Raw genomic sequence first — 72,089 nt, forward strand, 5'->3', positions numbered from 1 at the left:
TCACCCTGGCTATGGAAGCTGCAACAACGGTTAAAGTTGTTACTATGGGGGCCGCAGAGCCCCTGAACGGGATTGCACCAGCTTGGCTTGTCACAAAACCCAACCTCCCGTTCACCATCACTTCTGCGTAAGCCATTTACAACATTATGCGGAGACTGCGGGAGCTGGGCCTGTTCAGTCCAGAGAAGAGTGAGGGGGGATCTCATTAATGCATATCATATAAACATGTCAAAGGTCTGTGCCAAGAGGATGGTGCCAGACGCTTTTCAGTGATGCCCAATGCCCAGGGAGCATTGGCATGAGCTAAAACACAAGACATTCCACCTCAACATGAGAAAGAGAGCACTAGAACAGGCTGCCCAGGGAGGACATGGGGTCTCCCTCTCTGGAGACATTCAAAACCCATCTGGATGCATTGTGTAACCTGCTCTAGGTTATGGCATGGGCGTTGGACTAGCTGACCTCCAGAGGTCCCTTCCAACCCTAATAATTCTGTGATCTGGGCTAATGGTTCAGTAAATAATGTTTCGAGGCTGCCTGTCAGCCAACAGGAGTTGGTGAGGCAGCAGAAGTTCCCAGAAGCAGACATTGTTTCTAAGCTCAAGGGTGAGCTTAACTCGCAGGAGCCATTAATCAAGGCTGAGGCCTAATGAAAATTCCTGAGTGGCCCAGACTGAGGAGAGGGGCAGGGGAATGCACCACCACAGACATCAAGTAGGGGTTTCTTTGAGGTGGGATGAGAGTCAATTCTTCTTTTTTTCAAAATGTCAGGGATAGAACATTTTGACTCTGTCATGTGGCAGAGGATGTTCTCTTCAGCCTTTGACCTTACACAGCAGTCCTTTTGGAACAGTGGATCTCCTGAGTGAGGGCAGGCACATTCATAAACTCTGTTCAGATCCAGGTAGATAAAATGCCAGGTCTTTTAGTACTTGGCTTGAGCTGTGTTAGTGAATCCTCATGACTGTAAAGTTTGGTTTATGTGTGAAGTTTGGTTTTGGTGTGACACTATAGTCAGACTATAGTTTCATTTACTTTAGCATAAAGCTAGACTGACAATATTATTTTATGTTGTTATTCTGGATTTCCATCGGCATAACCGAGATCTGAGTTCAGCCCTTGCCTTCGAAATTTATAAGAGTAATGATAAAATGTCAACTGATGGGAAAATACTTAAAGAATATTAAACAGGAGGCTTTCCATTGATCTCAAGACAAGTTCAGTTCCACTCCACCACAAAGCTACATCTAGAGCAATCAAATACAAGCCTGTTAGTGTTTAGGGTGCTACAATTGCTTTTCAAGGTTTCTTTTTCATGTGTGTTTTACAGACTGTGATAAAATTGTGAATCAAAGCAATTATTTGTAGTTCTCCAGTATCTTTTGAAGAAATTTTCAGACAGTAAACAGCTGTATTTAAGATCTTCACTTATGCAACAGCAGGAAATGAGGGATTCTTGTGTTGCTGTCTGCATAATGACATTGTCTGTATTTCCATTGATAAGTGTAGTTGGTTCTGGTTGTAAATTGCTAAAACTTCACCATTGAGAAATACAACATCTAGTTCACTTTTCAGCATAGCACGAGAAGACTTGAGCACCTTCTTTGTCTTCCAGATGCATTTGTCTGGTCATCAGATGATGTCAGTATTAAAGATCCATCTGGTGAAAATGTCACACAGTGAACCCAGCTCGTGTCCCCTGCAATATGCCACTTTTGACAGAGATTTAATATTTCATAATTCAACAGAACAGTGAGATAAAACAACTGCTACTAACTCATCATGAGGACAAAAGTCACAGTATTGGATTGTACTGTAATGACTGATGATGACTTGTGTTAACAAATCACATGTTTCAGTATCAAAAAGCAAAAGCTTATATTTGGCTACTACCAAAATCATGTCACCATTTCTGGATCAAGAGCTACATTTTATTAAAACCTCCACATCATCTGGTTGTTCATCTGCATTTTTTAAGAAATCTTTTATCCCAATACTTTTTATTTCATTTCCTAGTATGGCAAGTCTCAGAAGAACTGTTCCTTGCCCTGTTGTGGTCCCTGTACAGCTACTGCAGCAGTGAAGAAAGGAACAAAGAGTAAAAAAAATGGATCCAGAAATTAATTGCATGGGGAGTCTCCTATTTGGACAGAGCTAATTGAGTGATTTTTCTCTTACAATAAAACTGAAGTTTACCAGTAGAGAAATCTCAGTGAACCTTCCCTAGTATTCAAATGTTTTCCAGTCATTCTCTTCCTAGTCTGTGAATTTCCTCTTCTATAAACTGATATTCAGCAGGCATTGAAGTAATTGAAAACCACGTTTCAAATTTTCCCTCTGTTTTGTTTCCTGCAGCAAAAATGGTGGAAAGGTAATGTTGTTCCCTACTTAAGGAAGAACTTAGGCTTTTTTTTTTTTTTTCCTTGCAGTCAGGACAATACCTCCCACCTGTGGATAAATGCTACCCTCCTTGGTACTGCTAAAATCGTTGTAGCAGTGAGGTCCCTACAGAACACTCAATGGAGAGCAGGTGAGAGTACTTTCCTTATGTTTTTAATCCAGTAGCCTAAATCTGATTACTTTGATAGAGTGAAGCAGAGTTGCATAAATCTTCAGACAGGAATCTAATAGTTATACTTCATCCTTCATTTCGTTTACAGAAAAGACCCATCAGAAGTATGGAGAGCCACCAAGCCTGATTATTTTAAACATTTCATTTTCATTTGTTTTTTGCTTAGATAATTTGAGCTGAATGTTGATACCAAAGCATACACTTTATGGAACAAATGATTCATAGGAAACAGTCCATTGTTTCTGTTTGCTTTCATTTGCAGAATAATATCAAGACTGATGTGTTCATAAGCAGCTTACAAGGGAGACTGTAGGTAGATAGGATAGGCAGTTAAGATGTCAATTTCTTTTGGCTCTTCCTCAGTCTCTAGGAAACAATAAACTGCTTCAATGTGTGGTACTAAATGTATTGAACTGAACAATCTCTTCTATTGATTTTGGCACCAAAATTAAAGTTTACTAAAGATGCAAGGACCTAGATCATCAAAGGTGCTGTTGATCCTTACAGGCTGTTAGGAAAAGTATATACTTAGTTCTGAAAGGAGCAGAGTGTGGTGGCTGTAAGATTAACTTCTACCACTCAGTACATGGCTTCTTGTAGCACTTCAGAAGCTCTCAGCTTTCTTAAGTAATGGGACTCACACATTTCACAGAATCACAGAATATGCTGAGTTGGAAGGGACTCAAAAGGATCATTGAGTCCAACCCTTAGCCCTACATGGGACCATCCCCCAGAGTCACACCATGTGCCTGAGAATATTGTCCAAATGCTTCTTGAACTCTATCAGGCTTGGTGCTGTGACCACTTCTCTGAGGAGACTGTTCCAGCACCCAACACCCCTCTGTGTGAAGAACCCCTTTCTAATAACCAACCTAGACCTCCCCTGACACAACTTCAGGCCATTCCCTCAGGTTCTGTCACTGGTCACCACAGAGAAGAGATCAGTTCCTGCCCCTCCTCTTCCCCTCACAAGGAAGTTGCAGACTGCAATGAGATCTCCCCTCAGCCTTCTCCAGCCTGAACACACCAAGTGACCTCATCTGTTCCCTCAAAGCCCTTCTCCATCTTCATTGCCCTCCTTTGGACACTCTCTAAGAACTTAATATATTTCTTATATTGTGGTGCCCAAAACTGCCACAATGTTCAAGGTGAGGTAGCACCAGTGCAGAGCAGAGCAGGACAATCCCCTCCCTTGCCCAGATGGGGATGCTTGACCTGATTCTTCCCAGGACACAGTAGGCCCTCCTGGCTGCTAGGGCACTGCTGACTCATATTCAACTTGCTGTTGATCCCCAGGTCTCTTTTCAAGGAACTGCTTATCAGCATCTCATTCCCCAGTCTGTACAAACATCCAGGATTGCCCCATCCCAGGTGCAGAATGTGGCACTTTTCCTTGTTGAACTTCATATGGTTAGTGATTTTCCAGTTTTCTGATTTGTCAAGGTCTCTCTGAAGGACCTCCCTGCTTTTGAGAGTCAACAGCTCCTCCCAGTTTTGTGTCATCTGCAAATTTGCTTAGTATCCCTTCCAGTCCTGCATTCAAGTAATTTATGAAGATGTTGAAAAGCACAAGGCCTAAGATGGAGCCCTGTAGAACCCCACTAGTGACAGGTCATTGATGTTACCTCAGTCACTATTACCCTCTGTGCTTGACCTGTGAGCCAACTGCTCACCCACCATATGATGTGTTTGTCCAGGTAGACATTTAGTCAGAAGGATCCTGTGAGAGACAGTATTGAAAGCTTTACTGAAATCCAAAATGATTACATCAACTGGCTTCCCTTGATCAGCTGTGTGGGTTACCTTGTCATAAGACTAAATGAGGTTTGATAAGCCAGACTTTCCTCTTATGAAGCTGTGCTGGCAGTGACCAGTGACTGCATTGTCTTTCAGGAGTTTTCCAATACCTTCCAGAATAATCTTCTCCATAACTTTACCAGGCACTAAAGTGAGACTGACAGGCCTGTAGTTTCTGGGGTGCTCCTTCTTGCCCTTCTTGAAAATTGGCACAATGTTCACCAGCTTCCAGTCAGCTGGGACCTCTCCAGATTCCCAAGACCGCTCAAAAATCATTAAGAGAGGTTTTGCAATGACATCAGCAACTCTTTGAGGATTCTTGGATTAATCTCATTCTCTAAAGTTCAAAATAATGACTTCAGGCTATTTTATTAGGTTGAGTTCTTTCTCCTTATGCTGATTAGTATGAAGTCTAGAGAAAAGCAATAAGGCAATATTCAAAGTTATATTTTATTAGGAAGTTATAATAATTTCCAAAAAATTTCTTACACACAAATACATAAAACCAAAAAAATAAAAAAGATGTGTGAATTAAGTTTCCTATTAATATAAATGCACGGATCTGTGGTTGGGTAAAGTGTACGTGCATTCTCTGTGAGTGTACAAACTGATTGAATAAAAAAATCCAGACAAAAAGACTTGCATGCCAGAAAACATGTAGCTTCAAAGGGTTTCATTTCATATAGTTCCAGCTTATGATGGATTATACCGAATACTAAAACTGAGTTTGTTATTGGCAAGGATGACAAATATATTTGTTATAGTAAAATAATACAGTATCACAAAAAATTGCCAGCAGAGTATTAAGTTTCCCAGAGAGATTTGTCATCATGAATAATTGCACTGAACCTTAAGGCTGTTACTAGTAGCTAGCACTATTTTCTTTCTTATTTCAAAATATTTATAATTTTCATAACAAAAATCCATTCTATCCCCAACACAAAACATTCACTGAATGCAGATTTAAGATAACACAATATTCCACTTTAATTGTGCAACTTTACTTTCCTCTTTTTACTTATATACCAGAAAGGTTAAAAAAAAATTTAAATGAATGATCTGTGCAAAATGGGAAGCCTTTATGTGATAACTGATACCTCATGCAAAAGAGGAAAAAATATTTTAAAAAGTTATGGTCTAAGAAGCCCTGAGTCAAAAATTTCATTGCAAAGGCGAGGAACATGAGTGCTCCGAGTTCTTCCTATGTATTGGTGCATATTCAAACCAATCCAATATTTACTTAAAATATATTTTAAAATAGGCAGTTTGTGCAGTTTCTCACATACAAATCTTCTATGCACTTTCTTTCAGCAGACTGTATTTAATACTCAATTTCATTTAAGCTGTCAGGATAGCCTGATGAGAACTGAATTTCTTCCACTTCTAGAATACAAAATAGGAGGAAAGACCATAATTATTTGTATTTTAATCATACATAAGAACACATGAAGCAGAATGCAATTAATATGCTGGATTTAAATGGGACTGCAATATGGTTTTTAAAAAATGTTACAGCCACTTTACTAGTTGAGTCTGAGTATGATCTCACATTGCATTAGAAAGCAAAAATTCTGCACTGACCCAGCAGTTACTAAATACTAAATTCAAACCCATTCAATGGGGAGTCAAGGGAAGAAGTATCATCCATCTAATTAAAACAAGCACTGTGAATTGCCAGGTGTCTCTTACGAGGTATATTTAAACTTACCTAAACAGGGTCCTGCCTGGAACAGAATATCATCAATAGCAGTGTCACTTCTCATTGACACACCGCGGATCACCTCAAAAATAATCTGTAAAGGTAAGACACAGCTTTTCATGAATCCCACAGGTGGACAGACTCAGAAAAATGATAGGCATGCAACTTATTCAAGGATCTAGTGTGTCCTGAAAGCCTGCTTCTTGGAAAGAAAGTTCTGTCCTCCATAAGATTGGCTTAGTCAGAGCAATTCAGTGCGTGCTATGCTGAAAGAAGCAAGTATGGTCTCCCTCTCCTTTTTCCTTTCCTTTCCTTAGTAATTTTCAAGCTCTTAAGGGAGAGTGATTAAAAAGCTCCACAACATCTGTGGATGGTGATCAGTGCAATTTTGTGCCCACTGCTGTTTTAGTCATTAGCAATTTCAACTTCCTCTTTCACAGAGAGACTGAACTAGGTTTTGTCTAAGGCAATACTGAAGTCATGCTGAAACCAAAGAGCTCTGGATTTGCATCATCCCTTGTCTTTGGTGCCACCTTAGAAAGACCACCCTACAGGAAACTGCCATTTTATCATAGCTCAGTGGCTCTGTCAAATCTAGACAGAGCTACAGACAGCTGAAGGAAAAGAAATTGCACAAGTGATCTAAAACAACCCTACCACTGCTGACAAGAAATGATGGGAAACAACATTTAAATACTTTAAAAAATTGTTTTGAGTTAATAACTATTTTAATACTTGCAAACGATTCATGTCTTTAATAAGCTCATTTCAGTTTTCCAATTTGACTGCTTCTTGCTTGTTTTTCTTACCTGGTAGTTTCTATCACTTTCATATTCTATCAGTCCCCTTAGCCATGAGATGCTTTGTTCCCCCGTCCTTCTCCACAAAGGAATCTCTTCATCATCCCCTTCCTTTTTTAGATAAACACTTAATAATCCAGTTCCAGCTCCATACATGTGATAGAAAAATGTCAAGCACTGTTTTCCAGGTATTCCTCTTAGTAATCTTGAAAAAAGGTATGCTCTCTGTCCATAGACCATGTCAGATGCCTCTATATACATGTAGTACCCTTAAAAATATATACAAGCAAATATTAGCAAAGTAAAATACTCGGCATGTTCATTATGCTCAACATGCTCATTATATTAAAAAACTATGACTCAAACTATTTTGATAAAGACTTTTAAGATGTCGACTGCAGTGTTTGTGAACTGTAATATTTGTGATACTGTAATAACAGTGGACTGTAATAATGGTGGGTTTGAATTCATAAAACCAAGAGCTGATTCAGTCTTTCTAACAAGTTTATAATATGATTTAGGCCTTAAAACTAAAGACAAATTATTTTATTATACTTTAATATGAGCTGTAGGTTTTGTTGTTTAATTCAAGGAGCTTTAAAGCATAGTGAAGAGCAAGGTCTTTGCAATGGATTGCACTAGGCTTGGTACAAATGATCTTGGAAATTCTCCAACACACTGTATGAAATTATTTTTTCTTTATGGACCTACTCTGTAGATAATATTCCTTTTCATCCTTTCTCTTGACTGCTGCTTACTACCAAACTACAATCTGGCTTAGAGGGGATGCCTCCAGTAGGGAGTTGAGCAGAAAATAGGACTCTGAGTATCATGACAGACATCTCAAGTATCCACTGGCTGCTGCTGCTGCTCCCAGCTTTTCTTCTGTCTCACTCATCCTTGGGAATCCCCTCTCCCTCTGAAGGCAATCTCACCCCCAGACCTGTGGTGAGAGAAGGGCAGGTAACACCACAAAAAGAGAGCAGAGTTGAAGAGTTGCTGCAATGTCTGAGTTCACTGTCTGCTCTCAGAGTGTACATCTCAAAACATGGAACAGCTGCTTTATGCAGCATATGGGACACAGGGATGCTCCTCAGTCTTCTGATACACCTCAGTTTGCTCCAACAGGCAATAGCTGAATGATAGATTGGAGGGGTATAATAAATTTGCCTTCCAGCAATTAATGACTTGAACACTTAAAAACTTGGTTGTGTCTGATGAAACACACAGCAACAGAAAAGAATACAAAGCAAGAAAATACCATAGCTGCTCCTAAACCAGGAATGCACTCTGATAGCAATCAATTCCTTGGAATTCAGAGACAGCTCCATGTACATCTGAGGGTACAGTTTAGGCAATGGTTGGCGCTGATGCAGCTCTCTGTGCACTTGCTTTTACTAATGAGGACTCCACTTGGCCAAATACTTTAAATTACACTAGTGAGGTTGTGGAGCAGGTTTTCAAGACAAAGGGCCTGTGTGAGCTCTTTTAGTTGCCATGTTTTCTTCTAAGTTTGAACCCAAAGTATGTTCATGCAGAAGAGATCCCAATCACTTGCACAACTTGCTGCAAAGAGATGTGTGAGATAAGGAATCAACATTGTCACAAGTGAGGCTTAAAAGGCTGTCAAAGTGCTAAAGTCAAGCTATTCAGCTATCAGCTACTTAATGATCTATATAAACTGAAAATAGGTGTAAAGTCAGCTTCAGGAAATATTCACATAAGCTAGGAGTTTGGAAGGAGCTTTTTCTGTGAACTCTGGGGAGCCATCCTGTTCTTTTATCTCCCAAAGGAAAGGGCTACTTTAGGATGTGACAACAGAACTATCCACTTAGTCTGCAGATATTTCAGATTAAACATCACATTTTCAAAACCATGCATGGGTCCCTACGAAATGTGTTTACTTCCTTGGATTAATACCTCTTCTGAACAGAAGCGTAAAAACTTTCTCTATCATCAAGGTTATAATTTCAAAGTATTTTTGATTAACTATCAACTTCTGTCCTGAAAGTTCAATGTGGGGCTTAACTCACCTACCCCAGTAGTGTGGTCTCCTTTCGGACCAGTGTAAGAAGTGGGAGTTGGACCCCTCCTCCTGTGCCAGCTCCCACGACCTCTCTTCTTTTGGGTAAACACACACTCATCTTTTTCAAAAGTACACTCTCCAGGGCTGAGCAGAAATGAATCTGTAAGGAGAGAACATAGTTTAAAACTTCAAATATATTAGACCTATATTTGGAGAGATAACACAGAAAATGTATTGCATTTACTCACCTGCTGAAATAAACATCTACCTAGCAATGCTTACAATAATCACAAGCTTATAAAAGCCAGCTTCAAACTGAATGAAATGTAATTTCATTTTCTTCACTGTTTTGAGGTAATCTGTGCTCTAGTTTAGCTCAGTAACATGTACTAAGATTCTTGAAAACATTTCATACAGTTTATTACTCTTAATAATAATGGTTTGGACTAGATGATCTTTGAGGTCTTTTGGTTTTAATGATTGGACTCAATGATCTTAGAGGTCTTTCCTATCCTTAGCAATTCTATGATTCCATAACAGGCTCTACCAGTGTAATTTTCTTCACTATTGTGGCACCCCAAGCAGATTAATGAGCTCTAGAATGTATAATGTGGATATTTAATGAGTCTTGTCAAAGACTGGAGTTTCTGTGATCTAAAATCAAGTGCTACATTTAGCTCTCCTATATTCCCTTGGCAGCAGATTCTACTACAGCATACAACAGGCCACAGAGCTGTAATTACTATAGTATTTTCATCACTTCAATTCTATTAGATGATGCAAAAGGGAGAAAGTTGATAATTCAGGTGCTTGCCAGGAAGCTTCTGTCAACTTTTCTGCTGTAGCCTGGTTTTGTTGATCAGAAGTAGACACTGAGCTGCTTTCACTTTTTGAAAAGGAGGAAGCTTTGATATCTCTGGGGCATATTTCAGGCATTTGTTTTGCTCCGATCAGAGACAGCCTCAGTGTGACTATACACCCAGTTACCAGTTCTGCACCTTTGGTTCCTTTTCCAATTACTTAGGAACTACAGAAGGGCAAAACAGACAACTGTTGGAAATGCTTTAGAAAAATGGCATCTTGTTTTATACATGTGACTTCTCTCTGTTTTGTAATGGTTAGCTGCCTGAATGCATGAAAGCCAATCAAAAGAGGTCATGAAAGAGCTATTAGGACCATTGCAAAGATATGGCTTTATTCTGAAGAAGAATGGGATTATAGATTGTGCCTGCCTCATGAGAATGGTTTCTAAATTAGGATACAATCGTTGTACTGTCAACTTCAAAATGCCCCAGAAGAGGGAGTCTGGTGAGTTCAGAGAGGTTAGCCTGCACATGTCAGAGGGTAAAGTCTTGCTGAAAAACAGTCAGTTCCTCCCACTACAGGAGAGAGAGTTGGACTGATCTTATCTGTCTTCACTAGAGAACTGCAGCTCAAGTAAGGGACTGTGTCTTTGCCTTGCACAACTGTATTTCTGGACTAAAAAAGAATAATATTGTCTTTTGAAAATATTGCTTTTGGGTCCAATCCTGGTTTGTCAAAATCCATTTTGAAAACTACTTTTCCCTCAGTTGGACTTCTGATTTATTTTAAATTGTAATGCCCTAAAAGGACCACTCACCTATATACAGCTTCACTGGAGTCAGCGAAGTTTATTAGGAGTTAGTTGGTACCCCTGTGAACAAATACTGGCACGTATGCTACTTTGCAAAAATAGGATTTATGCAATGCTCACTGGAAAAAAAGAAAATACAAGAAACCACAGTGGGATGAAGGCAGCTGTAGGATAGGCTTGGAAAATGAAGGTATGTGATGAACTCTTACTAAAAAGGCTTCCAGCAGTTGGATGACAAATACAAATGGTCTTACCAGCAGCCTGGCAGCTTCCCAGGCTCAATGATACATCATCCAGTGCCACAAGTCCACAATCCCAAAAGCTTTTACACAAGCTGACAAAGACAACCTGCAATACATAAAGGAATTTCAGTTATCTAACAAAACCTGGCAATGTTAAGAGTCTGAAATATTAGGGTTTTTTCTAAATGTGAAAAAATGTTGAAATCTACAGAACAGAAATAATGATCCACTTTGTCTTGACACATACTAATACTGCCAATGACTGAAATTTTGGTTCCAGTGGGGATTAGATGTATGTTTTCAATCAACAGAAAGTATTTTCTCACTTTTACAGGCAAGTTATGTATCTCTGTATGTAATTTCCATTTTATTAGGAGACTATTTTTTTGCATATGAGAAAACATGACTTACTTAGATTGTTGTGTTTTTTTTCCTCCACAAAACCCAGCAAATATCGACAGATACCCTTAAAACCAGGAAGTTTATCCATGGAAAAAAAAATTAAAAAGTAATGCAGACTGATAGGTAAGAGAAATGGCCATGGTGAAAAGCAAAGAACAGTAGAGATGAAATGAAACTACTGCATAAAATGAGATTAATCATAAATGATCCAAGGCCATAGTATCATAGAGCATGAGACTGGAAATGCTATGCATAATACACAGTGTTCATCTGAGTTTGTGAAGATTAAATAAAAACATCCAAGATGTTTTATTTGACTACACATTAATTCTGCCATGAAAAATACAAGTCACTCATGAGATAACAAAATAAAACGTAAAGAAACTGTAAGACTCCAGTTGCCCTTCTCCAAAGGCCGACACATATCTATTTGAATTACAGAAGACACATTAAGATTTATTTTGTGAAAACACTGCTGGCGGTTTTCTTGGCCTATCTACTCCAAACCATCTGTCTGACCATTGGGGTTATGACCATAATTTGGGAGGAGCTTTTCAAAACAATTCCTTTGTGATGAGGTCTGTGCTAGTGACTGGAGATGGAATGAGTGTCACTTCTAACAGTTTAATATTCTGGAACAACTGTGAACATCTCTGTTACATATCTGAGGTTAAAAGCTGAGGGAGTCTCAGTGCTCTGAGCTAGAGGACTATGACTGTGAGAATGATCAGCTCCCAGTAGATCCTGAAATTGTGCAGGATCTGCTGCTCCAGCTGGATCCCTACAGATTTATGGGGCCTCATGGGATTCATCATCACTGCTGTCTTAGCCTTAAGATTTAACAGGACAAAAGGTGTTTCCTACTTTTAAGTTCATTCTCAGGAAACAGGTGCAATCTATTAAAAATGGTAGCACCTTCTGGAATAAAGCATAAAATAAGATACTGATGTTAGGTGGACATCAGTCACCAGAATTTTAATAAATGCATTCTGGTGAACACTTGTAATACACTAAAAACATATTATGGTCCTAAACCCACGAATCTTCTGACAACCACATATGTAAGGGTGAGGTCAGTCCTCATTTGTGAAACAACATTTCCACACCATGGAATTGTTTTAAGTGATGCTTTCCTATTGACATCACTAGGAGCAGGATCAAGTTCTTTATTCTTAGATTGCAGTAATTTGTTCCATACAAGGTATGTAATTACACACTGGATACTGCAGAAGGCACTCCATTTCAAAGGCATTGCAAGAAAAACTGTGGCCTCTCAAAAGCCACTGAACCAGTAGCCTTTGTACAACAAAAAGATTTATCTGATTCAGTAACACTTGTAAACTTGTTCAGCTTTGCCATCTATAGCTTAAGCTTCACTAATTCTCCACTTGACTTTTGTGGTGTTAAGTGACACACTGCCATGAGCAGACTTTGTAATTGCACAGGGATGGGGCGGAGGAACTTGTACTTGGGAATGGGGAGCTTCCAGTATTAGCAAATGTACTGAAATTGCTTATAGTCCCCTCAGCGTATTTTGTGGTATTCTTGATTTAGTTTTAGGCAATGGACTAGAAGATTTTCATTCACAGGTCACATTTATTCACTCTTCTTTTGTTCTAAATATCCTTTTCTGTCATAAAGGGAAATATTTGACTATTTAAACTTTACCTGCCAAAATTGTATCAATTTGGATTTATTCAACTGCTCATTTTCCCCCTGTGTCAGATCTCTGAACCCTTCCTACAGTCTCGATAGAAGCAATCTCACGATACTTTGCATTTGTTCTTGTTTTGAATAAAATATTTGCTAGGTCAATTCTTCTAAAATTCTTCTCTTCTTGCAGAAGAGAATAGGGGATTCTTTGTGCTCAGCTTGTACTTTCTTCATATAGCATGGCAGATGAACAATGTACTAATTCTTTCCAGCTAGGTAACAAATATTCTTGGACTTGCATGCTATCTTGGAGGCTAAACTAAAAACATTATCCAGTGCAGGCAGTTGTTGCCTGTGTTACTGAAAAATAAAACATATTTCTCATGTTTCTTTTTGTTCCAATAACAGGACACAGCTAGGGCATCAGTTTTCTTCCAAACTATTACTCTAGTTTGTGGAAGCTGGTTTGTTTATTTTGCAGTGCTTAATCAATGCTCCTGGTCTTCAACCTCAAAGTATCAATAATCAGTTCTTAGCATTTATCCTGGGTTATATCAGGTATGGACAATGCCAGATGGGAACAGCTGTTAGAGCAAGCTTCTGCCAAGACATCTCGTTGGGTTGTGCTGCAGATACTGGCTGAGGTGGAAGGGACTTCTCCTTGGCACTCTGCATCTCTACAAGCAGATGTGAGTTAAAACATATGAAGTTAACCTGCTTTTGGAGAAGAAATAGTAGGACATACAGTAGGGTACCTGCAGTGTAAGGAAGAACTAATGAGGAAGCTTGTAAAAGGAGGTTTGGAGGCAGCTGGACTCAGAACAGGAGAAAAGGAGAGATTCCTCTGGATCACTATATTTTCTGTGTATTTCCTTTTCTCCTTGTTTATCCCAGGAAGTGTAGCTCTTGCTCAATTAGAGAGCCAGACCAGCCAAAAAAAAGAAAAACTGTGAAAACAGCCCAATCTGGTGAATTAAAAGCAAGCTATGCCTCTGCAGCAAAGTAATTCACCTGATTCCATCCTAGTGAATATTCCTAGATTCAAACTACACATTGTACATCAGTGTAGACACAAAACTTGGCCTGTCACTTAGACACATTTAGGTTCGATTTTTTAAAGGAGAAAGGCAGTTATAGTGGAGTCTAAAGTAGGGTTTTGTGAGAAGCTACTGTTGTAAGTTCACACAGTGATACAAATCTCAGTATTATGAAATAAAAAATAATTCAAACACCAGAAACAAAGATGAGACATGACACAAAGAAGCAGTCAAGACATTTTCACAAGACAGGGAACCTGACTTTTCAGTCAGTTATGCGAGCAAACAGCTGTATAAGCATGCAAGCCAGGGACCACCACTGGCACAGAGAACCATTCTGACTGTCTACAGCTGGAGAAGCTCACACACACTGTGGAGCAAGAATCTGCATTTCAACTGTGTGTGTGTGTGTGTGTGTGTGTGTGTGTTTGCAAGTATACACCACCATGGGAGGTATTTCTTCACAACAAAGTCCAAATGCCTGTAGACCAAACTATTTCCAATTAGCTTAATTAAACTAGATTTTCTTTGGCTTAAATATTCAGAAACTCATTTATCGAGAACAAAAGTAAGCTATTAAGCCAACATTAGAATGTCTGCAAGCTTCTGTCATTTGAAATAAATTGATTTAAAATGGCACTTGCCAGGCAAGTTCAATTTTTTGCCATGTAAATACAACGAGCTTCTGCGGGGGAAAAAGAATGGATTATGAAAGCTTCTATATAAATAATTGGATAACATTGGTAATAAGCTTGTGAGAGTTGAACCAATATTTTTGAAAATCTTTCCTGTCCAAAGGCAGAAACAAACAATGAAAGAGAAAATAAAGTCTGACAGAATAACCTAGCACCACAGACTGCTTATGATATGTCTCTTCCCACTGGATTGCACTGCCTAGTAGAGCACACTGGCTGCACACAAATGTATACAGGACACTTATGTTCCCATTTGTCCTCCAGCACCTTCCTAGATTTCTACAAATCTACTCATAGGACTCTATCCTCATTTCAATGTAACAGTTTCCTTGGCTCTTTTTATAGAGATTCTTGCCTTTAGATCAAGAAGTCTTTTCAGAAGAGGTGGCACTATAGTATCATAATACTGAGGACCCAGAACAAAAACTGAGCAAAAAATTAAAGTGTCAGTTAAGTATCACAGACACCAAAAAGCAGTATGTAGTATTTCATGCAACATATTACCTTGCTTAGCTACTGTGAAGATGCAGGCTTCCTAACCTAAATAACTTTCTCAGTTTCCAGTATGTTGTTTCCACAACCATATGTCAAGCACCACAGTCAGTGAGGTTGCACACTTTGCAAGCGCTGTCCTACTATTTACAAACCCTACCACTCTTATTTTAAACATACATTTCTGGTGACTGTTCTTCAAGAAGTTTCTTACTTTAGAGGTAAGAGAAGGAAGGACAGAAGGGCTATACTATAAAACCACAGCTCATTCCAAACTCTTTAGGGTGCACACATTATTGTGGGAAGACTGATCAAGAGTTTTGTCAGAACAGTACCAAAAAGCTTTTTTATTTGACACAAGTGAGGGTTTTTCAGAGGAGGAGGAAGAGATGAGAATGTTTGCCCTCCTCCACTTGGTGCCCAGTTAGAGAAGTGTGTCGTTCATACCAGTGACTCAGTCACAGGGATCTAGAACTTCATCATATATCCAAAATTGCTTTAGTCATTTACCTATGACTTTGGTAGAGAAGCAGGAGACACAAATTTCTCATTAGCAAAGAGAAGTGCTAGAATAATTTAATATTGAGGATCATCACAGTTATGATGTGAGAACAGAGGTGCGAAGAACCTCAGATCAAGTCCTAGAAAGGTGGCAGGGTAATAATAGATGTTTAGGGAAAAAAGTACAAGATACAAATCAGCCCTAAAGCTGTTATATTATGTCCAATCCCCAGAAAGCTGAAGGATTGACTGAACTGGAGGTCACAGTTAAACCACTGTGTTTACAATCACTGTGAGGTCTATTTTCCATGAATTTGTCTAATTCCTTTTGTTTGTTTTAAACCGTGTAAATATTGAAGTGCAACACTCAGCCGCTTGATTTTGCTCTCACACAACTCCAAGTAAAATTAGTTATGGAGGATGAGTGAAAACAAACAGATGAACTCAAAAGAGATTGAGAATAGAACATCAAAGAGGGAAAACATATAACTGAGAGTTTGAAAACCAAGAAATGCTGCCACAGCTACTCTGATGAAAGTAGAATGGACTATTATGATGCCATTTACCTTTCTGAAGATTTGATTTTGAAATCTGTGAGAGGTATTCAAGCACTATATCGTTAGGTAACATTGCCAAAACTTGCATGAATGGATAAACAACACAAGATGTTCGCTTTTGAAAACCTGAGCTTCAGAATGGTGAACCAAATCTAGCAGAAATGAGCAGAACTGGTATAAGCAGACCCAGGTGAAATCAAACCTTCATTTTAATCTAGGCATTTGGACTGTTGTGAAGAAATACCTCCCATGGTGGTGTATACCCACAAACACACACACACACAGAGTTAAAATGCAGATTCTTACTCCACAGTGAGTGTGAGCTTTTCTAGGTCTCATTTAACATGTGAAATTTTCTTTCAATTATCTCTTATATTTTTCTGCCATGTGTTGGCCTGGAAGATCAGTTTCAATACAATCAAACCAAAAGAAATCTACATATTTCAGACTTAGGTTTTTGTTGCCCTTCAAGAGGCAACAAACCATAAACAGTTTAATTTATTTTAAAAAATAACAGAATTTTTTTCCCATTTCTTCCTTTTCATGTTTATTCCCTGGGCACAGTATAAAAAAAATTGTATGTGTAAGAGGGACTTAAACCAACTGAAAGAGACAATGCCTGAAGTACAAATTGAGAAATCAGGACTTCAAATTTCCTGCCTTCTCACTAGCATTATATAGCATATGTATTTGCAGTACATATGTACACATGTATACATCCATCCACACATACATATATATATAAACATTTATGACTTGCTTAGCTGGCTTATACCCACCTAATCTTTACAACATCGTATTTTCAAAGTGTCATATTAAAGCCAGTTGGCCAGCTTCACATTTCCTGCCCACAGAATTCAAGCCATCAACTTGTGCCAGACTGCAGTTAGCTAATTCAAAAAGAACTTGCAGAAAACATTACACAAACCAAGAGATGAAAATCTGAATCTTTTTATTGTCCCAATGCAAACAAACATGCTAACAAAATTAAAACATATCAGACAGATTTTATATTGTTTCCAAAATTTTGCGAGTAGTATTCGTAGGAGAAAGATAAAGGACATGGGTTATCAGGTATTTTAGTAGAACCACCTTCTGGCTGAAAAACAAGTATGACCTTCAGGACATATGACTGCCATTAAGGAACTGCCAGGAGACTGTTTACTGTTTCTACAGCTGCTGACCCAATCTACAAGTCACACCTGGTAACCAAGAAGCTGCTCAGCCAAACTACTGTGCATGCCTACAACTTATCATTCATGTCTAGACATGATGCATCTCAGAAAACAATACGATAGGCACACTGGCCACTACATCTGTAAGAGCAAAAGTGGCAGCCCTATCTTATTTTGAGACCACATCTCTCCACTAGAAGACTGTTTTTCACTTGCTTATAACATTGCCAAGACACAATTATTTCATCTCAGACTTTCCATGCTGGGTCCTTACTTCAGGCTTGCTTTGGAAGATTTAATCCAAAAAAGTTCCATCATTTCCAAGAACAAGGCTAAGAAAAAAAGGGTTTATTTTGCCCCTATTAAAAAAAAAATATATGTGAAAAGCTTGAGCACTCCTAGGCTTTGGAGCGGGAGCAGGAAAGTGTCATACTTTGGTCTTTGTGCCAGGACTGTGCTTTCTGTCAAGTCGTTAGTTTTTGAAAAACTAGAATTTGTAAGAACTGGGACAAGCAGGGCAAACAGAGTGGGACACGAACAAGATTAGAGGGGGGAAAATTGGACTGTCCAGAGCCAGAAGCCAGAAGTAAGATGAACACTGGCATGGGGAGTGGGGTCGGAGTGGTTTGTTGCCTATGGGGTAGGTTGATAACATAAAGATGCCTCAGTGAGGAGGAAAGAGACACAAGCAAGGTTGGAGGAGGCAGGACAAAAGAGGTCAGGCTTCTCTTCTGTTTCTCAATGCTGTCCCTTCCTCCAGAGCCTGAAGTGTAATCCCCAGCTTGCTGGTTCCCACCACTCCTTGCTGTCAGGCAAAACATGCTCTGATACACCTCCACTCTTACCCTTCACTGAAATAAGTGGGGTTTGCCAGATATTTCACTAGGTGCTAGGCAGGCACATCTTCACAGATAACTAATCTAAGTGTTTGTACAATGCCACACAGAGTTCTTTTACTTCCTTCTATTGGCGCGGAAAAGAAGAAACAAACAAAATAAAGCATGAAAAGGCCTTTTAAAGCATTAAGGTTGAAAAATTGGGCATGAGGTTGCAAGGAAAAGCCAGAATCAGGTCCACTGTGCAACTTCATTCAACCCTGCTTGTGAATATTACAAGCAGACGACCTGTAACTACATTAGGTTTTAACCCTTGCCTTATGGCAGGCAGACACACGCTCAAACTTTAGCAATATTTGTCTTTTATATGCTACCTTCTCATCTCTAAACATATCTTGGTGTACTTTTCCATATTAACATATTTCAGAACTTCACCCATTTTCTTCCATGTACTATTTATCTAAAGGAAAACTTCATAAACTGAATCCCCTGCAAAATAGATGGTTATTTGGCTAAGGGGTACCTGAATTGTGATAGGCTGAATACATGCTGACTTCTCTAAAGCCCAATACATGTCCCATTTCATGATATTTGAGGAATGCCTCCTCAACAGAAACATTTTGCAACTTGTTTCCATGGGAAAGAATGGTTTCTTTCGGAAGACCTGAAGCACCCAGTGAAGGTTTTTCAGAACTGCCAGAGGCCAACAAACCCTCCTGCTGCAGAACATGGCATTTCTCCCCTCCTGCAGACCTTCAGGCTCAGAAGCAGCAAGGACATTCCCTTGACTTCTTTATTCTCCTCTGTGCTTTTCTCCCCATCAGTTACTGAGCACAGAGAGAATGGTAACTACAGACATGAAAACTCGAATTCATGAAAAGATTTCCATTGCAGGTAAACTTCTTTACAACTGTTTTAGATATACTGACTTCTAGGAAAACATAAAAATTGTACTTCGCAAATTCATGTTGTAAAAGATTTTTCTATGTAAATGTCTGAAGCTAAAAAAAGACCAGCCACCTCCAATGGCTACAAACAATTTTTAACAGAATTGCTCATGTCATCATTACTCATACAGTTTATTATGCTACTGAACCTTTTCAGAAGCAATAAAGAGATACATAAACTGTAGATGGTAAAAGTAAATGTCTCGCTTTCTTAACCAATACTTTTCATAATTAAAAAGAAAAAAAAAAGAGAAAAATACTTTCATGCAAATATCCTGGAATGACACTATGAGAAACTTATCTATCATGCACTTGCTGTGCAGTAATGAATTTTTTTTGTTCTATAAAATAAAGAGAATTAGAAATTCTGTTATGTTTTATGCATAAATACATAAAATCCCATCAAATTTTTAAGGTATCAGGTATCTGAGAAAAAACACTAGCCAACAATTAGGACTGAAATTTTTAGCATATATTTGCTTATTGATACAGTCAGGCAACTGGTTTTTGGTGAACTTTTTGAGTGTATTTACTTCAAAGGATAAACACCTTTTTTTTCCTTCCCGAGAAAATTTAAACTCAGTAACTACTGCCATTTCAAAAACTAATTTGTAGTGGACAAAATGCTGAAGATGTTTGTCTTTGATTTAGAAGTGCCTGAGTTGCGAGACAAGCTTTCATTCATATGTTCATTGTACTATCACATGGAAAAAAAAGCTGGACTAATCTAAATGTCAGCAGGTAGTGATCCATCTGGTCCTCCTTAGGTGACTCACAGATAGTGAAAATGCATTACAGAATTCAGGATAACCACAGAAGATGTGCCTACAGAAATCTCTGTAAAAGTCAGTCTTTGTAAGAAGAGTGGAGATGAGGAATAACAAGGGCTTAAGGACTTACTCAGGAGGTGATGTCAAATACTGCCTTATTAACTTGCTGAGATAACACAGTGACCTCTCCAACACGACACTGCAAATTCTTGAAGTCCATTGCACTGAATTCTGGTTTCATATTCTAGTAAAGCAGTTGAGTTTAGGGAAGTAGGATGAGCTCCCTGTTTTGATCAGAACTTAGAAGTAGCGATTTTTTAGATTAATTAAAATCTGTAATTGAGTATGAAAATTATGTGACACACAGGAAACACACAAACAAAATGATGGAATGTGGAGCATGCTGAGAAACCGAAACACAAATGGCTCTTGTTAGAGCTCCTCTGGCAAAATCTCCAGCAATATTGTGACTACAGTTGAGGACACTGGGAAGCACTGTCCCATTCCTGGTATGAAGCCCCTGTATTGGGGCTCCCATGGGAGCCAGGCTGTGAAGAAGCATTCTAGTCCCCATGGTACTGCCTGAGGAATACTATTTCACTTTGCAGGTATAGCTCACTTAGGATTAATCCCCAGATAACAAAGAACCATAAGAAGAGAAGGCAAGGAAAATCCCCATCCAGGATTTAGCAGATCTGAAGAGTTGGCTCTTACCTTGCAAGGCATAGGCTTTTTGAAGGAGATTTCAGCTTTAGTCCAAACTCCCTTTGGAGAATCCAAGACAGACCAGATTTTGTCTTGAACAACATGATTCTCCTCGAAGATATAAACTGCAAGAGTGCCACTCATTTTGAAAAACCCATATAAGGCATAATAAAAACTCAGACAAAATTGCAAGTTTCCTGGCAGGGTAGGGCCATATAGACGTCCAATGTACCCAGGCTGTGATGTATACTTTGTGTTCGCCAACAAGTAATAACCTGCAAGACAGCACAATTATTATTTCTAATATGCTATCAGCACAGTTGATTTGCTATTAAAGCAGCTTCTGTTATTGCATCAGACTTTGGCTACAAGAAAAAATTTCATCTGGCAAGAAATAGATTATCACACTCTGACAGGAAATAACAATTTTTTTTAAAAGCATCCTGTCTACTTCCAGCTCAAATGGCATATTGCTAAGTTACCAGAAATAAGTCTTTTTCAAATTTACCCTGAAAAATTCCCTGTCCTGTTGGCCTCACTGGAAAACTAGCTGTTTCAAGCTAGCAAGATCAAAGAATGGAAGGTAAGGTACAAGGCCTATTATTCCCTGCACCAAGTATAAAGAGGTGAGACTTTACCACATGTGATTAATAACCATAAATATTCTACATAAATAGATGTCTGAGTTTCAGAACTTGTTAGTAGTCCTTTCACTATGTGGCTTCACTACACAGTATTTCAGTTTTCCCTTAGCAATGCCAACTGTCCTAAGCTCGGCAGAGCCCACCTTTCCACTACAGTAAAAACAATGCATTAAGCTATTATTACATTTACTTGCATATTTTTGTGGAATCATCCCTCCAGTGACTATGGAGCAGTATAGTGAAGATACTCTGATTTATGGGCCCGCATGACTATTCATGACCTTCCCACTTCACACATGGGGAATCACAGCTAGGGTTCCAGATAGGACCGAGTTGTGTACACTGATTTTTAATGGCAGAGTTGCAGTGAGGCAAATTAACCAGTGTGCCAGTGACATTACTTAACAGAGTGAACAATGATACAACAGATTAACCTTTATATAACCTTTTATATATCCTTTATACATGTTTGACTCTTCTAAGGAAAAACAATTTTGATTTACCAAACCCAGTAGTGTGATCTCCTGCTCTATAAACATTGCGCTTCACTTTCACTCTGCTCCATGCTGGGCCATCTTTCTGATCTTGGTAAAAATTACACAGATCTTCCTCAAAATTGCAGCCTGCATTGGCAGGATCAAAAAGAGTTCCTAAAAGATAGATGTATATATTCTGTTAGGAAGAGCACAGTGTAATAAGCATAAATATCTGAAGCAGAATGATGCCAAAGCATGCTCTGGTTCACCTTTCTTTGCTTTACAGAAGACACGCATGTGCAGAGATGTTACACATATATAGTACAAAGTCACAATGAAATCAAACTATCAATTTTCTATTGCAAATTGGTCTTATATTCTTATATTTTTGCTGGAGCCAAGAGGAAACTTCCTTCCTAGCCCCCTCAAAATATAAATGAGCTACAGATATTAAGAGAAGATTCTTCTTTCAGGACATAATGCACAAAGACATTCAGACTATTTGTTTTCATTCTGCTCCTTCATGCAAAAGATATTAGGACAAAATGAGTGTGAGTGTCTGCCTGTGTGTGCATGGATATCATATTTTCATTTTAGTTTCCAAAGGGATAACTTTTGGACATCAACATTCAATATTTTTTTAAAGAGAAGTTTTTAAAAATCCTTTTGTAATCATGTATAATGTGCGTGTAAATGCATGCTGTAAATATGTATGTAAAACACTTTTTAATTCATGTACCACCTCATGGCTACTGACCTCTGGACCTTGCCTCACATATTTCAGCACTTTAGCAGTGAGGAAAGCTGAACAATTAAAAGCAAAGCTAAATCCCCCAGCCCTGCAGATGCCTCCCTCTTGACCTGCAATACTGAATTCATGGATCAGGATTTGCTTTAGTCTGAACAAAAGTCCCCACAGTGAAGGGGTGCTTTTAAGTAAAACACTTTTACTTTAAAAGCTTCATCAGTCTCTTACACCAGATGCTGGGGAAAGGAGAGGCACAATCCAAAGCCATCATGCAAATTTGGCTACATCAGGAGTCCAGATCCAGGACACTGTGTACATAACTGCAGCAGCACACGTGACCCTTCTTCATGGGGACTAAGAGAGATTTCCAGCAGGGGCAGGGAAACAGGCAGTTAGCTTCAGGAGAAGCAAAATTTTGGCTTTGGAGGGATGTCTGTGGTCTTTTCAGCCTCAGATAGGCCAAATCTAAGCACTTTGTGTCTTACTCTGCCTGCGGCCAAGGCCTCCCATCTCTGCTTTCCTAGTTAAAGAAAATGCAGCTGTAGCACTACCAGGTCCATGCAGCATTAAACCCGTATTCTGATTCATTCTTTGCTGAGCAAGTTTAACACTCGGGTACCTTTTGAACAAAACTTCCAGAAGAAATAAGGAAAAAACGTAGTGCTGTTATATACACTGTTATGGCTGAATACAAGATCTCTTGTTTTTTACAATCTCTACTCAGAAAAATTGAAGATGAAAATATGAGATAGGTCTGAAGGATCAAACAGTATATGTCGTACTCCAGCAAGATATAAAACAGATTATTTGCATTCATTTCTCAAACAGAAAAAAACCCCAACAACCAAACCAACCTTCAAAATCAGAGTTAGTAGCTGAACCTATCATATTCAGAATAGATTATGAGCCATTCAGATTAAATCTGAACTTCAACCATTGGGGCAGAAAATGCTGTAAAATTTATCCTATACTTCAACACATATAAACTGTCTGAAAATTAAAACAGGAAACACAGATGAGCACACAGCTCCCATCTCTGGAATACCACAAACACAGCATGGGATTTTTGTTGCAAAACAAAGCAAAACTGAAAGAGATATTGAGGAGATAATGAACCAGATTTACTCAGCCAGGAGTTGTGTGGATTACTAACATATCTGGAATCTACCTCCTTCAGGAGTGATACTTCAGCAGTGGAGGCAGAGCTAGCAGATACTCCAAGCAAGTAAAAACAGGGCAAAACCCCATCTTGTTCCTTGATCACTTCAAAGCATTAGCCAAAAAATTCAAACTTATGAACAAAGGAGTAGGTAGGAAACCACTAATCTACTTTTGACTAGTGTTAAATGCCCCAATAAAACCCCAGCAACCAGTACATAGCTACTTAAGAGGCTGAATTCACAAATGACAAAATCCTTTGCCCCAACTGCCTCTACAGCAAAGGTCACATGGATTCAGCTGATGTCTGCTGTTGTGAAAACCTAATAAAAACCTGAGAGCCACACCACTGTCTGAGATGAGTAATACATCCTGGAAGAGTGAAGACAGGAAGGCAAGACTCATGTTTTGGATCTGAAGAACATCTCAGGGCATATGGAATGAAGAAGAATGCCTACACTGGCATTAATGAAAAGCCCAGGACATTTTCTTCCTTATACCATCACACCTGGTAAATCTGCCCTCTCTTTCTGTGCCAGGCCTGCAAGTGGTAATTTCTCAAAACCTGGAGTGATGCAAATACAGCATTCAGTCTGGCACTCCAGTTGCAAAATCCTGAGGCGAGGTCTTTGGAAAGGAAGCATTAAGGACTAGTTTCTAGGTCAAATGAATGGCACCAGTGTTATCTGCTGTTATGTCACCAGAAGGAAAAGGAGCCCAATGGGACTGGTCAGTTGAGAAGGTAGCACCAAATATTGCAAATACTGACAGTTTAGAGGGGCAAAGCAAAGGGGGAAAACAAGGGCGGTAAATAGCAATAAGAGCTCATCATACCTGTCTGATTGCTGCAGTAAACTGGAGAGAAAGAAATGTCATCAAGGGCAACGTAACCTCCCTTGGCACTGTTGAAAGCAACTTCAAATACTACCTAGAAATTATAATAAGTTGTTATTCATCTGCCATATACTCAGCAATAATTTTGGTACATATTTTTGAAATAAAGAATTCTGATTGGATGTTCCAGACAGACTCTAGCACTGTAAATGTTAGGATAAATTAAATTATATCACTTATGTCCTAGTTAGAACAGCTGGGACCGATTCATCATTGGATGGGTGTAGCCCAAAACTGTGTATTCTATAGCCCTCCATGCCATTTCCCAGAAACTTTTGTCAGTAGAGGCCTGCGAGGTGCCCCCCCCCTCCCCCCATGCTCCGGTCCTCATGCCCTTTTGTGGAATTCCCTGACTGAGCACCCTCACACCCTTTTATGGAATTCCCCACTCTGGGGTAAGGATTGAGCATCCTTTTATGGAATTCCTCGCTCTGGGGGAGGGGCTAAGCATTCCTGCCTGAGCTGGAGAATATATAAACCTGGAGTTTCAGAACCTTTTCCACCTCTCGTGGGATCCAGAGGAGGACTGCAGCTCACCGCTCTCAGCCAGACTGAGACCACCACCCTCAACTGAACTGCAATCACCACTTTGGCCAGACTGCAGCAGCTCTTCCACCAGCAGGTTTTTCCCCTCTCCCTTTGCTTTGGACTCAGGGGGGGGCCCAGGGAACACCACTTTGTTTGTGCCCTGGGGTGCCAGGTTGTACATTTGTGGGTTAGGGCCAGTTGCTTGTCTGTGTGGTCGTACTTATTGTATTATTTTATTAAATTGTTATTCTGGTTTGTAATCTCTCTTTTGAGTTGGGTTGGTTTCCCCTGCTGGTTAACATTTAAACCAGCACAACTTATTAGGGATATAAATCAGAGTCTGACCTCAACACCAGATCTTTGTCCGCTCAGGGCCAAGGAAAAAACAAAGGGGACATAGCTCTTCTGCTGCTTTATGAAGCAATAGTTTTAAAGATGCAGTAAGGCTTCTACCATATTATACAAAGACAGTATTCACAATCTTCAGTCTGTACTGACTAGAACTCCAAAGCTGTCTAATTATTACTGTATCTAAAATCTATCTGGATCAAGAGCTAAAAACCCTGTGTTCATTACTCTCCTATTAAAATATTAAGTTTTACTGTTTTCTGTAAACATCCTCAGACACTGAAACCCATGACTTGGCATCAGCTGGCAGGGAAGATTTCCTTTACAAAATTTATTTAAGAACCAGAAAAGCTATTGCTGTGCTTTGTTTACCACAAAGATCAAACAATATTTGTACTTAGTCATTCCCAAAGGACATGATTTCCTCAAGTAAGTGGAGGACAGTATATAACTCTTGAGGAAGTGTCTTAAAATTTCTCTTAAGTATCAAAGGTCTGAGTTACAGAAAAACTTTGAGAAGATGCCTGAATCCCAACGCAACCCCAGGGACAAAACAAGGATATGAGGATAAATGCTTTTAGAGCAAGATCGTGTTCGGTGAAAGCAATGCCTGTGATGTCTTGCCTATGGATGGGAGCCAAACTAGGAGAGCTGTGAAAGAACCCTGAGCAATGTCCTTTAGCCAGATGAAACAAAGAGGAAGACCCTCTTGAAGCAACTGAAGAAATTATATGCAAGGTTTAATCTTATTTCTATAAAATAATCTTTAAAATATTTACTGTGTTGGATTACATATAAGTTCATTGGGCAGATTAAAGGCCCATCTAGCCCCGTATCCCTTTTCCAACAGAGAGCATCTATAGAGAGAATTGAAGACAATGGCAGGCTTTCAGTTCTTCTTCCCTCACATTACATTCCTGATGGATTCTTTCTTTCCCATTAATTGTTCTAATTAGTTTTTTAACTGATCCAAATAATGGCATGCATAGCATGCTGTGGAAGTGAGTTCTACAGATATGTCATATAAGAAAATATATTCAGTTTAAAACTGTTACCTGGTAGCTAAGAATTTGGAACAGCAGTGTAAATTATGAGAAAAAGGGCACAGTTATATTTTCTGTGTTATTCATGACTTTTAAGAACCTCTACCATATTCTACTTCAAACTTTCTTTTAAGGGCTGAAAACTGCTATTTCATTAATGTAACCTCTCCATACTTTTGATTATCTGCACCTCTCCCTCTTGTAGTTCTAAGATATTCTTTTTTAATTGAGAGGGCTCAAGTTACATACTCCACTTATCACGAGGGTACCCTGTGCATTCATCCAGAGGTATAACTTCCTCTGTTTTACGGTTTATTCCAGTGTAGACAGTTTCCAACATTCTGGATGTTTTTTTGAATGCTACTAAGAAATCAGAGGGTATTTTCACAAAACTAACCGCAGTAATGCCAAGCTTTAAGTGATTATTAATTAATTTCCATTGATAGTCCTAGGACTGGTTTTGTCTTCTTCCTTTGTACGTATTGAACCAGTAATTCACTTACCATTCAATATTACGAGACTCTCTTTTCCCTTGAAGTCTGACAGTTGAAATGGATGACTTGATCACTGACGTTTTAGAGTATAAAAGGGCTACGTAACATCTCATGAAAATTAGCTCTACCCCTCATAATTTCTGAAAATTTGCAGGCTTATGGTGAATTAGCAAATAACTTAGGTGGAATTAAAGCAAGTAGACAGAATTTATTTGTAATCACAGTATTACAAGTATATATATAGAGAAAGAGTATTTATGTATGTGTATATAAATACATAAATTACATATATATGTATAAAATATACATGCTAAGTATATATGTATGTATATAATATATACACACTTTATTTCAATCTTCTAAGTTTGAGGTATTTCTTAGTAAACACTAAGGAATAAAGAATTCAATTTCTTTCTGATATTCTTGAAAGTCATTATAATAACCATCGAGGATTGTCTTTTACATCTAAGGACTACTGTACTATTAGTACCCAAGTCTGAACTCTATCTCATGAATTGCAGGGTCATATTAAGGTAGAGAATAGACCTCACATACATTGTAAAAATTGTCTTCTTCAGGGCATTATTTTATGATACTCAGCATCCTCAAAAATGGACCATGGAGTCACAGAAATATGGGACTGAGAGAATCATTCAGTCACAACTGAGAAACCTCACATTAGTAGGACTCTACAACCTTCCAAGGTATTCTGATCAAGCACCACAACACCTGACTTCAAAACCAAGCACAAGTATGGAAAGTGATCCCTCCCTGACACTTATGCAAAGGGCAAAGAAAACCACAGATCACCAGCATCTTTATAACCATTTTTTGGATACTGGATGGTCACTGCCATGTTCCTGGCTTAGCCTGAGTTGGCACTCATATCTGAGGCAACCTGGAAGTCATAGCTGGCCTGTACAGGCAGGATTGCTTTACCTCCATGGGGTACGGTGCATTGAAATCAACTTCTGCCAGTGCCCAGTCTGTACTCAGAGCAGTGTCTGTTTTCCAGATCTCTTCATAAAAGCCACTCACATCTCTCAAGTAAACAGTAAAAACAATGCTGCTCTCCTGCTTAAGTTGATAATAAAAAGATAAGCATCCAGACATTGGGGCTGTTGTCTTTGGTGAGATTAGCTGGGCCACTTCCTGAAAATGTTTGACGTAAACAGAGTCCACGTACATGTAATGACCTACGAGTAGGAAAGAAATTTGGTATAAGTCACAGTATCTCATAGTATCTCACAGTATCAGGAGATGAACAGGGACTAAACATATGACTTAGACCATGTCCTGGCAACAATGATTGCTTTCTAGTAAGTTTTAGTAATTCTAAAAGATTTTTTTTTTCTCCTTTCCTCCTATGTACAAGCCAAAGTTGTTTGGTTAAGGTACCACTGGCAAAATAGTCAGTCTCAGCTCTTTCTTAAATATTTGTTATTATTATAAATAAATATTTATATTTATATTTATATCTGAAAAGTAATAACTCTAAATTTTGGGAGCCATCCATAAATGAAAAAATGTGTAACAATTGTGTAAATTGTCTGCCTACCAATACCTCAGTATAGTATTTAGTCTTTTTTCTGAAAAAAAGGCACTGAAAAGTGCAACCTTTACTAAGGCAACTGAAGTAAATGATCAAGATTATAAGTCATGTTTTCTCACATTTTAAACAGCAGTTCTTTTAATATATCTAATTAATTGGCAAATAACCTTTAATCTGCACATTTCACTGTTTGTATAATTCTGCTTGGTCTATCTAGGATTTGGTTTATATATCTTTACTGAATAGACTGGAGGTTTTTTGTAAAACCTTAAAGAAGACTTTTGGGAGACATTAATAAGCAGAAAAGTGCATTACCCACGAGTACACACTCCCTCCCCCTCAACAGCCAATACGACCTGCAGGATTTTCAAAGGGTACAGCTTCTAAGACTTTGATTTTGGAACAGCAATCTCAATTTAAACAGGTCACATTCATGTTCACAAATATGCTGTGCATCTCTAGTTTTTCTTCTTCTACACTCCCAGAAACACAGCACCAAACAGTATATGATTAATCAAAAAATGGTTCTTCACAAGTAGAAAACTCAGAAGAGAATGAAGTGTCAAATTGGCAGAGTACTTCAGCATGGACACTGCAAACTGTGCCATTAGGTTTGTATGGGCATCACTAAGATAATTAGCTCATAGTGTTCTCAAAGCTGTAAATGTCACTTCTCACTTCACTCTGGTGAGAGGAGGTGAAAGGGCTTTCTTTGCTATGGGTCTCCTCTAGCTTGCCCACTGCCAGGGGAAAGGTGACTTAAGTGATACTTGCCTGAGAAGTTCTCAGCTTCACTTTTACTCTACAGTTTGAGCACATTTCATAGCTTAGCTATTATCTCCCTGGCTGATGCACCTCCATAGTCCAATTCTTGCAAAACAGAAGGCTCTTTTTTGACTTTAGGCTTCCTGTGGCCTTCTCAGTCAATGGTCAGCAGTGAGGGTTTGGTGTGAAATAGAAATGCTGTGGCTACAAGAAAATAGATCCCTCCCAGTTGGCAGCATTTCCTGTCACAATACACATTTAATAGGTTGACCCACTGTCTGTTGTTGAAGTTGTGGTAAGTTAAACTTCCATCAAAATTTTACCAGCATTTAGGTGCTGTGACATGATGCAGGGACGGAGTTACACTCTGTACTCAAGTCACACAATTGTGTAATAAATAAAAAGGCACAGCGGCATGAGTTAAGGAAAGAGGAGCAACCCTGCTTTTCATGATGCCATTCCTTGCACAGTCACAAGCATCACGCTGTCTGAGACACACAGTGTGTTGCAGCAGCCAGGTGTCCTGACCATCACCTGCTGTGGTACATCCTTCTCCATGGCTATGTAAAAAGCTCTCCTCTCAGTGATGTGTCCAGGACAAGGATTTCATACAAGGCAAGTGCCCAAATTCCTGTAAGTCTTTAGAGCATTCTGCCTCTGAGGGGCTGTACTAATAGCGTCACACTCGACTGAAAGAAACAAAACTCCTAAACTGTGCAATTTAATCAGAGAGTTTCCGAGCATGTTTCAATCCCTAAGTTTTCCTACTGAACTTTCTCGATAGCCATGGGAAAGAAAACCCCTGCCAGATGTACAAGAATCTAAAACTTAGAGTGGCCCATACTTTTAAAATACACAGAAGGGTGAATATTCCCCCTCTTCATTCAAAATTTTATTCTTACTTTGAGTACCTTTGAATCCTAGCAAAGAGCAAAACAACCTTATTACAAAACTTACATGAAATTTTGTGTGAACACCTGCAAATACCCCGAACTTTTTCTAATCCCTTTTTTATCTCCTGAATCATTCTTACCACCCCACTCCCTGCAATGCTGGAAGAAAAGAAAGAACTCACATAATAACTCCCAGAATGAGAGTCATACATGAATCACAGACTCAGATTTTTCCACTGTATTTTTGCTCTACATTTGTTGCTTACCCAGTGCACTGTTAAGTGTGTGGTCTTTGGGCAGGATAGACTGAGAATTGCGAATGTTTCCTCCACCAACAAACCAGTTGACATTGGGATTCCAGCGGTTCACGAAACCACAAAGATGATTTTCTTCAAAGTCACATTCTGCAATTGCAGACACCATCAGCCAAGTGCACACATTTGCATTACAGAAATGGCAAGAGCAAATTGCTAAGCACTGCCCTCACTTCACATATGGCAGTGCAGATAATGCCTATATTTATAAAACCGGACACAGCACTTATGAGCTCATAATAAACAGAAGCAAACTTAGCCCCCATTTTAGATCATTTTTAAAAAAAATTTCCATTTCCATCGTCTTTGGACTAATCTGCTTTTCCATTATTTGTCAATATAGGACTGTTGTAATTTAGAACCAAATAAAGCAGATTTAAAATATACCACTTCATGGTATTAAATGCTTAGAGCATAACTTTCACTAGTAAATCAGGGATAGCTAGAAACAGTATTTCATAACAGTAATGCAACTGCTTTGTTCCCTTCACAGAGTCAAAGAATTGTGACAATTTGCCAGACCTCCCCAAAAATGCAAAGGTCTCTCAGCTTCCTAGACACTGAAATTTTTGAACTTCATTAGCAGTTTTTGGCAAATGTCCTGAGGAAATAGCAGAAACCGTAAATATCAACAGTTTTGGCTCTGCAGCCTGCAAGATGCCACTGTAAGGAAGCATGAGCAGGCAGAGAGCAGAAATAATATTGCAACTGTTATGTCTAGTATTTGCAGCAGTGCAAAGTTTTTTTAAAAAAATAACGCTTATTCCTGCTTGGACAATAAATAACTTTGGAATTAATTATTTTATGTGATATATCTATGTATATCACAGAGACAGGTGAAAAAAAACCCCACTAATTAGTGTGTGTAACCTTACCTTAAAAATCATCTATATTGAACATGGCAGTCAATAAGGAAAAGGCCATTGCCTTTTCTCTAAACCCAGACCTTTAATCCAGCTTTGTAACTGCCAACAAGGCCTTTTTCTTTTTATGCAGAGAATATAGGTGTTGAGCAGAGAGTACTTACCCATACAATATCCAGGAGTTATTTTGATTTCAAAAATTGCTATACTGGCAGATTTATCTTGTCCCATTTCACCTTCCAGTACAAGCTGTAAAATATAAATCAAGCTGTAAATTTTAGGGTTTCATTATCCTGAATATTTATACAGGATATACAGGAGAATGAATTAAATACATGTGGGGGGCTCATCATCCTTACAGTCAGGAGAGGTGCTTTTGCTGAAAGAGCTTGGCAGAATGCATTAAAGACAGAACAAATGCTCTTACTTGTGCACAGAAGACACACTGAAGGACAATGAAACAAGGCAAAAAATTCCCACACTTCATTTAAGAGTAACAAATTCTATGTTCCTCAGCTGTGGTTACGCAAGATGTTATTGTGAGTGATGCGATGTGATGATTTTTGGGTAGAAATACTCTCCTGTCAGCAATTGACTCTTTCCTGAAAGGCACAGTGGGCAGGAATGAGTGAGTGCAGCTGCAAGTCCAGGACTGGGGAGGTTTCATATCTGCTACATGGCACCAGTCGCTCCACAGGGATGCCAGGAGGTGAAGCATCCTCACTGTAGGGCTCAGCCAGCTGTGCATCCCTGGGAGCTGCTCCACACCTTTGCTGGTCAGAACACAGCCTCATGCCAGCCCTGCTCACGAGTGCTGGGGACAGAGGGATCAACTGACTGATGTGCTGCCAGCCTTAGAGATGAAAGCGAAGAACAGGGCTCAAAGGAGTTTGAATAGGTCAAAAAAGAAGTCCGTACACTCCAACATATGCACCAGAAAGTCTGTGGCATCTACTAAAATTGGGCTTACCTTATACTTCTTTGTGCTGTTCATTAAATCTAAGCTAGCTATGAGCCAGCTGTCTGAGGGCTCCTTGGCTGACCACAGCAAACGATCAAAACTTTCTCCTTCCTGCCTCAGGTACAGGTTGAGCCTGGTGGGATCAGGTGAAGCCTCTAAAGTCGTTGCTATCTGATAAATCAGTCTGACACAGGTCCACTCCTCGGAGTACAGATCTGGGCTGTACAGCACTGCTTTCTCACCCTCGTAAGATGTATCCACAGAAATGTAATGTCCTGAGAACACACACACATCAGAATAATAAATGCCAAAGGCTTTGCTTTTGCATCTCTGGAAAAAGTTCTTATTTAGAAAGGAATGGCAGTTCTGGGGCTAGGTCAGGAGACTGAAACTGCCACTCATCTGGTAAGTCATTTAACCTCTTGATATCCTACTGTACTCACACAAACATGACTTCCTATGTCTCAGTGGTTTTAATCACAATTTTTAAACTATCGGAAATCTTAACAGGGAGATGTTGTATCAGCATAAAGCAGATTATTAAGTAACACCCTCCGGAACTGATAGCTGATAATTTACACATGCAGAAATATTTTGCAGGAATATTTAGCTGTTTTATGGATCAAAGCTTTTTAATTTAATTTAAATTTTAAAACAATACATTAAACAAGACATTGCAGCTAAAAACTTCCAAAGCACTTTTGGTTTCAAACATTAAAATTAGAAAGACACTTTTATGTAGTAATATTAATGTGTACAAGGCTGCTGATTCAGGGAAGAGCTAAATGTAAAGCAATGTTTAAATGTATCAGCATTCCCTATCAGATTATTTCAAAATTACTCTCTGGAGCTTGGCCTAAAACACAACCTTCTTTACAAAAAAGAAAGAAATCACATAACCACAGAATTTTCTGAGTTGGAAGGGATAAGGATCATAAAGTCCAACTCCAAGCTAAAAATGCACAAAGAGGCCTAAAAAGTGCAAAAGAAACAATGTGTAGAAAAAGGAGGCAACAGTAAATAAATTACAGAAAAACAGAAGCCTGGTCCTGGAGGCTTTACTAAGACATCAAAACCAAGATTAGAAGAGTAAAATGGAATACAGAAGTCACAGAAACCTGAAATGCATTGCCAGAAACAAATGAAACAGGGAGAAAGAAAATTGTAAAATAAAAATAAATTAAAAATCCCAAACACCACAAAATAAAAACCAAAACAAGATAGGACACCCATGTCTGAGACACTATCCCATACACAATCAGGAAAATGATCCTTCTCGCCTAGTGTCAATGTGTATTAGACAAATCCCATTTCTGATACTAATTCTCAACAGCCAAGCTTGCAAGCACGAGTCATAAGTGCTGTCAGGGACTGTGCCAAGTCAACCTTTGACATAGACACTTTAAAATGCCCAGGAAATATATTTTCTTTTCTTTAATCTCATCTTACTTGACCAAGGAGCTTGTCTCAGCTTATATGTGTATGCAAATACCTGTGTAACTTGGAAACTTCAGCAGTTGTGCTGATGTTAAATGCATTGCTTGTCTTTGAGGCACACTCTGCCCTCCCAAACCCTGACTCAACCCTCCAAGCCCAAGCCACCCTGAGGTTGCTTCCCAGGAGCTCCCCTGTTGCCTTTTCAAAAGGATTCTCTTCGATGGGAAAAAAAATCATCCTCATGAACAGTCACCACCCCCTCAAGGCAAAGAGCAGGTACAGATCTGCTCTATGAGGTTCCCAAAGTACTCTCCCATACACTCCTGGGAAGATGCCAGGAGCAAGATAGCCACTCTGTCAACACCTGATTCTTTGGGCAGTGCATGTTACAGCATCCACCCTGCATCTGTTCTCTCTCTCACCTGCAGACAGAGTGCACAGTAACCCATTTGTACTGTACACTTTGTTTAACACATGTAAGACAAATGATTGCTAGGAGGTAGCTGCAGCTCTAACCAGTATAAGAGGCCATGCAAACAGAGAAATGTGCAATTTGTTTCCCTTCCCTTTTTAGGGAATGGAAGGGTTTTTTGTCTCTTATAATTTCTCTTTATATCTACTCTCTGGTTTTAGTCTGTTGGGGAAAGATACAAAATCACTGGTTAAGTACAAGTAACTTGTTACTGCAGCAGCATTTGAAAGAAAAATAAACACAGGAATACTTAAAAATTGGTCCCTAATGTCCATGCCAAATACTTAATCTGCCACTGCATAAATGTGAGTCCATAAAACATCCACTTGCATGCAGATATCCAGTTAGTTCACAAAAGTTAGCACTCACAGCATTTATTTGCTGGCATATGCCAGCCAAAGGTATGCATGTTTTTTCACAGGAAGATAGAGGAAATTCACCAAGGCTCCATCAGAAGTTGAATGCTTCTTGCACATTTTTTTAAATTGATGTACGTGGCAATATCCCGTACAGATGAAGAATTTACATTTTTTGACTAGTCTGAATTTGGATCATTTTACAAAGAAACCTACAATTCAGAATCCATGCTGGCAATTTCAGTTTAGATTTAAACCCTATTTTTGTCTGCACTTCAAGAGAAACCCCATAGAAAACAGATTTTTCTTATAATAGTAAACTTTTTTTCCCCCCAGAATAAATTAGTGTTGATATAGGAAAATATATTCACAGGAAGACCTCAAATTGCCAGCTATGAAGCTTAAATGGCTCCCTGGTTAATTATAAGTAGACTAAGGTTCTTCTACAAAAATAGTGATTTAAAAGAAAACCTCTTACAATTTCCAGTAGTGATGATTATGTTACTGTAAACTTGACTCTGTGTTCTCTGTGTGCTATACACTTGCTCTCACTTTGTCTGATTCCCCACAGATATGAGAACAAAGAACTCTCTCTTTAATTGAGGTGCTCTCACCCCCAACCTAATCATTTTAGCATCTTTTGAAAGTTTAAGTGTGTAATTGGCTCCACTGAAATCAATGTGAGGACTGATGGAGAGCTTCATGGGTAAGTTTAAATGCTTTGCTAATCAGGATCAGGGAGCCTGGCACTTGGCAGCACCAAGCACAGAAAACGCTAACATTAAACTTCTTCCGAATGAATGCTGACATTGACTAAATGGCCTTTACCCTAAACTGTATTTCAGCAATAGCAACGACGTGTGTTAGCTGCAGAAAGGAAGGTCTCACAATGCAGACCACATGGACTGACACAGAGCAATTGTGAGAGCAAATCAATGCCAAGAGAGGGCTCCTTGGAGTAAAGAAGCAGACAACTTTCCACACTTGTTTTTGAGAGTAAGAGGTTATTTACCAGTCTATGAAGAATTTGATGAATGCACAGTGCTGTAGCCTGAAATCTCATTAAAAATACAATGTGCAGCTCCATTTTGCAGCATGCCACAGTCCTCCTGAAAATCCCTATGGCACTTAATTTATAGCAGTCATTCAGGAGTTATCAAGAGAGGGTTACTCTTCAAAATCACAGATGATAAAAGCCAGGGACTAATTACCTTTTACTGCTAACTGCTAGCAGTTCCCTGGTGAAGGCAAACACCTACTGCCAGGAGAAAGGATAGCAGAAGTAAGATGTATTTCTCTCACCAGTCTCACTGCTCAGGCTAGCAAGTAATGCACATTATACCCACATTCCTGTAATGACTTTTTACCTACTGTGCAACTTGACTGTCTTCTGCTTGACAGCTGATACAAACTTACAGGACCAAGCATGTGTTCATTTTACATTTCTCCATGTCCAAGCAAATTATTGAGACCAGGAAGGATTAGGACACTGTGTTTCAAATCTATCCCTCCTCAATGCAACTATACACTGCAGTGCTTAAGACTTACAAAATGAGACCTTTAAAATCCTTCTGTATGCACGTCTGTCATCTTGCTGTTCTAATAAGCAGTTCTGTACAGAGTCTCTCTCAATTACAGTTGGTGCTACATTAACTTCATGAGTCATTCACCCAAGTTTTCCAAAAATATACATAAAATATATTTCCATTTACTTACTAAATGGGCATCAATAGATCAGTCAGCAGTGATTATATCAATGGCTTAAGATAAGGGCCACTGAGACCAGACACATTACTTTTTCCAAAAATCTTTTTGGAAATCAGAAACTACACTGGCTGCTTTCTCTGTAAATAACACAAGCAAGACAAAATTCCAGATGCTGTAAACTCAACCAAACTGCATTGAGGAAAAAAATGGAAACCACCCCTCCCTCCCCCCCCGTTGGGATAAATAAAATTACCAGTTAGCTTTTCAATTATATATTTCCTCTGTAAAAATTTGGAAGGATAACCACAGACATGTTCTGGCCCTTCGTGGGGTTTATGTCTGACACAGCTGTTCACTTGGTTCAGCCACAGTACAGCTTTACAAGAAAAACTGAATATAAGCAGCAAGCTCCAAGAGAAACAGTATTAAGGAAATAAGAAGTAGAAAAAATTTAGGAATTTACATTTGATTAGGTACTCATTTACACAGACAATCTGAAACAAATGTCTTAAATTTGTAAGTCCTGTTATGATTTTCTCTGTATTTCCCTACAGAAACAGGAAAGAATATTACCAGTTGATCTACTGATGCTTTCTATGCCAAAAAAAAAAAAAAGAAATTAAAAAAAATTTAAAAAGTAGCAAAGCAGTTCATATTTATGACCTATTAAGCCTTCTTACATCTCTGAAAAAAGTTAGTTAAAAATATCAACAATAGAGCCAGAGACACAAAATTTTGCAAATGAAGTTTGCATATGGAGGCCATCCCTGGGTACAGATGAGTTTGAATGAAGGTTCAGACTTTGAGTTAACAACAAAGAAATTCTACCAGTTACTTCATGTGGGATTTTGGGTGAACCTAGGAGAAAGCTTGTGGCACCAGACCAGGAAAGCTTCAGACTCAACACTCCACTTTTCATTCATTTTCTTTTCAGTAGAAAGAAAACTTTTCAACAAAAGCCAACATTTTTGCTGACAATTTGTCTTCAAAAATAGAACTGTGTAAATCAAAGTTAAATATATCCTATCTATGTAAAGTTAGGGGACCCCTGGTGGTCTAGTGGTTAGGATGCAGCACTCTCACCACTGTGGCCCAGGTTCAATTCCCAGCCAGGGAAACTCCTCCGGGCAGATGGAGCTCGTCAGCCCTGTAAGGCCATCCATCTAAGAGAAGGTCACTCTAAACAAACCTACGTCCTGAGGACCTCGCTGCCACTGTCCAAGCTTGCTCGGCCCCAGCAGATGAACCTGAGGATTAAAGGGTGGGCTCAGCTCAGCACACACTGTGTCTCACCTAAAAAATCCACTGCACAGGCTCGAAGGGTAAAGACCTTTCCCAAATCTTCGTTCGCGAAGACTGGCCGTACATGTAAAGTTAAGGTTTTCTGCAGAAAACTCTTCCTCTAATCAGGAACAGCCACCATGCATTTTGCTGAGGCTTTTTGCAGGGAAGAGGAAGAGTTGGAGGATGAGGTGGGTTTTTCCTTAATTTTTTAGGCAGTGTCTTGGGAAAGTGAAGAATTGTATAAGCAACTGACTTTTCAATTGGAGGGGAAGAGTTTGCCCTACAACTTCATGAAAAAAGTAAAAGAAACCTCCATACTAATCAAACACAAATGCCTGCACAAATATTTCAGCTGGGCCCACAATATTGTGCTGGGATTAGCAAATCAGCTTAAACTGCAACTATAGCAACGATTGTTTATGAGAAGTCAGACAAATGCAGTTTGAAACATTTTAATATCTTTCAATCTACAAGTAGAGAGTTGTTGGAGATGGAGATCTCTGCAGCAAGTTTCAGTCTTTGCAGCCCTAAAAGCTAGGCAGCATTGGGCTACAGGGAACCGAGCCCTCACCTCAGGTCCCCATGCCTGTTGCTGTGGAGCGGCTCTGATAGGGTGTTGGTGCCAACTCCCAGCTGGCTGCAGGCTTCCCCTTGCTGCCTGGTCTGCCCACAACAGGGTAGACCCCTCTAGGCAGCCTCAGCCAAAATGTCACCAAAACTAATCCACATCAAGAGCCACCGAGACGTCCAGTGTGATCAAGGTCTCTCACCAGCAGCAGCGCATCTCAGGCAGCTGGAGAAAGCATCACCTTTTGTCACCTCTGCCTGACCCCAGAAAGAGGTCTGCCCACCACCTGAGTCCTTGGGGGGTCTGCCCTACAACCCCCTCCTCAGCCTGATCCTGTAGACAGGGAAGTGCAGCAGCAGTGATCCACTTTTGCGAGAGCTGGTGATTAATCCCATCCCCTTGGTCCCAAGGAGACTTGCAGCAGCAGCTTCTCCAGTGGACAGATGGATGTACGCACAACACACATAGGGCTGAGTGGAAAAGCCTAACCCACATTAATGAACACAGAGACTCAGTCCCAAAACATTCAGGGTGGTACAATGATTAAAGCTACTTGATGCTGCAGGGCATAACTGGTGTTCTCATTCCTATCAAGCCACAGATGACTTTATTTCTGATAAGCTGTTAGATTCACACCAGAACTACATGATATACTCTTTCTGTTTGTTAAGCCTCCTTGTCTCCTCCACAGTTAAAAGCAGCTCTGTAGAAACAGCTGAGGGATGGAGAAGCACAAGATGGGCAGTCCATGTTTATTGCCTGCATTGACTAACATTCACTGCTACTGTCAAGGCTTTTCCTGCTCTTGTGTGTCTACGGGGCACCTCAAGCATAAAGCTAACACCTCTTTGCAGAAAAAGTCCATGGTCCCGCCTGACCAGTGCTGGCTGCCCAAGCCCCCCTCACTGTCTAGGCAGGGAGGGAACCTCAGTACCCCAACAAATCTGTCCCTGTGATAGTCATCTTCTTCAGGTAGTCAGTGGGATTTCCAGGTAATTCTCACAAAGCTGAGTAATACTTATTAAAAACAAAAGCATTTTGTAGAAAAGAACATCATAGAGTGATGAACACAAGACAGTTCACACAGGCAGCCACTCATCTTCCTCTGGCTGAATGAACAAACATGACAACAGAAGTCCCTCCAGCAGTTTTCTCTCCAGCTCACCTTGCTTTACAAACTGAGTCTCCATATATGGACTGAGATTAGTCATTTGACCTTTTTTTTGCCAAATCCACCAGACCTGGCCAGAGAGCTCCTGTTTGCCAGCCCTGGGGGATAAATCTTTCAAGGCTCCTTTCTCAGAGGATGGCTTTATGGATTAACTACCAGCTCCACCTCCTGCCTTGTCCTTTGCTTCCCCAGAAAGCTCAGAAATACAGCTGTTAGCATGCCTGTCAAAAACCATAAAAGTAATACAACTAGCCCTGAAACACTCCATGACTGCGGCATCTGGTTGCAGCTACTACCAATCTGGAAAAGCCTTCCAGCCTCCATCCGTCAGCATGCCTGCGAACGGCTGGCAAGGGCCCAGCCTGAGCTGCTGTTTTCTGCTTCTGATTTAGAGAAGTTGCTCCACTGCACTGGGGACGCTTCCTCTTCTTGCTCTCTTTCAAGTCCCAAGGCCCTTACATCATGCACTAATTACACCAGATCTCCTGTTTGTTCTAAGCACATGTGGGTTTGTTTCCTTTCACAATGACCTCACTCATTTTTATACACTCAAATTTTGTTTCTGCTTGTTCCAGCCAATCCCTCGATCCCAGTCATCTGCTGTTCACACCACTCAGTTCTGCTTTTCATGCTGTTCATTACATAATTTTGACAACTTTTTATCTGCTAACACAAAGCCTGCCAGGTTCTGCTCTGGTATCTCTGAGTTTCCTTCAAACAGCTCTTTCAAAAAGCCATCTCCATGACTTCTGTTAGCTGGTATATTTGAGCAGAACATAGGTAATATTTGGAGACACGTGATTCTCTGCTGTGAATTTCTGAATGGAAAATAAAACTGAGAAAAGCTTTTTCTTTATTCTTTGTCATCCTACATCAGTTTTCATTGTCCCCAATGCACATGGAATGTTAAAGATAAAAACCAGATAATGTAGAAATCATCAGGCATCTACTTGTTCTCAGTGTTCATCTCTTTCATTACTACCTCTATCTCTTTGCTAAATCATGTTTCCACCAGGATCAATCACACAGGGGAAGGCACTGTGACAGCTCTTCCAGCACAGCTGCCTGACCTGGCAGAATGCATCACAAGGCTGCCTTCATTCAGAAGAAGAATTCACACCTATGGTATTCCCTTGCATTATGTTGTTTATTTACTTCGCTCATCACACCTCTTCTTTGTTTACATAGGTGCACATGATGTAATGTGATGGAGAATGCCTGTAACTCTGCTTTGTGTTATGTGCTGAACACATATCAGCTTGGCCAAGGCAAACCTGTCCATTGCAGTCCCCACAGCTTTGTTGGCACTTCTTTGAAGAAAAATCCATCAGATCTGCAACCCGTGGCAAACTGTTGACCAGCACCCCACAGGGGAGCCAACATAAGGAATTTAGCAAGCCAGACCATGAAAAAAGGGACTCTTGTGTTTTATAAGCGGGCATTTCTGGGGCCATGCTTCTCCTCAGACTAAGAGTTCGATAAAGAGAAGAGATGCTCCAACTCGATCAAGCCTGATTTGGCTGCCACATTTCTGGATTTCCATTAATCTGGAAGATTTTGTACTTCAAAAGCAATGACTTCTTGGTTGAAGCAATTACTTCCTTGGTGTGCTCCAAAGAGGCTAAACTAAAAGCCTGTGGTGCTCACCATCTGAGGCAAGCTCTGAAGCAAACCTGGACTCAGTCAGGGAAGCAGAAAGACTCTGGTCACAGCAAGCAGCAGCCCTGGGAGGAGAGGACAAGCAAGCTTTGGAGTTCAGGTAAGCAGGGAACAAAAGTCATCAAGACTCGACTTAGGTGCATGAGGGAATAGGGTCACAGCATTCATGGGGGGTCCCGGGCCAGGCTTTTGCTCAAGAAAAGAAATAAACCTCAACTGGTGGCCTTCTGGAGCGCATCTGCAACTATAGGGATGCACTAACTGAAGGATTATAAAAGCGAAACTTCTCTACTGCATGGATCTGCTCTCTTGGCATCTGCCAAATCACTTGGCCTTACTGCATTACCCTGAAAAACACTCATCTGCCTAAACACTTGTCTGTCTCTCCCAGCTACACCAGATCAACTAAAATGTAACCTTTGTCCACAAGCTTTGTCCCTCTGAGGAAAGTTATAAATGTGCTTGGCTTGTGGAAATTACATTTATTCTGATACTCAACTAGGCCCCAGGTTCTACACAGATGGAAAGAAAAAAAATCTAAATATTTATTTGTTTTCATTGACTTCAGAAGTTGAACTCCAATGAGTTCACTTTCCTGCTTTCCATAAGCTTGGTGGTTTTATACTCTTTTTATACTAGAATCATTAGGATGACTGGCAGGCTCATGGTGGGCTGATCAGTGATCTCACATCACAAAATACAAACAGAACTGCAAACAGACAAGGCACATACATGAGCTGAAATAGCTAGCTACAGAAAGAGCTTACAAGTGAGCTAATCAGATTCTCACAGGTGCTGACAATAACCCGGTCAAAGGTCACCTGCAGGAACTAGCCTCACTGCACCATCAGTTTCCAAAAACTGTTGGAGGTCACTCTGCCCTAACAAGGCTGCTGTTGGGGCAGCCTCTTGGCTCCTGCTCTATTTACTGAATGGCTACTCTCAAGTAACCCACCCTAAGCAAGAAAGCAGCTGCAGTGACTCATCTTCTGACCTGACAGGTTCATCCTGGACTGGGAATATGCAATGGTGAAGATTCAGCATCCACAACCACAAAACCTGCAGCCAAGAAACACACTCTTGACATTGAACATCACAACTGTAAGGACCATGGCACGTATTTCCTGGAGTTCTATACAAAATCCATCAATTAACCACTTCAAAGACTAGCTTCAGTTTACTAGGGATGCTTTTAGGCTTTCAGTCCTGTACATCATTTCTGCCTGGCAGGAGGCTGGTAGCAACTGAGGAAGTTTGTCAGGTGTACTGATAGACTGAGCCAAACCCCACAATATTGGAGAATGGAGTTTTTTGAAGCCCCAGGTTATGTGACTGTAATCTCTAAAACATCTCACACACATTTTAAGGGAATGGAAAGTAGTTGTACATTTAAACCTGAAATCCATCTTTGTTACTGGAGATTTAAATATAACCTGTTGTACCGTCACATTTATTAGATATTGATTACCCTGTGTCCAGAGATGCTTGCCAACAGAATTTTGATTCAAGTATAATGCATCCAGTATCCTATCTCTTCCCTTTGAGCAGAAAGTACACTTTAAATGATACATATCCACACTCCATGGTAGAGTACATCCTTTGCAAGCTGAGCACAGGGACTCTGGTCATAACCCTAATCCTACAAGGGAGCTACTTTCAACAAATATGACTTCTGACCAAGTACCCTTAAATAGAAATTGTTAAAAATGGCAAAATTAAAAAGGAAGTTAATTTCACAGTCCAAGAAATCAGCAATTCAACCTACCAAGGGTACTCTGAGTTTTGTTGTTCTTTCTTCTTCAATCATTACTTTCTATGCCTATTAGCTGAGTAGCTAATTTAAAAAATACAAAATGCTATAAATCAAAAGGCAGAAATGAAAGCTTGATTTTTTTGTTGTCGTTTTTTGGTTGGTTGGTTGGGTTTGGTTTTTGGTTTTTTGACCTGCAACTTGCACATATTTATTAACCCCAGAATGACTTTTCAGTTTTTACAGGGATTACAGCAAATTGCACAGTGATGGTCTGAACATCCAAAAGATTCACAAAGTACTTTACAGGATGCTGTGGGCAATGCAGGGACGGGGCTGATGCCCTAGAGCTCCCTCTCCTGTGCCTCAGGAGTCTGTAGTAGCACTGGAAGGAGATTCAGTTCTGGAGCTTCTGCATCGAGCAAGATATGAACTACTCAGAATTAGTGAGGATCACTTGGTATCAAAAGCAAAAGATACCTTCTTATGCATACTCCAGTCTAAGGGAAGAGAAAGAGATGGATGCCAATCAACATCATGAATGTTTAGGCATCTAGGAGATTTAGGAAGCAGGATTTTGCTTTGTACCAGGTATCTAATTGCTGATTACAAGCAACAGGACTTTTGATACATTTTAACTTCCCTGGGCTTTGTGTTTTAACTAATATAGCCAGTCAAATTCTTCTTTGTAACTGAGTCCAAGTCAGTGAGCAACCTAATACATCTGGATTCATTTCTGGCCATTGATGTCACCCAGAATAGGCGCAGGGCTCCGCCATCTGTCTGGCCAAGTCCACTCTTCACATCTGTCACATCCTGGTGGCCTCTCTGCTTCCCCTCACTAGGCAATAGTAACAAAGGAATTCCTTCAGGCATCCCCTTCAAACGCTCCCCAGCTGCCCTGAAACACTTGTCATCACAGATGCTAAGACTTTATTCTTAACACAAGCCCCAAATATTTCTATTTTTTTTCTAGATTACATTTGAAGTGAAAAGCTATTGAGAATTTTGGTGAATTTTAGCACTTATTTCAATATCATTGCAGTGAGTATCCAGTATTATCCCTGGGCAATTGCTCACAAAGGAATTTAGCATACCCCATTTGAACTGTAAGACACATTTATTAAGACTGGACTAGAACCTCAGATATAAATGAGTCATTGAAAAAATCTATCAATCTGGCCCTGACTGTTTCCTTCAGGATGTCCTAATTGACTACTCTTTCATGGTCAAAATAAGCAAAAGCCTGTCAAAACTTTCCAAAGTAATAGAGTTTATGGCCTTTCATTAGATTTTTTCTAACTATTATTATTTTTCCCCCTAAAGGATTACTAAGGCTACTCGGTCTTATTCTACTTACTTTATATCCTAAATATCCTAGGGTGATCACACAGACATTAATGAAGTTTAGGTAAATCCATAAAACACCATTTGAATTAACTTACCGTAGTACACTAGGGCTGCCAAATCTCACCAGGCACTTAACACTGCCTCCAGGGAGTGGTTCTCTTGCAAATTTGTCCCCCAGTTTATTGCTTACAATGTAGTCAAGAGACCCAAAAAGGCAGCAGCAGATCTAACTTGCATCCTCAAGAGTGGTCACAGAGGGATGCTTAGGTATGAATTAACCGTAACAGAAGTGCACTGCAATACTACTCCCTGTTGCCTCCCAGTTCTTGTTGCCATTTTCCAGTGTGAAGGACTGCCTGTGCTGTTTGTGACACTGACTGTATCAACACATGAGCCCAACTAAGCAGCATGTGCCTTGCATTTTTCGAAATAAAAAGAAACTATGCAGAAAATAAAGCCCACAGAAATAACTTTGCTCTATCTGCCAAGCTTTGAGTGGTCTTTCTAAAAACAGTCCTTAGTCCAGTTTTTCTGAGAATGCCTTTTAATGTTGCATTTGCCATAAAGTATAGCTCAGAACTGAGACAAGGCAAATGCTGGAATGCTTGAAGGTGTTACCAAAGTTCACACAGCATCAACAAACACATTCAGCACCAGTCCCGACACATTTTCTGTGTGTTTACAGCTTCCACAGGAACAGTGAATAGTGAATTCTCTGCTGAAAAATTATTTTCTGCAAACATGCATCCCTTGGGAAGAAATTGGTGCCAGGAGCTTGCACTGAGCGCATTAGAGGACTCCCATTTGCTGCTCTCCAAACTTGACAGTGCCAGCACAAGTCACTGGCAACGACTCATCACTTTGTTTCTAGAGAAATAATTCGAGAAACAGATTTTCAAGTCTGCCCCAGCAGCTGATCCCACCAGTTTTGCCTGTTACACTCGGGAGTCGGAAACTTCGGCTGCTTGCAGAGAAAGCTTATTATTTACTGAAGAAATTTGAAGTTGTGCTCATCCAAGAAGTATCAATGGACATCTCTGGGAATACAGAGACAATTAGATCCTTATTAAATGTTAATGAGTGATTATACTAGCTCCACAACTGTTATTTTGGGTTCAAATTTAACACATATGCTACTCAACACTTAGAAGTGAAGGTGTAGGACTGTCTTTTCCCATCTCTGTTGCAAGCTACAAACTCAAATAGCATCAACAGCTGCTTCACAACTCACACACAAGAGACATTTGCCATAGAGTATCAGTGCAATTTTCTGATATGGTCCCCAGCCTCTCCCTCTAATGTGGAGCAGGAGAAAGACCCACTTCCAGAGAACAGAGAGGGTGAAACTCACAGAGCTGCTGCTCCTCCACACCTCAGAAGCTGAGAGTAAACTAGGCCACAGGAGAGGATGCCTGCCAAGTTTTATCTTGGAAAACAAGTGGAATATTTATGACCATTGGGAACTTGGAAAAAAACAAAAAGACAACTTTTCAATGCATGATACTGAAATAACCCGAAGTACCGAGCCAGCATTTCTGTAACTGCAGTGCTCCTATGGAGAAAAGAAATTACAAGGCTCACATACCAGTCTTCAAAAGCCTGGTCTCTAATGCTACCAAGAAGCTGATCTAAACTGACCTAGTATACAACAATCACCTAAGGCCAAAAATTTTCACATTCAGAATTTAGGAAAATGTAATGTCATAAGCTGACTGCATTTAAAAAATAAAAATTTTAATGAGGGAGAATCAATAAAATACAACATGCAAATAGGCAAGTAAATTTTCTGTAATTTTTAGAAGCAAAAACCACAATGATTTAGGAAGCAAGGGATACAGCATGCAATATAAAGAAAGCAACAAAGCAAAAATATTCATATACTTGGTTATTTCCTTGCCTTTAAAACTGCTCTATTTTATTTTCTTTTCCACAGAAGATGGTTTTTTGGTTTGAGATTTTTTTTCTTCCATGTTGTTTTTTTAAAAATTTGCTTTAAAGAAGAAATCAAAGTATTCTGTATCTTCTAGCTTTTGCAAATAAAGAATTGGTTCTTTGCCATGTTTCCAACTCTTAAAGCAAAGTGTAGGAGTATTAACAGTCAGGAAACTGGCCTCAAGAAATGTTCATGGTTGTCCTTGCAATGCTCTGTGGAGGACAATGTCTCTGCTTCCCAGCTGTTCTCAGACCTGTGAACCAAGCTGTTTCAGGAGAATATAGACTGATTCCAGCAGGGGAGGCATACAAGAAATTTTAAAACTGCTTTTTTCCTCTACATCTCCATGCCACATGAATGGCAGTCAGAGAAAATGAAACCCATGGAGCTTTACTGAAAACAGATCTAACTTGGTAGCTCACCTCTGATGAAATATTTATTGAGAGAATAAACCTGTAGTTACTTCTTTGTGTCTCCCTCTGTAAGTGTGGCATCCCACCCTTAAGGCGAAGGGAGCAGGCAAAGCTTATAGATGCTTGTGGTAAAAAGGAGTGACAGAAGTCAGAGGGTCTACAAAAGCTTGCAAAGTTTTATTAGTAAATCACACATTTTGCAAGGACATTCATATGTTAGTCCCTGACCTCCTATATAAGCACACAAGAGTGGGTTTTGGATAAAGAGGTAAGGTGAAAGGGCAGAGAGAGAGAGAGATGAATTAAACAGGGAGAAAGCGAGAGAGGAAGAAGGAAAAAAAAGATGTCACCAGTCCTGGCTCCAGCATTGATCCAGCTGATGGGGTATCCATGGTTCTGGAAGTGCCCCTTCAGCGGAGCATCATGGAGTTACATTTTATAGGTAATTTTTCCCTGCCCTACAGGTAAGTTTGTCACTTTCTATGCAAATCAGTTACCACGCCCAGTCTCTTTTCTAAGCCTTTCTGGCAATGGGTCGGAGGACTTTGGGGGTCTTTGATGGTCTTGATCCCCCCATTACAGTCCATGCCTGCTTCTTGATCTCGTTCCTGTGCCTGCACTCTACTATGTTGTGCTTGTCTCCATGAGCCAGAATAAGGATGTTTGTCCCAGAAAAGTGCTGCCTTACCTCTGTATCACCCTTTTCTCCAGCCACATCCTGTTCTTGATCACAGTGTGTTATTACTGACAATCCTTGTCTATTATTACCAAACAATCCTTGGTTGGCTTCACGGCTATCCAACTATCAGTGTTTGAGACATACACGTTAGCCCCTTATCTTCTAGGCTTCTACAAGAAATAATTCAGTAGTATATGAGGACTTAAATTCTGCAACAAATATAAAAGTGGAAAGAAAATGACATCAAGAAATTTGCCTAATCATGGCCTGCGGGATTGCATGGCAGACATGCGCATTCTGTACTGACTAATTCTGGTGCTTAAAACTGATGAAGATATGCCCCATTGTGCACTCATCTGGAGAACACAGTGCACAGGCTGGCTCATGCTGGTGTGGCCTGCACCAGTGTCTCGGATTGGGCTCATTACCTCCTTTACTCATTTGCTCATTACACATCTCTCTCCAAAAGATCTTCTGTGAGACTAGAGCAACATGTTACTATGTTGCTATGAGGACCCTTCAGTCTGCCACCCTTCTCTCTCAGGGCATTGACTGCAGTACAATACAGGTCATACACACACTGTACAAAAGGATGACACAATCACTGAATTAGAAAAAGTTCCACTCATGAGAGTGGTTCAGCTCATGCATGTGTCCAGCAGGCAACAATTAAATTGTTCAGCAAGTTTCAAAGATAAAGCATTTTTTTCTCTTTTCACAGAGTTGTCCGAATATTTTCAGAATGTGAACTTCTGCTGAGATTTCTTACTGCTTTGGACTTCAGCTGGAACTCTTCCTCTCTCTCCCTCTCCCTCTCTCTTCTTCTCCCTCTCTCTCTCTTTCTCTCTCTCTCTCTCTCCAACCCTCTCTCTCTCTCTCTCTCTAATCAAACAGAAATATCAAAGATGATGGATTCCATATGCAATGCTGCAGTTAGTGGTTAGTTTATCTGTCTTAAAAACAGTGGACTAACCTGCAGATCGGCTAAAGGCATAACAGTGAAACTTCCTTCTAGATACATAACTAACAGAAAACACAAAATGGTCTATCAAAAAGAAACAGCACAAAAGCTAAACAACTATGGAAAGGTTAACTAACAGAAGAATGTCTAGCTGACCCAGCACATGAAAAGATTATCAGAGTCCCCTGTTAGTCAGGTGTGATTGATCATGTAACTATTTTTGGCTTCAACACCCACCAGCTGTGAAGTCTACTCCGAATTCATACTAAAACAAAAACTGATTACAGCTTTCTGCTTTTTAGCTACACGTGGTAGTCCAGACTACACATACCAGTCATCTTATTTCCATATAAGACAACTTCACTGTGCAAAGTTCTCTCTTCTTTTTCAAACAAACTAGAGTTCCTGCCCTAATAACTCTCCAGTTTGACACTTAGTTTAAAATAACCACTGGAAATGGCTATATTTAGAGAACAATCTTGTATTGGTATAAAGCCTCTCATGTTTCCACTCAAGGACACAAGAATATCCTTGGCCAGGAAAGAAAGCCCTCTGCAAAGGTCTTGTAAGAATTAAAATGCAAACCAATGACTGTATAGGAACCAGCAAAGATTCATTTGTTTGAACTCCTTCTGCTTGTTAGTGAACCTCAACTAACCTTCTAAAAAGCACAGCTCAGATTAGCATTGCCTAGCTATGCTTTTAAAATGTACACTTTTAAAATGTGCAAAAAAACCCTACTTGAAATTCCATAAGCAACATCTTAAAATGAAGCATTCATCTAGCTGCATATAGGTTTTCAAGGATATATATGAAGATGTTAATAAGTGGCTTGCTGATGGTAAGTATTGTGAAGCTCAATATGCAACTGCAGATGCAGATACTAAGTAAACCAGTATGTTGACACAGACTAGAAAACAGACTTTATTCTGCACACTGACAGATTCTATCATTGTTTGTGTCCAGGACATTACCATGTCTCTAAGACATATCTATACGGGAAGAAATGATCAAGTAAATCCAGTTTTATTAAATAAAATTATTGTTGCTATATTTGGTACACTTTTAAAATCCAGGTACCAGGATACTTGCATTTACAGTTTGCATTTGCATGTGTACTGTAGCGTTCAAGGCAGTTTTTACTTCCCTTTATAAGAACTTGGGAATTTACACAGGCACAAGTTAGTTTATGCTATGGAAAACCATAAACCACTGATCTTCTAATTACTGGAAAGGTCTCAGATTTGTTCACAGCTATGGGAGTAAACTGCTGCTTAAGCTGTAGCTCAAAGCCAGAGCAGTGTAAAAGCTCTTCAATTTTCTTGCTGTCTGTATTGAGTAAATTTTCTGAATAGAACTGCTAAGGATGACATCAAATTTTTGGCACTATAATGAAAAATTATTTACTGCGGAGGTAAAATATAAAAACAACGGCATTATTCCAACCCTGCTACAGATTTTCACTGTTGTTCTACCATAATCATACGGAACAAAATTAGCTATCACCTGACACTTGCGTACTCAGATATGATTTCCCTGGGATAATAAATGTTTTGGTAAGATTGTGAAGCATGAAGAAATGTGTCAACAGGTCTCTGGTCTGCTGGTTCCAGCTCCTACTTACAGCTTGTAAATTATTGTGATTGATTGCCACAAGCGTTTACATGTCTACGGCGTGGAATACTTCACTGTACACCAGGCACCTGGCACATGGGGGAAGGGGAGAAGAAGAGACTTGCTAAGAGCAGACAACAGCAATAAATACTGATAATGAACTGCATGTCAGCTTGAGAGTACATGGTTTGGGAGAATTAATGACTCTATTTCCCAACTAGATGCAAAAGAGACAGCACGGACATCTACATCTGTTTCATCACTTGCCTGAAACTATTCCTATGAGCTGAGAGCAACTCAGAGTCAATATCCATTCATTCATGTGCCTCCCTGCTGGCTCCAATAAACAACGATGCCAATTACTGTCAACTCCCTTGTATGGCCTAAAATGAACTCAACTCACTTTGGCCACACAGCTGCCAGACTGTGCTCTCAGTCAAGGAGATTCATTTACAGAATAATCTGCCAAGAGTCATTAGATGGAGCACAATTATTTTGCTAAAGCTTCCCCAGGATAACAACCATATGTAAAACAGTATACACCAAAGACAAGTTTTCAAATAGAAATTACTAGAAAAGTAAGAAATGACAAATAATAGATCATGTCACAAAATGCATCAGAGTATGCTTTAACATATCTGCTTCCTGTGAAATTCTTCAGCATGAGCATTAGAAAAAATTAGCTGCATGGTAATCAAACCCCAAAGGTACCATTAAGCTGCAGGTTCTCCACATCCTGCTAACAATAATTAAGAGATCATTCATCCAACAGCAGACCTACAACAAACTGACATTTCTTCTCTTAAATGAAGGTGCAGAGATTTCATACATACATACACATAAATGGACTCAGGCACTCAGGCATATACATATACATGTGACTATTCTGTTTCATTCTTGCTTTAAAAAGTACCAGAAATTCTCATGTTCTTCATTGTGATTGGAGATGTCTCTGAAAGACCTGTAGTAGGACTTTTTTAATGTAGGCAATGAAAGGCAAGGCAAGGCAAGGGAGGGTGTAGGCAACTCAAAGCCAGACAGGGGAGTAGTAGGCAAGGCAAGGCAAGGAATGGAGGACCACAGAAAAGAAATGCAAGGTTGGGTATGCAAGGCAAGGAAAGGCAAGGGAGGACTAGGCAACGGAAGGGCAGGAAGTTGTAGGTAAGGCCAGGCAAGGCCCAGAAAGAAAGGTATAGGCAAGTCAAGGCAGGGGATGGGTATGCAAGGCAATACAAGGCAAGGGAGAGGTAGGCATTGCAAGGTAAGGACTCAGAGGGGTAGGTAAGCAAGGCAAGGGAGAGAATCTGCTGAGGATTTCTAATGCAAGTGGTAAGTGCTTTGTGGATATTCACTGAAGTGTTTACGGAGTAAATCTAAACTTTGTATAGACGGAGTAGATTAACACACAGTCTTTACTATTACTATCAGAAAACAGGGAAGTCTTCTGCTTATTCACAGAGTTTACCTTACCCTCCAGGCATAACATTTTGCCAAAAATGCATTTGCAATAGCATTTATCTAGACACCGCTGTCACGCAAAAGCCTGCTGACACCTTTCAGAACCATGAGTGACAGCCAAAGCAACAGACTCACAGTATGGATCAACTGTTAGTGATGTAACATCAAAAAAATAACGCAGAAAGACTCATGTCTTGCCGATACAATCCAAGGAGTCTTTCTGCTGTGCCTTTTGCAACCGGACTTGTCTATCTCACATTGGCTTCTTTAGCCACCAGAGCACTTGTAGCAAATGTGGGTAGAGCCCTTCCCAAATCTTCGTTCACAAAGCCCAGCCGTGATGATGATGATGAAACATCAAAAAAATAAGACAATCTGAAAGGTGGAGAATTACTTCCTTTGATAACTTTGTATGGTTTTGTATACAACAGCTGTAATCTGCCCTTCCATTTCTGTAGCTCTTTATGCATTTTTATATGAAATACAGTTTGTGGCCCAGCTAATTTGAAGAAACTTGTCAAGTCACAACAGAGCCTCCTAAATTATTTCAGTGGTTTGCTAATTGAAAACTGTGAAGACTCTGTTTCCTAAAAGACTTTGGCTGATGTTTCAAATGGAAATCTAATTACCATGACTCATGGATATTTTCACAGTAGGACTCGTAAAGTTTCAGAACACAGCAAAGTGCTAGTAACATGTAGTTCATATTTTATTGGAGAATTTATCTATTTAAAACAGCATTCAAAGTACACTAAATTAATTACTCATACTATTCATACCACCAGGGTTGTCTACTATACTGATCTTGAGCCACATTTGGCAAAAGAAAATGTGTTGGAGGAAAAGCTATATCGTATAGAAAACACACTCTGTTAATCAAAGAACACTACATTGTCATGTAAAATTGTAGGAGTCTTTGGCTTGATTCTCACATGGAGAAGAACTGTAATAATGATACTTGAATCTTCGGCTGCCTAGAACCACAAGGAAGGATGGTGCACAAGATGCTTACTCTTTTAAATGGAAGCAATACAACTGTTCAATTGAAGGATTCTAAGCAATCAAAGTATTGTATAAAGTTACATGAATCACTGTGTTGGCCTTTTATCTGGCCTTTTGTAGCATTACTGCTACAAAGTAATATTAAGACAGTAAAAAAAGAAAGATTAAAGGAAAGCATCTCTATCTTTTTTTTTTATAGCACATTTTCTTGAGATGCAACCATAGACTTGACTCCCTTTGTACATTCAATCAGTCAAGTAATTATAGCATTGCTTGTACTATTCTTGCACACAATGGCTGGGGATTAGACATCTCAGAACGTGATACAGTGGGAGAAATCAAAAAAAAGGGAACATAAAACAACTAATTGTAACTGGTTGAGGCTTTTTCAATAAGCTTTTCAATATTTCTACTTGATAGCATCCTATATAATAAGACATCTGCAGGCTAATTCTATTAAAATCAGTAGCATGTGCAAGGTGAACAAGTCTATTTACAAACAGAAATACTCCTGAAGTGTCTGTGGTCACCCTTTCAGTAGAAGTGCAAGCTTACTTTTCCTCACTACAGATCTTGAGTCATATTAGGTCTTGACCAAAATTTATACTGAAAACTGGCAGTGCTGAAAATACCTTCCCCTCCCTTCAAAAAATGAACTGGCAAATGATTGGCTTTCTTCTTCATTTTCGAGATGATTACACATGTAGTGTAATAAGTGCAATGACCACAAAGTACTGCCTGATAGCACTTTTACTCATATAAAAATTCATGCTATGCATGCATCCTGAAATTCCTAAAAGAAACTTTAGTTCAGTTCATTTGCATCTTTCATTCTTTTTCAGAAAGCTGAAAATATTTCTAGCAGTTTTCAGCAAGTGATTTGTACGTCTGTACTTGAATTTTAGTAAACTTCAACAATATTTGCAAGGCCAGGGGTGACATGCAAGTTAGTTGTTTGACTGAGGTGACTTGGCCTCCATCACCACTCCTAAACACTCTTTTGCCCTCCTACAGTTTTTTCATCTTTTTTTTTCAAATTCTAATGGTAAATCTATTTTCAGGGTTTTTTTCATGCAAAACAAAGTCCAGCCTATTGTCAAAAGTGGCAGGTATATTCAGTAAACATGAAGCCATCCTCCCTCTCTTGTGACCAAACTCCATGGCTCAGTCTAAAATGCACTACAGTAGTTGCTGACTCTCTAAGCACTGAATCACTAACAGCTGTATGTGAAAATACACTTATGAGAATGTTCCTATCCTGTGGAGGGAAGGAATGCTTTGAAACTCATCTCTTACGCAGTGACTCACTGATAAGAATTTAGTCTTTCTTTGTTCCCCTGCTGCAAATGGAAAGCCCAGACTTATCAAAAGTGTCATCATGTATGGGCAGCTGCTGCTGAAGCCCTCCATGGACATAAAGTGCTCTTGGCTATCTTTTTTTTGCACAAGACCTGACTCTGAAGTTAAGGAAAAAATATGTTAATAACTGTAATTTGGGCATAGTTCAAAAAAACTGCTGTTGGCCAGAAAACTAGGATGAAAGTTATATGAGGGCACGCAAAATGTCAGATTTCATACTGGGATCAGCAAGACAAGGGATAGACTGGAGCAGGTTGGAATGCTACTCATAAATGGTAAAATTACTAATCTGCTGACAGACTAAACAGGAAAACAGCAAGAAGAAATGAATTGCTAACACAAGAGTAGTGGTTGACTAGTCAAAGCAGAGTGTACAGGAGAAATGGCACCAGAAGTGAAGGAAAATAAGAACATGATAACCTAAGTGTACCAGAAGCGTGTGAGTCAGCCTTTCCTTCCCCTCTCCTTGGGAGTGACTAGGAAGGACAATTGTCACTCCAAATTCAACTAGTTTGGCCAGGAAGACCAACATTTTAATAATCAGGTCAAGGCAAAACAGAACTGTGTGCCAGCTCTAAGGGCTTTTACCCTCCATCAGATAGCATTCAGTGCAGAGAAGTTCAGGCTACAGGTTTGGAAGACCCAAACCCATAAGCTCCCACGTCAGGGTGAATTTTTCAGCTGAAACCTGGGCTGCAAACAAGCACTGTGGTATGCTAGCCTGGTTCTGCTTCAGCTAGGTACAAGCTGGTGCAAGTCTCCTTGACTCCCAAGTGCACAGTTACCACGAACATGTGAGACCACTTGTCTCATGAGTTGTACAAAGTCAATAGCATTACGCCCTCTTTTACATTTTCAAACTGTGTACTTTGCTATGTACAGGAAAGTGCTGCAGATAGATGGAAAGAAAATTCACACTTTAAATGCGATAATTTATTTGCCTGTAGGTTTGTATCTGAGCATGACACAGCATACATCAGACATGAACTGTGCTTGCTGTGACACAAAATCTAGGATCACCAATTATTACCTGCTTCATGACTGTGTATTACAATCAAATGATGTGACATTCAAGATGAAAGAGCTTAGGTCAAAAGAGGTCAGTTTTAAGTCATATGGCACAGCTGTAAATACAAGCTATTTTAATGGTATGCAGGCAATGTTTAGATTTGAGATTCCTTATGCTGCTGCCCTCATGCCTGAATTATCCGATGGCCTGCATTAGCTGTCCTGTCTCTTGAAAGTATTTTCCATACATTTTGGAGTGTAGCTATGTGATAAGTATGTCCCAAAAGACAAACTGAAGCTTCCTGAAACTGTTAGTGATGTTGCTTGCTTACCTGCTTACCATAATCTGTTACCTGATTGGATCTGTTGCCTGTTTGGAGTGTATCACAGGAACAATGTTTTGGACTAATGTGGCAAAAACTAGGCAAACTTTAAGGATAAAAAAATAACACTATGTTTGCATACAATGTAATCTATTACATCACTCATCTGAATGAAATCTATTTCTTTTCAAGGATGATAGGTGCATACAGCTGTATCAACTACCAGTTATAACCTCAGTGTTTCAATGGCACAAAACTCATTAAGCAGTGCATGGGCATATTTAACAAGGATCACTTGTTTTTTTGGAGCACATTGCTAATATAAATAATCTCTCTTTCCTACAGTGTGCTGTGGTAATAGACAAATTTCTTATCTAGTGTTTAAATCCAGGCAAGCAGCTGCAGCATAGCAAACTCCATTAGGGCAGACTTGAGCTGATAGCTCAAGTGCACATTATTTTTAGCTCTGTTAAACTGGGCCCTGTTAGAACGAAGGGCAATGTAAAACAAAACATACCCATAGACACAGTTCACACAAAATGCTGTACAGCTATTCTAGGCAAAAATGTAAACATCGTCCAGAGTCACAGAAAAGACGTTATAGTTATTTTGTCTAATGAAATTCATCTATAATAATGCTGTGAGTGAGATGTTCTTACAGCCAGGTTATGGCCAGCTCTGTGCTGGGCAGGGCTAGGAGGAAAGCAAAAAATGCCTGAATCCAACAGTCCAAAATGGCTGCAATTGACATAAGGATGTGTGTCCTACTGCTGTTTCAAGTGGGTCTGCATGGCTTTATTTATCCCTCTACTTAGGATTACTGCCTATTATTACATACAGTATCTTCCTTTGTTTCAAAGATCATTTTGCATTTACAAAGCATGTGTGACCTCTGAAATAAACATGCAATTTCGTTGAAGAAAATCTCAAGATGATTTGATGAAACCTTATCCTACAAAGCCTGACAGCATGTATTAAAATTAACTAGATATCTCCCTTGCCACACATATGCTGCCCACACAGAAGTAAATTCCTTTGGAAATCTACCACTACACAAAGCTTTATGCCCCAAAATAACTGGACATGAACTCATGCTAAATACACCTGCAGGTGTTAATAGAAGCAACATGGCATTCAAGCTTCTCAACTACCTCTAATTATCACAGTAGTGATGAATATAGATACAGTTTCTAAATTTCCTATCCATTAGTTGGGCCCAAGGAGTTTGATCTTTGTCTTATATTCTGAGCTGGATTTTTAAAAATAAATTATCTGTTCAGAGGCATCATGAATGCAAGAATATTTGTGGGAGCATGCCTACATCTCTGAAGTTAAAATGGACCGCTGACAGATTCATCTATGTGCACTAGCAAATCACTTAAAGCTTTCAGATCTTATCACCGGTCACATGCAAACTCATCTGCTCCTGGTAAGATTTCAGAACCAGGATTACCTGATGATGTTCTTTTCCTGAGTAACAATATTACTGTGTTTCTTGTGTAGCTGGTATCCTACAAACACACACTTCATGAAGCACAACCCGTTTGCATAGAATTCCAGAGCTTACATTGAAAACAGAACTGGCACATTAGGAAACATGCTGCCTCAAGCATAGTGTTGTATTTACCCAGCCTGCACCATAACCTCAGCTAGGTGTGCCTCTCAGTCATAGGTAAGCTCACGAGAAATTTATATCCTCAGTTGTTTCTATATTTTACATTTTTCTTTGCACGCTTTTTGTCATTATAATTTCAAAAATGCAAACACTGGCCCAGCAGGTGAGAGACTCAAAAAGCTCACAGTTAAAAAGAGCACCTTGGTGTTTATACTTGAAGGCCCTATTCCTGAAGTCAGAGTCATGTGAGAGAGCTTGAGGCTTACACAGGATTTCAGTGAAGCAGAAGTTTACGGGAGCATTGCACAGGTGCCTGAATTGTTTCTTATGCAGCTGGTATCCTACAACCATCCACTTCATTAGGGCTTGATTTGCTTTTCTTGAGAAAAGCAATAAAGAGTGAAACTGCTAGTTATTTTAGCATTTAATATTTTCTTAGGGTTTTTCTTTTGTACTTGACTAAAATGGGCCCTGAAATGCCCACTTCAGCTAAAAAATAAAAATATTTTCAATTATAAAAATCCTAAAATCTTGTATCCTAGAACTACCAGAAAACTAAAGAGAAGCCAGAAACACTTCAAAAAGCAGCTGAACCTTAGAAACCTGTTCATTTAAGTGGGAATGTGTAGCTATAAACAGAGGTGAAACTTAAGTCTCACACTTCCTTTCTGTGCCTAGCTCATCAGAAATTATTGGCGTCCTTGGCAACTGGGCAAAAAACTTTCAAGTATGGAGTGGAAATTTCTGGACATAGTTTTAGTTATATTTACATCACCTTGACAGTTTGGCACAAGACCACACTATTGAGAGATTTATAAGAAGAAAGAACTTACACTGCAAGTCAGATAATCCCTATAAGAGACCTGCTAAATATTATTAGGAATATGAATATTACAAATAATATTTTAAAATAATAAAGCCACTTTGAAGCAATGCAAGGAAAAAGTGCAACAATTCAAAGGTAAGCTGCCTCTCCCATGCTTAACTTTCTCTGTTGTCCCAGTAAATTACCACATGTACATACACTGGCCAGCAAATGCCAGGACTCCGTGCTGGCAAAAGGAGCATGGTTTTATGAGGCAAATGAATGAAAAAGCACCTAAGGAAGACTAGTTTTTTAACACCTGCTGTGTCGAATTGGATGAACTATTTTCAACTAGATTTAGTTATGACTATGTGAATGTATTTCTGAAGAGACTTTCTGTGCCAAATATTTGCATGGAATTACTTGCTATGATTAAATTACAGACTGTGGGAAACTGTTTATAAGGGAAATGCTGACAGAACTATGCCTATTAAGAGAGCCTGGTATATCACATATCTTCCCAGAGTATGACAATCCAGTTATATATCTCTGAAAATAAGATGAGCAATGACAGAAGCTGTGCAGCCACTGGTATGCTTATGGTTGCACAGAAAAGTCAAACTACAACAATCAAAACTGTGTTCTGTTGACCTAAAAAAGCAGGCTGCTGATCCAAACCTCAGATAAAACTTCCTTGGTTCTTGAAGCACTGTAGCATGGATGTGCACAACATGATGCACACCCATTTCGGTAGGTATTACTCCCAGCATCTCACAGTCCCTTGGAGCTGAATCAATACCACTACCATATGGCTCCCTGTCAATCCCAAGGAAGTAAGCGTTGCTTCTCAGATCAGTGGATTAAGAGGGCATGATGTTAAGAGGCATAGCTGGGATAGCAAAGATGGTTACTAAATTTCCACTAGTATCTTCAAAAATACAGGAAAATCTATGTATATTTAAATAAATAAATAAACCAACAAATACATATCAAATAAATAAATAAATAAGATAAAAAGCAAGTATTTCAGCTATGACATCCTTGAAGGCTTTTCCGAGCACACTTTGTATATTCTTAAAGTCTAATGATCAATCTAAAAATTAACAATTAAGATTACTTATTTTGTATATGTTAGAACTGGGTACAAAAAAAGCGGTTTTTTTATAAACTGAGCGACAGGTGGAATGAAAAACTAGACCAGCCAATTTTGAATGGAGCACTGATGAGGGATAGTGAGGAGGTCACTATCTCTTTGTATCTGTACTCATGTCTTCATTATTCTTGACACTTGTTTCCAGAACGTAAAAACTTTTAAAATGCACACTCCCTTTTACTCTGTGAGCACAACCTTCACTTCATGAACGACATTGTGATGAAAATATAACCGAAGCTAAATTATTTTGTCACCCAGTTATAACGATGCTGTATTTATTTTTGTTTAGTCTTTTGGTATGTTCACGTAGATGCTGTCAAAAATTGGAGTCTACACTAAAAAGTTACCAAGTAGGAGTTACAGGTGCATGGAAATTCTGTGCAGTGACTGGATTTTGTTCTCTCTTTCAATGGCAGTCTTATAAACTCTAATACAACTTACTGACAGACCAAAGTTTAACTTTTTCCTGTTGAACTGTGGGTACCATAAAACAGAGAAAAGTCTTAACTAAACATGTTGTAAAGATATTCTTGCCAAAAATTGTCTCCTACCCTGAAAATGCCTCCGCTGTTGGTGTAGAAACACAAAATATATTTAGAAAAAAAAAATAACGCAGCTTAACAGGAATGTGACAGATGTGAGGTCAGAAAGAGGATTTGCTAAAAGACACCTTTTCCCAACAGAAAGTGTAGGACAAAGGAAGAAATGAGACTTCTGAAGGCATCCTGAAGAGACTTGTGCCGGGGGGTGCAGACGGTCCCCGCAGCGCCCGCCCATCACCAGCTGTCAGGGGACTGACACCCACAGACCGAAACAGCACATGAGAGGGATTCAATTCCCTGGAAAACTCGAGCAGCGCGGCACACCCGGCAGCAGCGGCACCACGGGATGCCGGGGCGATTCCACCCGGGGGCGGCGGCAGCTCCTTCATTTCCCCCGCGTGGAAATGAAATGTAGATGCGGGGGGAGCTGCACGGCCGGGGCGGCAGCGCTCTCACCTTCCCCGTGCAGCGTCCAGGGCAGATGCGCGTAGTCCCACTGGTATCCGCAGGCGCTGTCCTCGAAGGCGCACGACCCGGCGGAGAGCAAGGCCGCCCCGGCGAGCCGCAGAGCTGCAAGAACAAAGCGAGCCCCAGTCACGGCGCTCCCGGCCCGGGGGCCGCCGCCCACCCCGAAGCAGCCCCGGAGCGCGCCCAGCGCGCCCACCGCTCCGGGGCGGGCGGGCGGCGCCGAGGCGCGGCCCCCGGGGGCTCTTACCGTGCGCGGCGAGGAGGCAAAGCCGCAGCATCTTCCGCGCCGGAGGAGCGGGGCCGGCGGCGGGAGCGGGGCTGAGGCGGCCGCCCCGGGTCGGGGTGTGCGCGGGGCTGAGCGGCCCCGGCGGGGCGCAGCGAGAGCAGCCGCGGCCGCGGGAGGCAGGACAGGGGCGGGGAGGGCCCGGGGCACCGCGGGTGGGCGGCCCGTCCCACCCCCGTCCCGGAGCGGGTCGGGCCCGGCCGGTCGCCCGAGGCCGGCGTGGCTGGGGCTGGAATGCCCTCCAGGGCAGGGGGGGGCCGCCGCCCCTGCGGGCAACCCACCGAAGTGTATCAGCCCCCTCGCAGTGAAAATATGCTTTTCTTACTTTTAAGTGGATTTTCCCATGTTTCTGCTTGTGCCCAATGCTTTGCTCCCCTCACTGGATACTGCTGAAGAGCCTGGCTCTGTATGATGTACTCCCCGTCGAGTGCTGGTACACAGTAGTAAGATGCCCACTCAAACCCATCTGCCGAGGACAAAGGGGCTCCCACGCCACCAAGGCTATTGTGCTACCACAACTTGCCCTGCCATCCTTCCCAGCTACAAAACTTGCCCTACCGGAGAACCATGGTAGGGTACCCGGCAGGAGCTGCTGAGGCTGTAGTTCATAAGTTCCAGGATAACTCAGTTAGGAAGGGACCATAGGAGGTCTCCAGCCCAAACCCTGCCTAAAACACAGCCAGCTTTGAGCTCAGACAAGGTTGCTCAGGGCTACTCAGGGCTTTATCCAGTTGGGGTTTAATAGCCTCCAAGGCTCCTGATGGCACAGTCTCTCAGGGCCCTGGTTCCAGTGCTGGGCTGTCCCTGTGGAGAAAACATTTCTTCCTTACGGCTGCTATGAATTTCCACTGTTTCAGCTATGCTACTGCCTCCCACTCTCCACTAATGCACCACTCTGACACCTGTGTTTTCTCTGTCTCCCTCCTGTCCATGCCAAGGCTGCGATTGGGTGACCCCAATGTCTTATCTCTTCCCAGCTGAACCAGACCTGGTCCTGAAGCCTCTCCTCACAGGACAGCGTCTCCAGCCCCATTGTCTCCGTGGCCTCCCCTCACCTCCCACCAGTTTGTCAGAGTCATTCTTGTGTTGGGGACCCAACCTGGAGGCAGTACCAGACAGGGGCTGGCTGGGGCCAAGCAGGAGATGATCCCTGCACTCCTCTGGCTCGTGGGGCTGTACCTTGCTGACACCACCCCAGGCACCACTACCCCTCTTGTCTGCTCAGGCACACAATCTGCTCTAGTTCAGTTCAGTGCCCACCAGTGCCCAGGACCATCCCTCACAGTTGCTCTCCAGCACTACCAGCCCCAGCTTGTATCTCTGCTGGGCCCTGCTTCCAGTTGCTGGGCTCAACAATTGTCTGTATTGAATTTAATGAGTTCCTTGTTGGCCTTTGTTCATAAGGCCCCTCAATAGCAGTCCTGCTACCAACATATCTGCTGGTCCCCACATCTGGTGTCATCTGGAAACTTGACATGTTTGCCCTCTGTTCCCACTTCCAGGTCAGACCTAGCAGCTAAGCCCATGTAACATAGTCTAAAGCCCCTATCCTCCTTGTTCAATGGTTTTGCATTCATTTTGTCTTGCTGGCTTCAGCAACTGTGCAACACAGTTTCCCACTGGGAAAACCCAGCTGTCCAGAGGATTCCTCAGAGCAACCCAAGGTAAATTCTCTTCAGCCATGTTTTTGAGTAATCATCTAAACTGGGTGATGGTAGAGTGAGAAATTTGAACAGCTCACTTCCTGAAAATGTCCTTCAAAGTTACAAAAGTAACCAAGAGGATGCAGGATGGTGGACTACTCTGATAATAACCACTTTCTAGTGATTCATGAGCTCCAGGAAAACGGGGAAAAGCATCAATTCATAGAGACCTGCATTTAAACAAAAACCGCTTTAATTTATGCCAGCTAAACTCTTCTTAATCATAACATGTAGTCTTATTTCTCAATTTTCTTGGAGTCTGAATTAAAATTTGCTTCTCATGGAAACATGTGGTCTAAGTACAATCACTGGCATTAATATTAGATCATTTGATAAGGCTGTACAGGGAAATACTAAGAACAGATTAGTAAAGAACAGCTACATAGACTATTTCTTCAGCCATTATGAGCAAATGTGCTCTTTGTATGAGAGCCCATACATGTTTCAGTTATTTGGCCTTATTTTTTCATAATTTTAGCAAATTTTGGCATGCATCAAAGGTCTCAAAAGGTTTCCAAAGTCACTGTGACACTCACTGAGTCTTCTAATTCTCAAATGACCATGATGTAACCTCTTAATACACTTTGGATATTACTATTCCTGAATCCCATGTAGCATCTAGAACTTTTCCTCATGAATTGACGTAGGCACTGCATCTAGTCAGCTGTGCTCACAATGTTTGTAATACCTTGTGTGATTGCTCCAGCTCTCACCCAGTTACCCAGTTCAGGTTTTGCCAGTGATAAGTTTTGGCTGACAGATTTTATTGTGCTTTAGGAGGAGGTAGTTTATAATATCAGATTAACCATGTACATGATCTGCCTCTGCAATAATGACTCCCAAATGTGTTTGATTTGGAAGGCATTAGTTTTGTACACAGAAGAACAGACTCTGTGTTCTCATGGGGAGGTTATGCTTGCTAGCTTTGGGGAACAACAGAGAATGGTTCATGGAATATCCTGTCATCTGCATGAAGTTATTCAGGGTTTGTTTGTTTGAGGGTTTTTTTTGGTGTGTGTATTCCTTGTGCATAAGTAATAGGTCCTTAATTTCGGTCACTCCATTGTAGGACTAGAGTAGCCTCTACCTTGGAGATACCCACTGGTAATTTAATTTTTAATTGGAAATTCCTTTAGTTTCCCATGAAACATAAAAATATTTGTATCCCTTATTCATGGATTTGCACAGTCGCATTCTCAAGTTTCTTGCTCAGATAATCAGATGACACAAAATCTGCTGCCATAGTTCACTTTCCAAAACACTTTCTTTGTTCCCTTCCCTTTCCCACAGGAATAATATATACAATTAAGTGCCTTGTACCTGGCTCTGTCGTTCAGCTGTACCCTTTGCTGTAATGAGAATTTGTACAGAATACATATACAGCATACTGAATTTGCAGATCTTTGTTTATCTTTCACCTAAGAGTCAAAAATTATAGAGGTGTATAATGACTTGGGTTGGAAGGGACCTTCAAACACCAAGTAGTTCCAAACCCTCTGTCAGGGGCAGGGACATCTTCTATTAAACTAGGTTACTCAGAGCTCCATCCAACCTGGCCTTGAACACTTCCAGGGATGGGGCATCCACAGCTTCTCTGGGCAACCTGTGCTAGTGTATCACCACCCTCTTAGTAAAGCATTTCTTCCTAATATGTATTCTAAACCTGCCCTCCTTCAGCTTAAGATCATTCCCCCTTCTCCTATCACTGTGTGTCCTTAAAAGCGAAAAGTTCCTCACCAGCTTTTTCGAGACCCCTTTAGGTACTGCAACATGCTCTAAGGTCTCCCTGGAGGCTTTTCTTCTCCAGGCTGAACAGCCTCAGCTCTTTCAGCCTGTCCTCACGGAAAAAGTGATTATCTTTTTATCCCTCCTCTGCACTCACTCTAGCAGGTCCATTGTTCTTCTTATGCTGGGGGTCCCAGAAATGGACTCAGTACTGCAGGTGGGGTCTCACAAGAGCAGAGTGAAGGATCAGAATCACCTCCCTTGACCTGCTGGCCACAATGCTTTTGATGCAGCCCAGGATGGGGTTGATTTTCTGGGCTGTGAATGCACATTGCTGACTCGTGTCCAGTCTCTCATCCACCAACACCCCCAAGTCCTTCTCCCTTGGGCTGTTCTCTGTCCATTCTCTGCCCAGCCTATATTTGTGCTTTGGATTACCCCAACTCACATGCAGGACCTTGCACTTCTCCTTGTTGAACTTCATGAAGTTGGCACAGGCTCCCCTCTCAGACCTGTCCAGGTTCCTCTGGATGGCATCCCTTTCCTCCAGCATGTCAACTGCACCATGCAACTTGTCAAGGGTGCACTTAATCCCGCCATGTCCATGCCACCAACAAAGACATTAAAGAGCACCAGTCCCAACACTGACCCCTGATGAATGCCACATGCCGCTGGTCTCCAGCTGGACACTGGGACGTTGACCTCAATTCTTTGAGTGTGACCAATTCCTTACCTACTGTGTGGCCCATCAAACCTGTCTTTCTAATTTAGAGACCAAGATGTCACGTGGGACAGTGTCAAGTGCTTTTTTAACCTTTGATCATACTCCTCTAGCAGCATCTAGCTGGATGAAAACAGCGTGTACACAAATCTTACCACACACAGTAAAACCAGGAAGTTAGTGTATTTTCCAGTGAATCACTTCCCTATCATGTAGCCTGTGGATCTAGTGTGCCCAGAAAAACTTTCTGAATGTCCATTTACATATTCTCTGCTTTTCCAAAGGACAGATGCCAGGTTTCTCTGGATACATCAGGCAAAGAAAAGAAGTGACAAAAATATCTGTGAGATCATTTACTCTCAGATAGTGGAAAATCTTTCCCCTTTCAGAAACTCTTTCAATTCATATGGGTCTTTAATGAAACTAGTGGTTGTGATCAGCATGGGTACCTTCATTTTGTGTGGGATTTTTTTTCCAGTTTGACCTGTGGCTTCCAGAACAAGAAGCCTGCCAACCCCTTCTTTGAGTTTCACTTCCAGAGAAAGTGGACGAGAACAAGCATCCCAGAAGCAAGGGCTCCCTCAGCTCTGCTCTGAAGTCTGTTGAAAGCTGCATTATTGCCTTGACAAAGTTCTCAAAATCTTCCTCTACTGTGTGGGTGGCCCATTCCATCTTCTTCTACAAGGAATGTTCTGCCGTGATGAGATCCAGAACTTGGTTCATTTTTAACTCAGTTTATGGCCTGATTTGACTAGAAGTTTTATATTTCAGCTTTGTTTTTTTACATCATAGACTCCTTGGGTAGTTTCTTGCAGAGTGTCCTGCATCAGACATCAGTCACAAGCTAGTCCTTTCTCAGGGATTTGACTCATCTCCAAATGCAAAACTGGCTCTCTAGCCACAGGTGTGTCATAAAGTTTATGGCTGTTATATCTTCTTTTGCATTCTCTGCTAAAAAAAGATAGAATCCTGTAATTAATTTTTTATGGTATGCAGAATACTACAGTTGGTTAGAAACATTCAGTGCTTCAGAACCAGCTTCTTTAGAAATGAGATCAGTTTTCTTTTTTTTTGCATGGCTGTTTTTCTCATGCATGTACAGTTAAGCACACTTGTCTGGGTTTTCTGGGAGTGTCCTCTTTTCTGTGGCTTCTACATGGTCCTATTTCTACTCTTTAGTTTATTTTATTCCTGTTATTTTAGAAGTAAGATCCTGGTAGGATGTCCCATGTCTTCAACCTTCTGTGAATTAGATTCTGTGTCTGAAAAAGGAGTCCAGAGAGAGATAAACCAGAAGCTGCCAGCTTGTGCAGTAACTAACCTCCCAAAAATTGAAATGGTGCCTGCATAACATCTTTACCCAATTTTATAACTGTGCCTTTGTCTAGTCTGCCTTTCCATCTCTGTTGCAGTGTGGACAAAGCCCCCACAATTACACAAACTTATAGTCAAAGATTAAAAAAAAAAAAAATAAAACCAAGAAAAATGTACATTGCAACCTTTTGCAGGTGGCTAGCAAAACTAGGCAGGTTCACATCAGAATATTCTTCAGAGTTAAGTCTGTTGGACTGCAGCACAATGACACTTCTCAAAAATATTGAAAATCAGAAAAAAAAAACTGTCAGCAAAAGACTTTGTCTCTTTTTGATGGAAGTATCATGTTACTTCAGTCTTTTTTGAATTTTACTCTTTGTTATGACTGCCACTTGTTTACTACTTGTTTAACAATCATATTTCTCTTGTGATGACCAAAGCAGACACTTATGGCTGAAGAAGAAATGAATGAAGCCTGACAAACGGCATGCCAGTTTCATCTTTCATTATAATGCAGATATACAACAGATTCAAAATAACTCTGAGTGATGACTTAAAGTGAAAGAATCAAAAGGAAATAACTTGCTTTCTCCTAAAACTATTTCAGTTTCTTCTTCCTTTGTTCCAAAACTGTTGTTGCAAATTTCCTTTAATTTGTCATTCAAGAATAAATATATCTCTCAGTCACAGCTACTCTGAGCACAGGAGAAGATCAGTTCCCTAGCTTTGATCATCACACACCTCTCTCCCCATCCCTCTGTTAGCTCTCCTTTTGTGTCCTATATAACAAAAGCTGCTCTCTTTCACTTTCAAAGCCTTTCATGACTTGCATCTCCCTGACTGATTCTTCCTCAGCATTGACATCAGTTTCTACCCCTTTAATCCTATCACTCACAAGAAGCTCTCCATAATCATCCATGTGGTTCCTCCTTAAAGGGTGGTTTCTTTGTGGTTTTTTCATTGCTTTTTTTTCTTTTCCCACAGCACCTGTAAAAGATTGACAACAGCATGGAAACTGGATGATTAAACAATCATGCAGGATTGTTTAATTGTACTTTCTGGCTGGCTGGCTTTTTGTCTGCTGCCTTTTCATAGGCAAAAATCTTTGGGAGAGGCAAGGGTTACTTTTATTTCTACTTTTGTATAGGGCCCAGCTTAATATAGGTACTTTGGTTCCTAATTGCTATGGTAACACAAAAAATAAGGTCTAACAAAGAGATCAAGATAATTTATTACATTGCAAATACTGAAATTCTGCATTATTTGTGTATCCAGGCTGAAGACATAGCATATTTGTTAGATCTGACTTGTGGCATAAAATAATATTTAAAATACAGAGTTTAATCTTAATACCATTTTGTTGTTTCCTCAGTAAGAAGAATTTACCTAAGACTTGTCTAGCCAAAGCCATACACACCTATGATTTAGGTGTCTCTTACAGTCTAGAAAAACCTCAGAGATTTGAATGATCTCATTTCAGGACGTATCTCCTATGAAACATTTTTGACAGCTGGCTGAATCAGCTGAAACATCTCTACTTAATCTTAGAATAAATGGATTTATTCCTGTTTCAAAGAGCAACAATCTCTTGGCAGGTCTATTAGCCAAACCTGAACCCAGATATGCACACCTGTCATGAATTAATTTCAATAGTAAGGCAGTTGATCAGCTAAATTTCTCCAGCAGCTTTGAAAAATGGTCATTTTTACACAATATATACATACAGAATTGAGAATAGTGCATTATACAGTATACACCACTTTTGAAGAGCTGAAGGCCCAAATGGCCAGCTGATACTGATGACTCATCAATATAAGAACACTAAGAACAGCTGAAGTGGCTAATGCCCTCAGTTTTTTCCTTACTGATCCTCAAGATATTGCGTCTTTTAACAGGAATGGTTTAGCTGCACATGCACCAGCTCCTCAGCCAGCAAAGTTTACAGCTCCATATGTTAAACTGGTTTTTAAACTGGCAACTCTCACTTGCTGTAATATCTCAGAAGCCAAGGAAGTAACAGGAGAGGTTTGTAATGGCAGAGGTGTGTGTGAACGAAATGACACAAAAATTCCTGAAACTAATGTAAAATCTCAGAGTGGCCCACCACACTCTCTTCCCAGAAATGCGTAGAAGACAGAACATTTTCCTTAATAATGAATTTGTAAAAGAATTTTGCACCTGACTAATTCACATTTCCTGAAATCTCAGTCTGTCCTTTCCTGCTGCTGATTTTATTATGTTGTCTTCTTAATATAAGGGAGTAACATAACCAAGCATATACTAACCAGGCTACGTCACAAAGGAAAACAAACATCAGCAGCATCATTAATCATTATATATTAATATTTGAGGGGTTCAAAATTGTTATATATGAATAATTTAGGGCTACAAATGGCAGAGTTTAATTTCATACGTACTTCCCCACTTTGCTCCTGACCAGTGAGGAAATGGTTAGGCCACATTTGTCTTTGTTGTCTTTTAAGACAGGGCATGCAGAGATTTAGGATAAAACAGCAGGCCAATTGTCAAAAGCCTCTTTTTGAATGTTATTACTAGGTGAGTTTGCTTTAAATATAAAGTTAATCCACAGACTGCCATTTGCCTTACATTAACTCGACTGCTTTTGTCCTTGCAGATTACCTGCCACACCAGAGAAACAGAGAAGCAGTAATTAAAGTCTGAGCTTTTCCAAATTCTGTGCACAGCTAGAGATACTGTCCTCTCCAGTGTTTGTTTTGAAAACCTGGAAAATACACTCTGTAAAAAGATCTCTTTGCATGCTCAGGCACATCCAAATTTTCCACTTGTTCTCAGACATTGGACACCAGTACTGTTCTCAGTTGGAAAAAGACATTAGGACTGGAAAAGGAAAAGAAGTCTTGCAGTACATTTCAGTCTCCTCATATACGTATGTTAATGTTATTGTTTTATGTGTTATATGCTTTAATGGCACTATAATCATGCATGGCACTTCACAAGTCTATTTAGGCAGAAATCCTGGCATCTGTTTCTTTTTATATTTATCTTCAATACATAAAATACAAAAAAATTGAACTGAGGTCATCTAATCAGATTAACTTTGTGGTGGTGTAGTTCTTATGTCCTTTGCACATTGTCTCCTCTGCTTCACAAAAACAAGTTATTCTGATCTTGCCTATGAGCCAGTTTCAGCAGCTGCTGTCTTCTCCATTCTCTGGAATTACATCATGCTTTAACTGCACTCCTCACAGAGTAAGGCACAAGGTACTAGCAGCCAGTGGCTGTGCTGGACATTTCTGCTACCATACGGCTTATGTGCCATTTGGGGGTGGGATAAGAAAAGAAATGCACCTACAGGATGAGCAGGAAAAAGTCCTGGCAGTTTTATTTCAGCTTTCTGGTTGCTATCCCCTTGCACTGTAGCAGCAAACTGCAACTGCCAGCTGAAGCAGTGGGGAAAGCTCCTACCACTGCTGTCTATGGCATGAACCACACGTGTACATCAGCATAACAGGTACATCTGTGTACTTTTTGGGATGGGTTAGAGAGGAAATTTTTTCATAATCTGCTGAAATGATTCTGTATAATGTTTTGGAATGTCCTGCTCTGAACAGCCTGACATGGTTTAGTCCTAACAAAGTGCATGTGTTTGTCATGGTGTCCCCACAGACTGTCTTGATTCAGTATATTTACTCCTCTGTTCAGTGAAGTTGCATCAGGTAATTGATAGTCTGAAAACCATAGGTGGAGATCATGAAGCTCTCAACTACTTCCCATTTACTGAGAGTTGATGATTGATTTTAAGGGGCACCTGAGTTTATTAATGGAAATTGCAGTCAGTGTAGTGCTGATTCACATGCTGAGACTCAGCAAAGGGAACCATGCTGTGCCTGAGCTTGGCAAGATCAGTTGTTGCTGAGGGTTGTCATACAGAGCCATGACATCAGACCTGTTTTATATGTGAAATTCAGTACTACTGTACTTCCAGATAAGAATTTCGTTAGTGGCTGAACTGAGCAATCTTTAAAAAAAAAAAAAATAACAATTCTGCAATATGCAGGCAACTCATAGTAGGGAAAAGACCAAGAGGCCAATCTCAGAAAAGTTAATGCTGGGCATGAAGTCGTGTCTCAGTAAAACTGACTCTGATAGTGGCAACAAAAAGACTCCAGGGTACCTCTCTTACATTAGAAGTATGAGGATACTTTTTATTACAATTCTATGGTAAGTTTTTCAGGCCTTGTTTAATTCCCTTTAAAGGAAAGCCAGCTACTTGAAGGAAGAGGGGTCTTCTGCATATCATTATTTCATGAAGAAGAGTAAAATAAATAGTAAAGAATTACTCTTACCTATAAAGTTACTAAACAAGTTAAATCTCAGTGATCTGCTGCTTTGTTTATAAAAACTCTGTTGACACCAGCAAACTGCAACTTTTTCTTTAAAAAAAAAAGTTCAGGTGCCAGAAAAATAACTAGCAAAAAATGCTCAGTTTTACAGCTAATGAATGTTTTATAACAGCTATCAGGTCTGGTTTCTGTAACTTTTTAAAAAACAGACAGCAGATTACTGGAAATGGTTGTGTCACCATCCCTTGAGAAATTTAAAAGACATATAGATGTGGCTCTTATGGATGTGGTTTTAGTCAAGGACCTGGAAGTGTCAGGCTAATAGTTGAATAAAGGTCTTTTCCAACCTAAATGATTCTATGATTCTGTGATTCTGTGATTGGATTGTAAGGTACCTAAATTTTGGCTACCAGGCTGAGAATGGGCTTGCTGGCAAGCTGTAGTGGCTCTGAAGGCCACTAGATATTTTAGCTGCAAACTCCATCTTTCCAGTTAAGAGAAAGAGATGATGAGACACTATGATTCATAGTCGGTGTAAATGATCAGGTGGAAGAGTCTGAAGAGGATACCCATGCTTGATCTAGACTAGGAAATGCAGATCTACAAGAATCCCTTCTCCATCCTCACACCACAGGCTGGTCAACCTTGTGGCAAAAAGTAAGCTCCACACATACTGTGCTAGGTATGAAATGAACTCAGAGAAGAAGAAGGAAATATTAATATTCCATACTTTGACCTTTGGGGATTAGTATTCAAAGAGGTTTTGATTCCTGGAGAAATAGAATTACTTTAAGGTTCATGCATTTTATTGAATATTTCTGCTACTCAGGTGAGAACAATAATAAATGCTTCAATTATTGTGAGTGTTCAGTTACTGAAGGTTAGTTATATCTAGACCAAAAAAACAACACTTTCTGTTGTACATGAAGATACAAGTTTAAATAAATACATTCATTTCACCCATTACCAACTGCGTGGGCTTGATATCCATGCTAGTGAAGCATAATGTTAAGGTTAGAGACTGGGAAACAAGGATCCTCAGGGTAGGAGTAACACTAAAATCCTGCTCTACCCAGTGAGGCAGATGCAAGTGGGCTCAGGATGGAGTAAAAGGTTATCATACATTTTGAACTGGAGAGGTTTGTCATCTATTCTGCAGAAGGCTAGAGCTAAGATTTGGTTTAGGGCTAGGGAAATCAAAGACCTCAGAGCTGAGATTGCTCAGCCCAAAGACCTGGGATGGCAGCTGTGTTGGGGCAAAGCTGTAACTCAGTGCATATCTGGAATTACAAAACCGTCTTATCCTTTGCAAGGATATCCGAGTTGTAAAGTTAGGGTCTGGGTTAGTTATCTGAGTGCCACATTGGAACAATGGGTAATTGATAAAAGGAAACTGTTCTTTCCAATACAGACTACCTGTATTCTGCTATAAATTTTAGCTCTAAAACCAGTTTTCTTATGTTTGAACAATTATCCATCAAATGCCGTTATCCTGTTTGGTCATTACAGAATGAACCAGGTAAGAGAAGAATTTGTAAAAGCATTTGTAATAATCCAGAAAGAACAAAATGCTGTGGACAATAATTAGTACCAGATGCTACAGTATAGTTATAAAAGTAAATATAATTAGGCTTATTAGGAGCAAAATAACATCACTGATCATTTTAAAATAAATACCATTTACTGTCATGGACAAAAGCTATTGACAATTGCAAAACACTTTTTCTATGGATGGTGCCCTTCTTCCTCATTGGTTTTGTGCCTATATCTATCTATTTTTAAGATTTCTTTGAGATACCAGCTGCAGAAGAAGCAAGGGAATGTCCAGCTGTTCAAAAGCATTTCATCATCCAGAGGACTGCATAATGAAAAAAATTAGGGTTGCCATGGTAAAATATTTTTTGTGTACAAATAAATGCCCTGAGACAATTTCTTCCTCAGATGACATTATTTTTGCAGAACTTGGAAGAAAACAGAGGAAAAAGCCAAATATGACAAGATGTGCAGAGATGGAAAATGGGGGAAAAAGGGAAGTGAGACAAGAAAAGGAAGATTTGTTCAGTTCTCTTTAAAACTATTAGTGACTATTTTTTAGAATTGAGTAAAGTGGACCTGCATGTGCCTTATCTTGCTGTAAAGTAGCTTTCCAGGTACTTCTTCATTAGACTGGATATAGGGTAATTATTCCCACTGGCAGGGGCAAAATTTCTGCCCCAAAAAGTGAAGAGGAGGTTTGCCCTCTTGAAGAGAGGCCCCATGTCACAAGCCTGGTTCAGCTGTGTCAGCAGCAATTCCAGTTGCAACGTCAAACAGTAAGTGTATAAAATTTAAAAAAAACAAAACAAACCAACAACAAACAAACTGCAAACAACCCACCACCACAAAAACAAGAGAGCTGACATACATACGGCACTTTGGCCTGAAGAGGCTATGGCTGAAGTTCTACAAATTCAAAACAAAGTGAAGAACACTCTTTATCTCACCACAACTGCAAAGGAAATCAGGACACTCACTCAACGACAGATTGCTAAGTACCACAAAAAGTACAGCTTCACTTTTATAATCCTCCAAATAGGCAGCTCCAGCTGCTCCTTGTTTTTCAGTTTAACACATAGCATAAATATATGGGCAATGAGATAAATATATATTTAAAGCTGTACAGGCAGGTGTTGACACAGGGTTCTCCCCAGCCTGTTCATGTTAAATGCCAGCATTTCAAGAGATTGCAC

At 40.1% G+C, this 72,089-nt stretch overlaps 1 protein-coding gene across 1 annotated transcript; it reads right to left on the reverse strand.

The window, feature by feature from the left end:
• Positions 1–4,802: 4,802 nt before the first annotated feature.
• MAMDC2 (MAM domain containing 2) lies at positions 4,803–59,600 on the reverse strand. The gene is made up of 14 exons (XM_027652535.1): positions 59,537–59,600; positions 59,278–59,391; positions 32,212–32,477; positions 31,406–31,490; positions 30,331–30,468; positions 27,794–28,050; positions 24,382–24,475; positions 21,669–21,815; positions 20,531–20,796; positions 10,764–10,857; positions 8,902–9,054; positions 6,878–7,137; positions 6,078–6,162; positions 4,803–5,752 (listed from the first exon to the last, which is right to left on the reverse strand). The coding sequence occupies exons 1-14, from the start codon at positions 59,565–59,567 to the stop codon at positions 5,691–5,693; spliced, it is 2,052 nt and encodes a 683-aa protein (XP_027508336.1). The 5' UTR covers positions 59,568–59,600; the 3' UTR covers positions 4,803–5,690.
• Positions 59,601–72,089: the final 12,489 nt, after the last annotated feature.

This window comes from Corapipo altera, unplaced genomic scaffold (genome assembly GCF_003945725.1).
Source record: "Corapipo altera isolate COAL_440 unplaced genomic scaffold, ASM394572v1 61286, whole genome shotgun sequence".
NCBI lineage: Eukaryota > Metazoa > Chordata > Aves > Passeriformes > Pipridae > Corapipo > Corapipo altera.

Excerpts from the sequence above, each read along its gene's own strand:
- MAMDC2 (XM_027652535.1), bottom strand. The coding sequence starts at position 59,567 with ATGCTGCGGCTTTGCCTCCTCGCCGCGCACG. Across the intron at positions 30,469-31,405 it reads AACTCCTGGATATTGTATGG|AATGTGACTTTGAAGAAAAT; the intron begins GTAAGTACTCTC and ends CTGCAATTGCAG. Across the intron at positions 5,753-6,077 it reads CCAGGCAGGACCCTGTTTAG|AAGTGGAAGAAATTCAGTTC; the intron begins GTAAGTTTAAAT and ends TTTGTATTCTAG.